General features: G+C 41.5%; 1 pseudogene; it reads right to left on the bottom strand.

The window, feature by feature from the left end:
- Window positions 1-33,397: 33,397 nt before the first annotated feature.
- LOC128560548 (calponin-2-like) lies at window positions 33,398-62,978 on the bottom strand (annotated as a pseudogene).
- Window positions 62,979-72,089: the final 9,111 nt, after the last annotated feature.

Raw genomic sequence — 72,089 nt, 5'->3', positions numbered from 1 at the left:
CAAAGTTTCTGACTCAGTAGCTTGGGACAGGGCCTCAAGATTTGCACTTCTTTTTCTTCTTCTTTTTTTTTTTCTTTTATGAGACAGAGTTTCAAACTATCTCCCTGGGTAGAGTGCGGTGGCGTCACAACTCACAGCAACTTCAAACTCTTGGGCTTAAGTGAGTCTCTTGCCCAGCCTCCCAAGTAGCTGGGACTACAGGCGCCTGCCCGAGTGCCCAGCTATTTTTTTGGTTGTAGTTGTCATTGTTGTTTGGCAGGCCTGGGCTGGATTCAAACTCTCCAGCTCTAGTGTATGTGACTGGCACCCTAGCTGCTGAGCTCCAGGCCCCGAGGCAACATTTGCACTTTCTAACAAGGTCTCAGGTAACACCGATACCCTTTCTGTTCGCTGAAAACTGCACTTGGAGAATCACTGCACTAAATGACGGAGGAGCCCACATACTGCCAACTTCACAACTTTCCCTTCTCGGTTTTGTGAGGGCCAAAGCATGTTGGTCTACACAGTAAGCAGAAGATCCAAGCAGAGTTGAAATCCAGATGAATTAAGACACACATATTTCTTAACCTTTACTCCAGCGAGGAGTACATCAGTTCCTACAAGTTGAACCACATTATAAAGTAAATAGATCTGCTCGGAGAAAAGGTCAGTACACATGTTCCGCGGCAATCTAATTTAAGTCTATTGCCCTATGCCCTATTGCTTACTCTGGTGCGAGAGATACAATGGTGAAAAGCTGGAATTTAATTGTCTCTTCTCTACTAAAAGCTTCTTGGCCTGCAGAATATTCATGAGAGCTAAAGAGAAGATCTCACGACAAGGGGCTTGCCCAGCCTCTGCGTCCCACACATCCCTTCTTGGGTTCTCCCTGCTGCTGGGGAGAAGGCTCCTTAGATCTGGAAGTGGTCCCCAATGCCCCATTTCCTGCCTCTGTCAGGAGTCAGATACCAGGAATTATTTCAGTAAGCAGCTCTGAACACATTCTCCCAACTGTGGTTTGCTGTTCGCTAGCTCTCTGCCTATTGTGGAACTGTGTTTAGTGTCGATGACTTAATAATTACTTTAATTTCTCTTCATACTGTTCTGAAGAACTCTTTGAATGAAGGGCACTTACCACTCTCTTAGTGCTTGCCTGGAACAGACACAGCTAATCAGAATGTGTAGAATTAAATAAAAGAGTAATTACGGGAGGCTGTGATGTGTTATAACAGATGTACCGAATAAGGCTGGATCAACTCATTGCTCAGAAGAGAAATAATTCACTAAGGCAGTTTCGGTACGGATCTCACAAGTGCAAGGGGAGCATTTAACAGGGTAGAGGAGGGGAAGAAAACTAATGTTTTTGAAGCATAAAATTAAAAAAAAAATGAATTAAAATCATAACTGTGTACATTTATGGGGTACAATGTGATGGTTTAATATACATTGTAGAATGCTTAACTCAAACTGATTAACATTGCCATCACCTCAATGCCAATTGTTATTTATTCTGTGTGCTAATTCCCTCTTAGGCCCATCTTCCTTGGTGCTCAATATTATTTCCAGTTGCCTGTCCATGGGAAATGAGTCCCTTCTTGGTTCAAATGAGCAGGAACCAAGAGGTTGGTGAGAGCTATTAAAGATGTCTCTAACCCTAGGGGTCTAGGATAAATCTGGTCAGCCAAGCTACTCATCCCCTCTCCCCTGTTTCTTTGAAGGTGATCCGTGATGTGCTAGGTAGAAAATCAAAGGTAAGGACAAGCCAGTGTCTGCTACTGGCAGTAGCCCCAACATACGGCGTCCTGTCTCCTGGTTGCTGTGAGGCTCCCCGCCTAGTTCTAAGTCATGCCAGGCTGTCAGAGAATGTTTCCCCTAAACACTGCACAGGTAATGCTGTCATCTCCACTGCATTTAGAGCTCCTTAGTTAAAATAGATTTATTTCAATACCAGTTTTCTGGTATTTAGTTTCCGCCGTGGATTTAAACTCTTGCTAGGCATTGTGAGAAGGAGCAGAAAAGATAAAGAACAAGATTCCTGTTCTCCCAGGGCTTATGATTAACCAGTAGGACAAGGCAAGCCCCAGTCCTTCCACATTTGAGAACAGTTCCCGTACATCATGAACCAACTGCTCATTAGAATGTCTAGTTTTCACAAACAGCTAAAGGAGTAAGGTTTACAGTGCTTTGAGGAGGATCTGTGTCTGTGTCTTGGTCTTGGGGAAGACCCAGAACTTCAGGTGATCAGCTGCCATTGATGGAGGGTTAATCTGGCGAGGAGGGCTGCGAAGGTGGCTTGGCTTTAGATGCCATCTCTTCATCGAACCCTTTCTCAATTGTCTTCTCTGTATCATTTGTATGGAATTTCATCACAGATTTTGCAGGAGGACCTTTTCATTCATTTTGTCTCAAGGTCTTTTTGCCTCTCTCTGTGCGTCTCTGTTTATCTGTTTATACATCTATCTCAATTTTTACAAAATATACAAAAATGTGTATAATTTTTTTCTTAAGCTTGTCTTGCATCCATGTTAGACATTGAGATTTTGAAGATATGTCATGTCATGAATTCATCTGTGTATTCAACCAGAGTGTCTGGGACAATTTTTCTCTTCTCTAGAAGAAATAAATCTGTCATTCGAACATAATGTCTTTGGCTGTCCAGGTGGGACATAACACAAGTGTTATTTCATTTATTCCTTCTTGTTAATATTGGACTGGTAAAGAACAAGGCCAGAGGGTATGTGAGTGGTATACGTGGTTGTATGCTGAGTCTGGTACAACAGAATATACCAGAAGGAGAACAGTCTTCAACCAGAAGGCCTGGGCTCGAAACCCCGCCCATTCACCACCACATAGGGTCCTGGAAACCCTTTATTCCTCAGGTGTCAGGGCCCCCATCCATTAACCAGGCCTGGCAATGGCAATGACCTTTGTTCTACACATGCATTTGATAGGATCAAATATGTGAAAAACATTAAGAGACGTTCTGGTCATGTATAAATAAATAGAAATTGTTGTTTATGATAATAACATGGGGAGAATAGAATGCACATTGAAAGCAGCATAAACCAGATTGATCAAGTCCAGACAGTTTGGCCATTTTGATAGATCTCGTGGCTTTGTACAGTTTCTACTGTTTACTTGAAAAATCATAACATTTTCCAAAAAAAAACAAATACAGGTCTCTTTAATTTGGGCTAAATTTGGAAATGAGGAACACAGATGGTTTCCAAATGGGCTGAGAGGCCGCTGGATTAATCATCCTTTTCATCAGGCTGGGTGATCTTGGCTGGAGCAAAGCAGGGTTGCCCTGTACTTACCAGGTACCTGCCTGTGCCCGCCACATGCCACAGGTGTGAGGACACCCAGGATCTGCCCTCAGACCTGCTCCCTGCTCCACACCCTAAGGAAAGCTTGGGAAACCTTAAGCATTGTCGGTGCTTACAGAGCCTTCTGCCAGTTTCTGCCTCTATGTCATCACTTTCCAGCAAAGGGCCCTCATTTTTCTCAATGAATCAACCTTCTCTCTAGACAGTCAAAATCTTGTATTGTCCTGGACTAGCCGTTGGTTGTTATGGAGACCTGACCCACACCAGGCTATCCAGGACTGAAGACACCTGACTCCAGAACTTGTGTCTGAACATCTAGCAGGAGGCTGCTTGGGAGCCCCTGGTGCTATCTCACTTACACATGGCAGCCTGAGGATGGAGCTGGCGCTGAGAAATAAGGGCGCCTCACTGGTCGTACCATTTGAGCCTTTGGGTCCACTGACTTATTGGACCAATCCTTCCTTGGAATTTGTCATGGGGGCACAACCAACATGGATTTCTCTGAGGCTGGTGCAGCAGAAGCAAAATGAAGGAGATTGGTGTCAAGAATAATGTCTTATAACCTCTGGGTTTTTTTTTATAATGTCTTATAACCTCTGTGCTTTTTCCTTCTCTAAGCCAAATTTCCTCCGAGAAGACCTTCCCCTGACACTGGGCATCCTTCCTAAATGGAACTTCATGATTCTTTAGTGGTTTCCACAGACAGAGCTGCTTGGAGCATACAGGGTCAAAATTTCTTATCTCTGTTAAGACACTGTGGATGTCAGTTCAACTTTGGCCACAGAGGACAGTGCCTCCTCCATGGGGTCTGTGCACAGCCAGAGTGAACAGGTGGCTTACACTTGGCTAAGATTCTTCTCTCTCGCCAGTCACAATTGTCATAAGAAGAGAGGGCTACATGAGCTTTTTAGGGCATCTCCTGATTGGGGGCAGGGAGTTCTGTGTACTCCAGGGCAAGTTACCTTATTTCCTTCTGCCTTCACCTTGTGTCACCACCTCTGCTTTATGAAGTGGAACCGTATCAGGCTGCCAGCGCAGTGCTGCGTGGGGCACTAGCTCAGAGAGGACTAAGACCCCTAACCATCTTGCCATCCAAGCCTGGCCTTAGGACTTTCACTCCAAGTCTCATAGAGTTAGGACTCTCAGAGTTTGCTGTTCCTCCTTCCCCAGGACTGTCAATCAGATCATTCAGGCTGGGGAGGGGCCAGCGGCTCTGCCATCATGCTTTTGTCCAAGCCTTCTTTCTCCCTTCCCACCAGCTTCTTCACCAGAGTTGCTTCTTCTTCCTGTAGCCAAAAGCAGTGTTCTTATGATTCCCCGTAGGGGGCAACCAAGTCCCAGGCCCACCCCATCCAGGTCTTTCTGTTACCTTTACAATCATTGTTAAACGGCCTTTGATTATTACTTTATAAAGTGCTTTCACAGGCCAGGTGGGCTTGGTGGCTCATGCCTGTGATGGCAAACACTTTGAGAGGCTGAGGCAGGATAATTGTCTGAGACCAGCAGTTCAAGAACAGCCTGGGCAATATATGAGACCCTGTCTCTACAAAAATATCTAAGAATTGGCTGGGCATGGTGGCCTGTGCCTAGAGTCTCAGCTACTAGGAGGATGAGGCAGGAAAATTGCTTGAGCCCAGGAGTTCAAGGTTGCAGCGAATTATGATCACACCATTGCACTCCAGCTGGGTGACAGAGTAAGACCATATCTCTAAAAATGAGAAAAAAAAGTAGTTTCACTTACTTACCCTTGTTGATGTTATTTTTATTTAATTAATTATTTTTTGAGACAGAATCTCACTCTGTTGCCCTTGGTAGAGTGCCATGGAATCATCATATCTCAAAGCAAGTCATCTTGGACTCAAGTGATTCCCTTGCCTTAGCCTCCCGAGGAGCTGAGACTATAAGCTAGTTTCTCTATTTTTAGTAGAGATGGGGTCTCACTCTTGCTCAAGCTGGTCTCAAACTCCTGAACTCAAGGGATGCTCCCACTCAGCATGTGCTAGGATTCCCAGAGTGCTAGGATTATAGCCATGAGACACTACACCTGGCCACTTGTTGATGTTTCATAACATGGGGTGCCAGGAAACTGAGTCTGAGAATGGTGCCCATGACCGGATAGTTTGTAAGGGGCAAGGCCAAGTTCGGAGAACCTGCCATTTTACTTCTTGGTTTTTTTGAAGTCATTACTCTTTTGATAACATCAACTGCTGGTCCAAAAAACTGAGACCAAGCCCATGCTTTCCCTACACTTTGGAGAGCGTTCTCCTTTAGCTTCTCTGGGTATAAACAGAGTCCCCTCTCATCCTGATCCATCTGTGGAAATTTGATCCAATTGGGCTGGAAATTTAACCCAATTTCTTCTAGACACATAAAAAGGTCTCCCAGAGTTGACCACCCTGAGCCTCTTCCCACCAGCCTCTGGTTTTGGCGGTATGGACCTCTGGACCTTTAGAACATAATTCCGCCCTGTCCAGATGAGTTGTGATTATCATGGCTCCATTATTCTTACTTTTAAAAATTTTGAAGCAAATGTTTCTTTCTGCACCATAACTGATCATTTTAATTTCCTTGCTTTTGCTATAATAAAAATTGACATTAAAGGATGCCTGAGGCAGTGTAATGAGAAAATGAAATTAGTTTTTCAGTTGACTGATCAAAAGCATTTTATATGTGATAATAAACAGTTTATTTTACTCTCTTGCTTATGACATAATTAATGGCAAAAATATTTTCCTGAAATTCATATTGTCTTCTGAACTCTCCTTCCAAGTTCCAGGAAAATAGTATTTTTGTAACTCCCAAGACTGGACAAAATTTAAAAAAACAAAATAAAAATCTTTATCATCCCCTCTTGAAGAGGATTCATAATCTTTGTTTAACCCTTTGTGGTTTGTGGCTTGCACTGGACTAATCATGTCAAAGAAATGTTGTCTGTTACAGATTTGCTTTCCAAGGGACAGCAATATTCCTGGGCTGAAATTAGAGCCCATGTGCCCAGTGGTCTTTTCTTGTTGGAATTCTCTTTCTGAAAGCCTGACAAGATCAGGTTTGTTGTTAGGATTAAAGGGCACAGGTTAAAAAACAATGTAGGCTGGTAGTAACCTAACAAACTGAATGTGAACTTCCTTAATTTTTGACTTTGAAAAATGTGTTGCCTTTTCTCCAGTGGCAAGATAAGATGATGAATTTAAATGAGTGTTGTACTGGAATCTGAAGACCTGGCTCCTAATTCCAAGTATCTCCTTCTGCATGTGTGATTTTGGTATTTCAGTTTAATTTAGCTGTGTCTTAGTTTCCTCCTCTGTGCAGCGTCCTAATTGGCCTTTGTAACAATTGTGCTGATTACGAGGGCCTGGCATCTCTGGAGTATACCAAGCTGGGCATGCAAAGACATTTCCGAAAGCACAGCTTGTAAAGACCAGAAAACTGCAGTCAACCTGGATTGGTTAGGTTGTCTGTTAACAAATACTTCAAAATGTAGTGGTTTAAAATAGTAACCACTTTATTTATCTCGGGATTCTATGAGCCGCCTGGTAGTTCTTCCCGTCTGGGCTGGCTCGGCTGATCTCTGGCTCTCTAATAAAGGCCAAGTTCCATTTTGGCTTGTGGCTGTATGGTCTAGGGTGGTCTTCCTAGCGTATCTTGGGTCTGGCATCCTGGATGGTCTGGGAGGTCCTCTGCCGGACACCTGCTCTCTGCTCAGTGTGGTAGCTCCTCTTCTAGTAGGCTAGCCCGAGCTTATTCACATGGTGGCCCCAGGGTTCTAAGTGTAGCAAGAAAGAGAAAGTGCCAGTGCACGGTATTTTTTTGACTCTGCTTGCATCAACATTTGCTCTTATCCCATTGAGCAAAACAAATCACATGACCTAGCCCAGAGACCGTGTGGGGGTTTATACCCAGGGAAAGAGAGTGTTTGCAGCCTCTTGGGCAGACATTCTACCACTTGGCCTAAATAACCATCAATACTAACATGCATTAGATAGCCAGGAACGTGAGCAATGGAACCATGGCTGGCTATGGTTCCTATTTACTCTTTGCCCAAGGTCTTTGCAGGGGCTCTTTTCTCTGTTTGGAGCGTTCTTTTCTCTTCATCTGTTTAACTCATTTTCTTCCTTTAGGGGTCAGCCCAAGAAGTCTTCCCTGGTTTTTTGACTGGGTCAAATTCCATGTCCCAAGGCCTCATGCACAATAATTGCACTTTCCCCTGTAATCCCTCCTACATTTGCAATAGTGAATGAGGGCTCTTGATGATCTAATGCACGTTGGTTATCTCACTAGATTTCAACAAGAGGGCGGGAAGTGTGTCTGTTTTTACTTATCACCACTTCCCCAGCCTAGCTGAGTGTCTGGCATGTAGTGTAAAAGTGCTTTTTATGTAATTTCTTTTTAGCTATCTTAATTTCTCTCATTGTTATGTAGTTTTCACCACAGAGGCCTTATATACATTTCATTCTATTTATTCATAGTATTTTTAGTGCCTTATTGCTATTGTATAATAATATAATCAAATTTTGTGTAATAACTTTGTGTCCCAAGATTTTGCTTAATTCATTAGTTAATTGTAATATTTTGTATGGACTTTTAGATTTTCCTTACGTGAAATTATATCATTCATGAAAGACTATTTTTATTTATTCCTTTTTAATTTATTTCTACTGTTGGGGATTCATTGAGGGTACACAGAACCAGGTTACATTGATTACCTTTGTTAGATAAGGACCCTCTTACAATTGTGTCCTGCCCCCAAAAGGTGAACCACACCCCTTCCCCCCACCCTCCCTCTTTCCTTTTTCCACATCTCCCCATCCCCCACTGTGTACTAGAACTTAATTGTCCCCATATCAGAATTGAGTACATAGGATTTTTATTTTCTTTCCTTATCATAGTGTTCAGGACCCTTATTATAAGGTTGACTAGAAGTGGTGGCACAGGCATTTTAATTTTGCTTATGATCTCAGAAGAAAGTGGTCAGTAATGCACCATTAAATTTGAACTTTGCTCAGTATTTCTTAAATTTAACTTTTATGGACACTTTCAAATACTCATAAAAGTAAGGAGAATAAGATCATAAGCTTCACATGTTCACTATTAGGCTGTGATGATTTTGCTATTCTTATTTCTGTCTTTACTCATAGACTAATTAAGCATATTTTGAATGAATAAGTTCATTAATGCAATGGAATGCTAGAATTATTGCCATCAAATGAATATGAAGTAGATTGATATCTATGGGCATGGAAAGATGCCTACCATATGGTAGGTGAACACACACGTATCTTATTTTGTCTTAAAGCCACATTTGTATAGGAGCACCTCTCTTTCTCTGTGTGTATGCATATACATAAAGAAAGAGGGATATTCCTCAAGCTGTTACCAGCGGTTATATCTGGGAAGAAGAAGAGGGAGAGAACACAGATGTCATTTTTCTTTTATATGTTCGTGCCATTAGAATTTCTTTCAATGAGCATGCATTGCTTTTATAATTTTAAAAAACCAATAAAGAAAAAATAGGTCATTAAATGGCTAGTTTATTAGCATTAAGTAAAGGGTACAAAGATCAGGAGCTAACAAACTATGCAGAACTAATTACATTTTTTTCTTTTTAAAAAAAATACTATTATTAGACTAGTAGTCCAAGAGAGGGCCATGGATCAGCATATCGTAACATCTCTTGGCCTGGTTTCTCGTGATGCCCTGGTGGACAAGGTGGGGACCTGCAGGCTGAGAGTGCTCTGTGGTATCAGAATGTATTCAGAAGCTGCTCTCTGGCAGGCACTCCTCCAGGATCGGAGGCACAGCACCAAACGAGTCAGACATAGCCCTGTCCCCAAAGGTCTTCCATTCTGTTTGAGGGGTCACATTGAACACACAGATGAACATGTCATCTTCTCTGCAGGGAATTTAAGTAAAAGATGTGATGAAAATCATTGAATTGGCTCAAAGAAGGTCTCTCTGGAAAAAAAAAAAAAGCCATTTTAGCTGAGATCTGAAAGCTAAGAAAAGCCAGCCAGGTAAAGAACAAAGAACTACCTTTAGGGCCAGTATAGAGGGAATGAGCCTGGAGGGCTTAAGAAGCAACTTGGAAATTAAGGAGGCTGCAGGGGAGAGGGCAAAGGGGAGAGGGTAAGTGTAGGGGTGGGGATAGAGGCAGAGCATGGGTTATGTTGGGCTCTGAAGCCAACCTAAAGATTTCCACTTGAATCTCATTGCAGATGGGAAGCTGTTGCAGGGTTTTAGGTAAGAAACTGCAGCATTCATGCCTTCTTCTTCTTCTTTTTTTTTTTTTGCAGCTTTTGGCCAGGGCTGGGTTTGAACCCGCCACCTCCGGCATATGGGTCCGGCGCCCTACTCCTTTGAGCCACAGGTGCCACCCCATGCCTTCTTGTTTGTCTTGTTTTATTTTCTTTACTCTGGTGGTTGAGAATGGATTAGCGTGAGCCAGATAGATGCTGTTCCAGGTGGAAGAGGATGCTTCCTTGGACCAGGAAGCAGGAGAGGAGATGAAGAGAAGTGGGTAAAGCTCACCTCCAGGGCTCATTAATGAATTGAATTGAATTAGGAAAAGAGAGAAGTCAGGGGTGACTTTTAGCTTTTTAGCTTGAGAAAATGGTGGGAATACCTTTTATTGAGGTAAAGAGCACTGGGAAGAGCAGGTTTGTGGATAGGCTGAGTTTGAGATGTCTCTCAAATATCCACATGGAAATATCAAATAAATAGTTTAATAAATAAATATGGAATCTCCAGGAGAGCCCAAGACTTGAGATGTAGAATTGGGACTCTGTGGTGCAAAGATGATCCTTGAAGTTGTTGATTCTTATTGTCCATTGGAAAAAATCTGTCTTGGAAGAGCGTGGATTAATTCTTGGCAATGTCAAGCCAGGGTTCTGTCATTGGGCTATCTGGTTCTACACACTTAGTACTTTGCAGGAGAGAGAGAATTTGTTTTCATTTATTTATGATCAACCCTTTGCTGAGAAGAAGGCATGGCATATGGGATGAGAAAGTGAAAATGTACAAGCAGCAGTGGGCAGGCCGCATCAGGAAGATGACAGGGCTATGCATTAACTATATTTCCACCTTCCAAAATTAAAGTGAAGGACTCTTGACTGACAAGGTAAGTTCATGCGAAAAGAGGCCCTGGAGTTTTGTTGCCCATAGGTTTAATATGAATCAACAGTTATGTCAGGGAAATTTAGACACACAACTAAGATCCGACTGAGATACATGAGCCCCCAGGAAAGCTGAGAGGAAGGATCTCTCTGAGAATATGATTGTTGAGTAGAGTTCTCAGGGAGGCAAAAGAGGGAGTTAGGGGAGTGACTGAGAGAAAGGATTTCCAGATATCAGGAACAGTAAGTGCAAAGATTCTGGGGTGGATGCTTGCCCGACATGCCGTAGGAATAGCGAGGAGGCCGCAGTGGCAGGAGTGGCATGAACAGGAGGCAAAAGCAGTAGAATGCGAGGTCAGAGAGGCAGCAGGGGACACGCGGAGAGCACTGAGGCTCTTTGGCCTTTATTCTGAAGATACTCCTGCAGGGTTCCGAGCAGAACACTGATATCCTCTGACCTGTGACCACACATGGCTCTTGGGTGACGTGCCACAAATCCAGGCACTTTACAAATGATACTTTCTCATTCCAAAGGCTGCATTGGTCCTCTGTATATTCTTATAACATGCCAGCCTCTTTCCTTCCTTCAGATCTTTGTACATTTTCCCCACCTAGATCACACTTTCACCTGGACCCTCCAAACTATTGAGCTCATCTTGGTCTTCGTTTAGGTCGTACCCTTTGAGAGGCCCTCTATGAACTATTTAAAGTAGTTCTTCCCACTAGCAGGGACTCTTCATTACATCATCCTCTTTTGTTTGCTTTACAGTACTTACCACTATCTGGATTATCTTGTTTAATCCTTTATGCATTTTTAAATATGTCCTGCACAGAGTTAAGCTCTGTGAGGGCAACCTTGTCACTCTTGATTAGTGCTACATGCTTAAAGCCTAGACATCGCCAGGCATATAATAAATGCCAGATGTATAATAGATAATTTTTGCATGAACAAAATGAATGCACATTTATTAACACCCACATGGATCATGATAGGAAGGGCAGAAATTCCCCTTCTCTCAAGTCTTTCCTTTGTTCATTCCGACTCTGAGATTCTCTGGGTGTCCTCTGTGATTATCCTTCAAAAGACACAGATTTCCTAATTGAGAATGAGGTGGCACTAAACATGTACAGGAAAAATGAAGGAGACCTTTCTGACTACATCATCTAAAATCTACTGTTACGGTTCTGTTGGAGAACACTTGTAAAATTGACTAACATGATGTACTTGGAACATAACAGCTACTTAAAAAGTATTCATGGAATCTCAGACTGTTGTAGAAAAACATGGATGTCAGTAATTTGATTTTATCTAGGTTAAGAGTAAATGTATTGAACTGGATTATATTTCTCTTATTTATACAACGATGGTTATGTGCATGAAGTTTGACTAAAGAGAAAAATACTAATATATGTTGAGTGTTTAGTAGGTATCAGAAATTTTAACAGATGTCTTACATCTCACTTAATATTGAAAACAATCATGGGAGAAGTTGGTAACAGTCCTAATTTTCAATTGTGAAAATATTATCGTTAAGAGAATCTAGGTAATTTTCTCAAAGATGCAATTTCTCCGGCTTGGCAGCATCAGCTGCTGCCTAATTCTTCATACTTTTAACTTCTGAATTAAATAAGAATTAGTTGGAAAATCATTTTTTTTATAACCTTTTCTTTTTGAAATATTTTCTAAATAAGTATTTTCCCCCATACCTTAGCAAGTTCGGGGAAATACCACACTTTATATCCTATTCAGAAAACCTTATATCCTATATTCAACACAGCATTTTTTCCTTTTTACCATTGAATAAGATACATTCAAATCTATAGAAATCTTTTAAATCCACCATTTTAACTTGATAAAGTAAATCTATTTATTACAAACAATGAACAAAATATTTAACATGAAAACACTAGATAGTTACCTTAAAATCAATAAGATAAAGATGCTGGCAATTACCACTATTATTCAATATTTGGAAATCTTAGCCAATGAAACAAGACAAGAAAAGGAAATGAGGTATATACATTTTTGGAAAAAGTAATCATTTTTGTATGATACTGTTGCATACGTCAGAATGTTCTTGCTTTTTAAGGCAGAATAATATTTTATTGCATATATTTACCACATTTTGTTTAATCTATTCACCTGTCAATGGATCATGATATGAAGGGAAGAAATTTCCCTTCTCTCAAGTCTTTCCTTTGTTCATTCCAACTCTGAGATTCTCTGAGCATCCGTGATTATCCTCCAAAAGACACAGATTCCTAATTGAGAATGAGGTGGCACTAAACATGTACAGGAAAAATGAAGGAGACCTTTCTAACTACATCATTTAAAATCTACTGTTATAGTTATTATCCTCATTTATTTTGGTTTATTTTCACAACAGACAGACCAGAGAAAGACTGGTCATCATGTTGGACTTGGCTGTGTTATCCCTGCTAAACGAGTGGTGTTAACTCATCTTCCCACATCTCAGGATGTTATATTGTATAAGGTACTAAAATCATAACTGAATGTGGGCAGAAGTTGCAATCAGGCAGATTTCAGCCAGAATTCTCTTGCATTGAATTCCTAATAATGGAGAAATCCAGGTGAGCTTATCTAGCACCAAGAAGGGCTATTGTAGATGGAGAGAGCCTAGTTGTGCCCCTCTCAAGGGCCTTGACAGCTCTTGAGATTCTGGAAATGTTGGAAAGTGAATAGAAAGATATAGGAAACTTGGGTCAGAAATTTGTTGTGTGATCTTAAGCCATTGACTTCCCCTCTCTGAGCAACAGTGTTCCTGCCCAGGAAACAAGAGGAGTGATCCAGGTAAACATAGGATCAGATTTTCCTCTGGCACAGTGATTTTCAGCTGGTGTGCTGTGAAAATTTTTAAAGGTCATTAATTAAATTATTTTCAAAAGAAGTTCAAAGTACAGTAAGCATATTCTTTTCTTTACTCTTTTTTTAAAAAAATCAACATAATTTAAGTGTGCCATAAGTTATAAAAATGTTGAAAAACACTGCTTTAGAGACTTAGATTTTACTGGAGATTAGTCTGGAGCCACATCAGGGTATAAGAAGGGAACTGGTTAGAGTTCTATGCCTCCTCATTCCCACCACTGTCCACAAGAGTAATTCTGCTTCAATCTGGTTTGTATTATGAGTTTCTCTACCAAGATTTTGCCTGGAAAAAAAAGAAAAAAAAAAGCTTTTATTTAAAAAAAAAATCTAAACTAAACCACATTCTCTGATCTAGATAATAATAGTTAACATATATGGAGGGCTGATCATTCTTTTTATTGCTTAACATGAATTATATCATTTAACTCTTACAGCCCCATAATATGTCTTCCATGATTATCCCCATTTTGTAGATGAAGAAATTGACTCTTAGAGAATTGAAGTCACTGACTTTTACATGTAGAGAAGGTTGTCTGAATTTGATGCTATAATTGCCTCCCAAAGTCAGGAACAAAGATGTCTAAGTCTCTTCAGATTGGAAAGTTCGTGGTCTGTGTATAGTAGTTCCATTCAGATATTAAATACAGTAGAGCCTCCAGAGATGACCCCCTCCCTATATTGACCACCTCCTTAAACTGACCTAATTTTCATAGACTAGACATGCACCACATGTAGATATCAGTACAGTAGGCCTAGTTCCTTATGGTGATCACTTCCATAAATTGACCAGTTTGTTACAGTCCCTTGGTTGGTCAACTTACAGAGGCTCTGCTGTATACTAAATTGTTAATACTCAAGCTTAGCTAATTCAGTCATTCACTGAGCAATGTTTGAGTGCTATAGTGAACACAGAGGGCTCCTGCCCTCCTGGAGTATCCACCTGCTGCTAGGTCAGCCGTGGACTGACCAGAAGTCAGAGCCACCATGGACTGAGCCAGTGGCTATTTTATGGACTCTGCCTTTTCTTCGGCCTGCTCGCACAGCACAGTTCCTGAAAGCACAATTAATTTTGACTCACTTCCAGATCGCAGGAAGTGTCATCTGTCACTGAGACCACCACACCACTTTGATGAGCTGCAGAAGCTCTGGGGCAGTTCTGGGAAGGTCAAAGTTCCCTGTGAGGTCACAGGTTCTGCTTGGGGGCAAAGATAAAGTTATTTGAAACTCCCAGAGGAACATGTCAAGGGGATGGGAATTAGTGTTCAAGGAAGGGGAACTGGAATTTAAAATCCTTAAGAAATGTCAGCAGATCTATTAAAGTCTTCTCAGCCCAGAGTTCTTAGAAACTCACCTGGAGGGAGATAATCAATTCTAGAAACATCAGTGATCACCAGGTACTCAACACAGATAAATATAGGTTAATGAGGTGCACTTAGTTAGATGATTTTTACAAGCACTGCTATGCAGATTTATTGATGGGATGAAAAAGGCACGGTTAAACTTAGAATGGAGAGAATTCTTCCCCAGCACGTGTGGCCAAGCTTTATTCAGTAGTTTTTGGGAGAAAAAAATCTGATGAAATGTAAAATTACTCCATTTAATTTGAATTTCTCATGCAATGTGTGTTAATATTTGTCTTCTTTTTTTTTTTTTTTTTTTACTTAAGTGGCTCAATCGTTAAGTTTTCAATCATATAATCACTGAATATGGAAGATATAAACCACAGGCAATTAAATGATAGCTAAGGTAGTAAGGCTGACTTGATTAAGCTGGTGTGTTATTAAGATTATAAACACAGCCTGGCCCAGCCACCAATTTAAATATGTCTGGCTGAGGGTGCCTCGTCTCCAAGAGACAGCTAGTGTCCTATGAAAGAGTTTGAGAGGCATCCCCAAATTTCTCCCTACCACCCCACCATGTATTCTTTTGGCTCCTAAAAATTGTATTCCTTGGAAGTGCTGACTAAAATATAAATTTGTTGGGGGAGAAAGAGGAAGAATCACAGGAACGCCAGATGGGGTTTCCTGCTTGTGTTCTTGCCTCATCGCCTCCTTTCCATGTCCTTTCAGGACTCCTGTTCTGTATAACCCGCGCACGTTGGAGATTCCCAATTTGCGTTCTCAATTCTTCCCTTCTTGCTTAGCAGCCAGAAGCTGCCATTCAAGTTCTGCTCAGAAGATAGAACCAACGCTGGGTCATCCAACAGAAGAAGTTAATGAGGACAACTTGGTTAAAAAGGGGTTGGGAGAGTTGCAAAAACAAACCGTAAGTTTTTTTTTTTTTTTTTTTAAACATTTTATCTATGTGTCCAGAATCACACAAGTTACCTTTACAGTTCAATTGACTATGTAGAAATCACTTGGGTTTTTGTATTTTTAGTCAATTTTGAACTGAGATTTCAATATTGTAGCAAAAGAATTTTACATTAATTCAGTACTTTTTTAGCACACCAAATTGAAATACATAGGTTCAGACTTCAGATTTATGGCAAATAATTTACAAATACAATACAGACTTTAAGATAAAAGTTACTGTAATATTCCCATGTTGTTATTTACAACTCTGAGCTGTTCCACATAGAACAGCTCTCCTATGAATACGGCAAAATTGTTATGCCATGAAGTTCAAGGCTGAATAGGTGAGCCAAGGACTCAGAGGTTTGGCATTTCTGGACCACAACAATGCCCGGTATGTAAAGAAGGTAGAAAACAATTCCTGCTCCTTGTTACAGGCAGAGTAAGTTGAGGTGACCCAGAGAGTAGCAGCGACAGAAAGCCCCCACCACTCCCAGGACTGGCGGAATCACAGGAGCAGACTGCAGTGCCACAGCCCCGGAACCAGAGCTCCTGTGGAAGGTGGAGCCGCAGGAGGGGCTGCCCAGCTGGGAACGAGGACCATGAGAGAGATGAGAGCCTGATGGAGCTGTCACCAAAGGCAGGGGTAGAGGCAGGAAGCAGCCGGCTTCTCCCTTCCCTGCCCTCCTCTCCCCTCCAGGGCCTCACACTGGGTGAAGCCAGGCAGGATTGAGCAGTCAATGACACTGCAAATGGACAGCTATCAGGTGAAGAGTAGGCAGGGAACCCAGGAGGAAGACTGACAACAGCCAGAGTTTAAGGGGTGAGGAGCTTTGGAAGGTTCACATTTTTTTGTTTTTTGAGACAGAGTCTCACTATGTCACCCTCTGTAGAGTGCTTTAGTGTCACAGCTCACAGCAACCTCAAATTCCTGGGCTCAAGCGATTCTCTTGTCTCAGCCTCCCAAGGAAGGAAGAGGAAAAGTAAGGAGTTCTTAATATAGGCTCAGTAAGCAGGGAGGAATCTACTCTGAGTATTCCCAGAACTTATCACTGTGATAAAAAGTAAGACATTTCAACGTAGCAGAGGAGCTTCAACCTCCTAATTCTGTTTTAGGAACTCTCCTGAAAAGTTTGTTGTTGTTGTTTTCTTAGTAGTAAAATAACTCCTTTCATTGGGATGGGGTATTATTTCTGCCCAAGTGCCTTTGTGTCTGTCATGGCTTTGGATATACCTATCCCCTGGTTAGGTGAGGAAGAAATTATTAATGCTGTTTCATGGCTGAATACACAGAATCTTAGAGACTGGACAGGCAATCCTTGTTGTAGGTCGTGTTCGCTATCTACAGGGCAGGCCAATTCCTGTTGTGGAGGTCTTTACATTTTTAAAAGATTTGTTATGGGTGGTACCTATGGCTCAAAGGACTAGGGCGCCAGCCCCATATACTGGAGGTGGCGGGTTCAAACCCAGCCCCAGCCAAAAACTGCCAAAAAAAAACACAAACAAAAAAACAAAAAAAAAGATTTGTTATTTTTTAAGTTCTATTTATAATGGACACATAGTAGTTGCCCATGTTTATGGGGTATTGTGTGGTGTCTCCATATATGCGTACATTGTACAATGATCAAATCAGGGTAGTAAGCATATCCGTCACCTCAAACATTGATCTTTTTTGCGCGCGTGCGCGCGTGTGTGTGTGTGGTGATAACATTTTAGATCCTCTTTTCTAGCTAACTTGACATACACCATCCATTATTATTAGCTACAGTCACCCTACTGTGTAACAGAACACCACACTTATCCTTCCCATCCAACTGCATTGACCAGCTCTCCCCACCTGCCCTCTTCCTCCCCTCCCCAGACTCTGGTAACCACCATTCTACTCCCACTTCTAGTTTTAGATCCCACAAAAGAGTGAGATCATGAGGTATTTGTCTTTCTGTGCTTGTTTGTTTCACTTAATTATGTTTTCTAGGTTCATACCAGCTGCTGCACATGACAGGATTCCATTCTTTTTTATGGCTGAATAGTATTCGATTGTGTACATATGCAACGGTTTCTTTATCCATTGATCCTCTGATGAGCAGCGCTGAGGTTGATTTCCAATCTCGACTATTGTGAATAATCTTACCGTAAACATGGGAGTGCAGACATCTCTTCATTTCCTTTGGGTGTATACCAACTAGTGGGATTGCTGATCTCATGGTAGCTCTATATTGCTTTTTTGAGGACTCTTCACACTGTTTTCCATAGTGGCTATACTAACTCACATTTTTGCCAACGGTGTGTAAGACTTCCCTTTTCTCCACATCCTTGCCAACATCCTTTTTTTTGTCTTTTTGGTAATTGCCATTCTAGGTGGGGTAAAGTAAAATCTCATTGCAATTTTGATTTGCATTTCTCTGATAATTAGGGTTGCTGAATATTTTTTTCATGTATCGGTTGCCCATTTGTATGCCTTCTTTTGAAACGTCCCTATTCAAATCCTTTGTCCATTTTTAAATTGGATTATTTATTTTTTCACTATTGTGTTGTTTGAGTTCCTTATATATTTTGGACATTAACTCCTTGTCAGAGGCATAGTTTGCAAATATTTTCTCCCACCCTGTAGATTATCTCTTTACTCTGTTGATCGTTTCATTTTGCAGAATCTTTTTAGTTTGAGATAATTCCACTTGTCTATTTTTGCTTTCGAAGTCTTGCCCAGTCCAATGTCATGAAGTGTTTCCATTATGTTTTCTTCTAGTGTTTTCATAGTTTCAAGTCTTAAATTTAAGTCTTTAATCCATTTAGAATTGATTTTTGTGCATAGTGGGGGATGCACAAAATTTATTTATTATTTTTTGTTGTGGTAAAACACACATAACATGAAGTGTAACGTCTTAACCAACTTTAAGTATGCAGTTCAGTGGCATCAAATACATTCATAATGTTGAGTTCCATTTCTAGAACTCTTTTCATCTTGTAAAAATGAAATTCTTTACCCATTAAACCAGTGGTTCTCAACCTTCCTAATGCTGCAACCCTTTAACATAGTTCCTGTGGGTCGTGACCCACAGGTTGAGAATTGCTGCATTCAACAGTAACTCCCCTTTCCCCCCTCTTCTCAGCCCCTGGCAATCACCTTTTCACCCCTGTCTGTGTGAATTTGACTACTCTGTCTTCCCTACATAAGTGGAATTATACGGTATTTGTCTTTTTGTGACTGGCTCATTCCACTTAGCCTAACATCCTTAAGTTTCATACACATGGTAGCATATGTCAGAATTTCCTTCCTTTTTAAGATGGAATGATACTTCCTTCTATGTACGCACCACGTTTTATTTATCCACTCATCTCTCTCTCTCTCTCTTTTTTTTATTAAATCATAACTGTGTACATTAATGCATTTATGGGGTACACTGTGCTGGTTTTATATACAATTTGAAATACTTACAACAAACTGGTTAACATAGCCTTCACCACACTTTCTTAATTATTGTGTTAAGATATTTATACTCTACACTTAGTAGAATTGACATGAACCCTTGTAAAATGCACCATAGTTGTGGTCCGACCAATTGCCCTCCCTCTGCCCATCCTCCCCCCTCCCTTCCCCCTCATCTTGGCTGTATTTGGGTTATAGCTTTCATATGGAAGTGTGGGTGATTATATATTGGTTTCATAGTAAACTCTTATTCTTCAGTTTTTGGCTGGGGCCGGGTTTGAACCTGCCACCTCCAGCCTATGGGGTTGGCGCACTACTCCTTTGAGCCACAGGTGCTACCCCATAGTAAACTCTTGAGAGGCAGTTGGGATAGGCAACCTGACAGGCATGTCTACCCATGTCAATAGCTTCACTCACAGTAGCTTCTAGCTTCCACATTTTTGCTATTGTGCATGATATTACTGACACCGGTATACAAATATCTCTTTAAGACTCTGCCTTCAATTCTTTTGGGTTATATATTCAGAAGTGGAACTGCTGAACTACCTGATGCTTCTTTTTAGGGTTTCAATTACTCCACTTCCTTGTATACACTTGCTATTATCTATATTTTTTTATAGTAACCAGCCTATCAGGGGTGACGCGGCGTCTCAGTATGATTTTGATGTCCATTTCTCTAGTGATTAGTGGTATTTAGCACTTTTCTTGTGCTTATCAGCCATTTGTATATCTTCTTTGGTGAAATGTCTATTCAAGTCCTTTGCCCACTTTTGGATTGGGTTATTTGCGGTTATTTGTTTTGTTGTTGTGGGAAGGTCATTACTTTTTATCTGTTTGGAATTTTTAACCAATCTATATTGTGCATTTTCTCTGTGCCTGGCTGTGTGGTGAGTTCTTGAGCTGTACTCTGGAAGGAAGCATATCTCTGTATGTACTGGGTCAGCTTCCAGAAGGGGTGGCTGTAGGCATGTGTGGCTTAAGGGGGGATACCCTCTAGAAAATAGAAACAATTCTTCCCTTCAATGTCCTCCCTCTCCAGAGGCCCTATTGGGTTGGGAGAATAAAGGAGGTGATGGTACCCACATGTGAGGAGCAAAGGTTTAGAGAGATCCATGCCTCCAAGACCCCCCTTCCCAAATAGCCATACATTCTTCTTCCCCTCATTTCTTAGGGTTCGAGGTGGCATATGAAGATAAAGCCTTTACAGCCCTGGAGAACAGGGAGCACATTTTTATGTTGTGAATTTTATTGTCTTTAGTTTTAAGGAGCTAACAAGTCTATCATAAAAAGGGCAGAAAAAAAAGGGGGGTGTTTTGGGAAAGAGCTAGAAAGCTTTGGAAGTACTGGAGGGAGTGGAGATTCCCCTGGTTTTGGACAGAGGAGAGACCTGTGTGTTTGTACGGAGAAGGTGACTTACGGTGGCTGTGGGCCTCAGAGGTCTGACCACAGGGCTGACTGCAGTCGTGCATCAGTTAATGAGGGGGATATGCTCTCAGAAGTTCATTCTTAGGAGATTTGGTCATTGTGTGTGAACATCACGGAGTGTAGTTACACAAATCTAGATGGTATATCGCCCACTACACACCTAGCTGTGTTTTCTAGGTTCCAAATCTGTAAAGGACTCAGTACATACTACCCTGTAGGCAATTGTAGCACAATGGTATCTGCGTACCTAAACATAGAAAAGGCACAGTGAAAATGCCGTGTGAGAATCCCCTGGGACCACTGGCAGCAATGGTTGACGGAGACATCGCCAGGCAGGGCGTGAGCCCCCTGGTGTCCCAGGGAGAAGACGGTTCTCAGGCACCATGTGGCTTTCACAGGCCTTCTGTGGTGTCAAAGTGAGTGGCAACCAGGCTCTAAGAAACCACCCAAAAAAAAACAGGCAAAGAGATTATCAGCAGAAACATGACAGGTTGGGGTCTAGAGCTTGTCCCCTCTTTTTGTTCTGCTTTTTGAATTGTAAATACAACTCCAGCAAAGACTAAGAAAGGATCCCCACCAACCACAGGCAATGTTGGGGCTTGAGGGGAGGAAACTAAGCTGATTAATAAAAAATACAGAATTGTGATAGTCTTTGCATGTCTGGATGTTGGGGCAGAGACTCCTGCCTGTGATGGGTATATTTAATTGGGACACGATGGACGAAGGACCGTGGTTTCTGGCCATGTGCTCAGTTATTATGGTCTCTAGTTCAGCCTCTTTGAAAGATGCTTACTATGTCTTTATCCCCAAGATAATTCCCAGTGCCTTTGCCATCTTTCTTTACAGACTACCCAGGAATTCAAGATGCTCCTCATTGGTGGTTTCCAAGGAGAAGGCACATTCTGGAGCCTTAGCGTCCTCCACCCTTCGCCTGCGCAGGAGAGTTAGACTCTCTGCCAGGAGTTACAATGTTACCATCTCATTTAATGGGTAATATTCACAGGGATAGGTTAGATTGCCTCCATTATTCAAGGAGCTACATGTGCCTGGTAGCAACAATTACCAAGTCACATAAATACAACAAAGTTAATTAAAATGTTAGCTGATATAAATAACCTTAGGTTATTGAACATTGTTCCATTTTAAATTAATAAATACGCAAAGGTAATGTTTATAATTAAAGCTATAATTTATCTTCATGCTCTGTTTGTTTAATAGCAGTGGTAATATAACGCTACATGCAGAAATGTAGTAATAGATTTGTTTAGCACTGACATTATAAACAAATGTCTCAGTCTATTTATTCTAAGTTATGATACAGATTCTTTTCACATGCATCTGATGGCCTTTAAACCATTTAAAATGAACTGCATTAACGTAATCTAATCTTGATACTGAACATAACATTTCAGTTTGAATTATCCTGAATCCATGATCCATTTTATTACTCACAAAGCACTTTATACATTTATGATAATGGCAAACCTTGCTCTGTTATTTAAATCCCATTTCAGAAGGGATGTTATTTTTTGTAAAAAATAAATAAACCCCACACATTTGGGGTAGTAAAGTACAAATAAGGAAAAGTCAATGCCCAGCAAGCCCTTTAACAAAGCAAACAATTCAGATTTTTATGACATTAGCAAATAATAAAGGGAAGAACTGACATTTACAGTTGATGAAATTTTATGTTATAACAGATGATGAAAATGGAATGAAAATCACATGAAAAAATTTGACCGTGAGGTTCAAGCCATTTTGAGGAAATCCCTACCTGTGGACTGTCTTCAGGGACACTTCTCTAACTTCAACCTTTATTCAACCCTTGACAAGGTCCCAGGTCTAGCCTGGCTGCACGTTTTACCAGTCAGCTGAGCATGGGTGATCCCTTCCCAGCTTCCTTTTGGCTGTGTATTCCTCCCTTTTCATTCTCTGCTCCTTCGCTGCCTCCTACCTTCCGTTCATTCTCTCCTCCCTTCCACCTTGTGTCCTCCGGGAATGTTTATTCTCCACCCTATAATTTAAATTATAATAAGCAACCAACCTGCCCTGTCCCATAGTTATGATGATGTTTAGAGGAAAGAAGAAGAGAGTTCTGTATTTCTTTCCCCTGTACTTGCTGTTTTTCTTTTTCTTTTCTTTCTTTCTTTTTTTTTGGTTCCTTAGCACAGTCCCTGTTTCTCTTTCGCCTTAATCCCTTTTTAAATAAATGTTTCTTCTGGGTTTATTTGCAGTCGCGGAAAGAAGTTTCACTTTATTTTAGTAAGAATGTCTCATTGGATGTCTTAGAAACGGTTGCCCCTTAAGTCAAATAAACAACACAAATAATTTTTTAAAAAGACATTTCTCTCTTTCTTTCTTTTTTAAAAAAGGAAGTTTAAAATGTAAGCAGGCCTATTTTTGGAGAAAGCATGGGCCAGAGAGTGCTTTAAAAATTCTAAACAGATTACACACTTTGAAAAAATCCTAAAAGGATTTTAATACTGGAACCTCTGAAATTCAGGAAGGATTTAAATTTAGGATTATAAGCTATCCTACCGCAAAATCCTCCTGTGATCAAATATCACATTTTAGGAGTCGAGTGTCTTTGTAGCTGCCACTCAGACGCGTCTCCTTGTTATGTGCAGTATTAATAAAACAGGAGCATGGGGGGCTCAGTCGGGGGGACTCTGCAGAGCCCCGGCTGCCCGGCTGGCCTGCCGTCAAAGGCTCAGGCTTCAGAAATAAGTCCAAGGGCTCCAGTCCTCCTCCGAGGCTCAAAGGGGCCAGGGGAAGCTCAAATCCTTGCCTGCGCTGCAAGGTGTGGGCTGCAAGTGCTGAGAAAAGAGGCAGGGAGGGTAGAGGGAGGGTGGGGAAGAGAGAGGAACCATAGGGCCGGAGGAGGGGAGGAAAGACGGTCAAACCCACCCTCCCTCCGCCCCGCGCCGCCCTCCCACACAGCCTTTAAATTTAGCCATCCCACTGAATTGTTGTTGCTTTTCCACGGGAACACCTTGGGATTACATGTCTGCAGGTAAAGGAGGACCAAATTCCTGTTTTCTTCCAGTCTTACTTCTAGCAGACACTGAAGTATTTTTGCACATAAAATTATTTCTATGTTGGTTTTCCCCCCTAGAATATTAGAACTAGAAGAGTTCATCGAAGTTGTTAAGTCTAATGGTTTTGAAACTTGACTAACAATTATACACGATGGCCATTAAGTTCGTGTGCAATTTAAAATAGAGAACTATTTAAAATTGCACACGAACTTTATGTCCACCCTGTATATGTACACACACAGTGTGTGTGTATATATATGTGTGTGTGTGTACATGTATACTGTATATATAGTATTTACTGTTGGGTCTCAGAAACTGGTACCCTAAAATATGAAATTTGTACATACTGAACCAAATAAATAAAAGTCTCTCTGGACTCCCCGCTGCTGCCACACTGTCTCTCCGCACACACAGGACAAAGCTGTTTTCTGAAGTTGTCTTATCTGCCTAAAGTTTGAACCTACCAAAGAAGAAAACAGTTGCCTCCAATGCCTCCCCTGAGTTTTTATTACCTGAACCCACACCACAGAAGGGAAGACTAACGTCTGTCAATGAACTTGAACAGGCTTTTGTCACAAACCACTGTCTGCTCGGTGAGCCCAGCAGACTTTGCATGTTCTTCAAGCCCACTGAATTCTCCCTAGTCATCATGGACTGCCCCCCTGCAGACTTCCTCGCCTCCCCCTCCCAGAGTCTGTACTGCCAGGAACCAAGCCCCCACTCTTTCTGTAACCACGAGGTGGTGCAGAAGCTTCTGCACCCCGTTTGGCGGTGGGGTTGGATCTTCATTCTGAAGGCTTCAGTGTCAATTAAACAGTGATCAATAAATCTGTATGCCTTTCTCCAATTCATCTGCCTTTTGTAAGTTGTTTTTTTGAGCAAAGCTTCAGAGGACAATCTATAACACATACACACACATAAACACACTTGTGATCTTAAAACACTTTGGATGGGAAGAAAATTTAACCCAGAAGCCTACTATGTAGAACAGGTAAGAGGAAAATTTTTCTAAATCAGCATTTGAGGGCCAGCCTGGAATCCCTCATCTCATGTTCTCTTGTCTTGGAAGGTGTTCCTGAGATACTTTGCCGAACTCTGTAGTTAGAAGATCCCTGATCTAGTCCATTCCCTTCTTTGCTAACTTTTCCACTTAATGAATTCAAAGAAGCCTTGCCCATAGAGGGAAGAGGAGTTGCCCGAAGACACCCAGCTGTCCATTGGAAGACCTGGCCCCCCTAACTCACTTGCCCTGATCCTAAGCTTCGATGGCTTTCTCTAAGGTTGTCACCAGGAGTTTCCATTTTGGCCTCTACGTCTAAGAGAAACTAAGGATCCCAAAATGGACCTCAACATTGCTTCATAAATTCAGGGACCAAATTTAGAGCCAGAAGTTTCAATGTTTTGCTGGGTCAATAAGAATGAATAGTTCATGTTGCTTTTCAGAAAGTGGATGACAGGTGAGTCAAAATCGTGGTGTTGGCTCAGTAGGGGTGACGTGGGACTAGAGGTAGTGAAAGGCATGCTGTTAAATGATCCCGTGTTGGAAACTCTGCTGCTCACTCTCCCTGCAGGCTACCATCTTTTCATGAGCATGGTGTTAGGATTAATAGTCTCATACCCCTATGATGCTCTAGAGCAGTGGTGCTCAACCAGTGTGACTTTGCCCACAGGGGATATTTGGGAAGATCTGAAGACAATTTTGGATTCTGCTAAACATCCTCTAATGCACAGGATGTCCTCCCACAACAAAGAATTATCTGGCCCAAATGTCAATAGTGCTTGTGTTGAAACAACCTCCTTAAAATTTAGTAATCAATCTCAAATACATAGTCTCACGGTTATCCAATTAAATCCTTACCTTCATTCTATTTCTCAAAATAACTCAAACCGTGCACTAATTGGGCACCAAGTCAAGGAAAGGGCAGGAAACATGTTGAACAGTTTCTGTCCTTTGGGGGTCTCATTTGGATAGAAGTGGGGAGACACTGGATGGTACCAGTAACTGTGCTGCTCAGGACAGAGGGAGAGAGGGATGAGGCCGTTTGGGCCTCTGGCTTCTCGCTTGCATGGGAGGGCAGCCCGAGAATGGTGTATGTGCCCAGTTTCTTGTTGATTTTGGCTGGGGATCAGATGAGTCAGATAATTGCTCAGCTGTGATGTGGAGAAAAAGAGGGCCAGAGAGGGAAACCTGAGAGGGGCACAAAGAGAGCCCATTTAGTTCCTGAGGCTCAGCATGGAATAAATATGGCAGAACAGCTCTGAAAACAGGTGGAAGTGAGGGCTCAGAAGTTAATCTGGAAGGAAGGAAGTTTCAAACACACTCCAGTTAGGTGCAGTTTCTCCTTTAGAAATATCACCACACAAATGCCCCCCCCCACCCCGAAAGAGACTCCTCCTCAGACAGCATAAGCTTTAGATCCTATTCTCTAAAAGTACTACCCATGGCCTCGAAGAAAGAGCTCCTTTTCCTTTGCTAGCCCCAAAGACAAAGAGCAATGCTTTGCAAAATCCATAAAACAAAAGACTCCAACAGTGTCAAGCCTCTTTAAACAATCACTTGTGTTATGAGGCAAAACAACTGGGACATCCGGATAAGCACTGCGGTGGTATTTTTCATGTTGATTGCAATAACACCATCAAAGCCATGCACATTCTGTGTAAAATCAATGTCTGCTTGTTGGAGGAGGAGGGGGAAGGGAGAGGCCTGGGGATTTTATCTTGTAAGTCAGCTTTGCAGATAATCGCATGCCTCGGGCTTGGAAAAAATTGATGGCAGATCAATGGTCAGGAACATGAACTGTACTTGTTTTTCACTGTGCAGTGCCCAGGGTTGGCTGGGATCTCAGGACATGGAAGGCAGACTGGAACATGGCTTTGGAGTGAGCTGGTAAGGCCTTGGCATCATCTGCAAGGTAATTATATGGACCACTCGGGAGGGTTTAGATATTGGAAAAGATGAGTTAAAGAGTAAATTTCCGGGGCTGGAGGATGCTCCCTCCCACTAAGGGAAACCTTCATGTGTGTCTGAGTATGTGCACACACGTGCATTCACCCAGTAATACCTACACCAGTGGGGAAAGAAAACTTGAGTTTATGTCAAAGCAATTTTGTCAAAGTACTTAGATCCTGATCAGGGGAATATTTATCATATTTATTAGTTCATTTCCTAGACTAAAGGAATACTTAACTCTGACTTGGGTGGAGCAGGGGGTTGAGTTGAATTTATCTTGGTACCAGGCTCCTTATTTTTGGCTTGCAGAGATTTGATGGTTCTTTTTCTGATGGGGGTGCTGAAGAGAGGAATGATAACCAAAGGAAGTTGGGGAATTGCCTTGCTGTTGCTCCATTTCCAGATGAGGTTCCTCTAAGCATGAATTCTTCCCCCCAAAGTTTCCCACTAAAGTGGTCTCAATTCCTTCCTTGTCATAGATGGGGAAAGAGGGATTGATTTGTCTCTTCCCTTTGTTGATTGCTTTGAAGATTAAAGGAGGTATTTTAAGGACAGCACTTACCCAACTTAATAAAAATTTCAGCTGTGGTGCCTCATAGACACAAAAACAAACAGAGATTCAGAACTCTAGCTCTTCACTCGTGGGTGTGTCTAGTGATAAAGATCAAAATTATACAGAATCACGATGAAAGGGAGAAGGAAGCAGGAGAGGGGTAATCCAACTGCCCAAGGTGGGGGCTCCAATCTTGCCACACCCTGGTTTGCCCTCCGTGAGGTCATAGGATCGTGCAGCAGCACCCCAGGCCAGCACGTCCCCTTCTGAATTCATCTTCCTTCCTCTGTCTCCCCTCCTTCATTTCTCGGTCCTTATAATGCTTTCTCTCCTTTAGAATTCTCCACTTTCTACATCTTTTCTCTGCTGGTTTACTGGTGTTTCCCTGGACAGTGTAGTCCCAAACCTTCCCTGGTGTCAACCTCTTCCTTTCTCATTTCTACTTCTAGGGGTGTGTGGGAGGGACATTTTCAAGGAAGATACTGGGGCAATTCTCAATTCAGATGCACAGTCAATTTTCTATTTTCCTTCATCACCTTGAAGAATCTGAGACAGAAATTTAACCTATGTCTATTGCCTAACGACATATATTTTGTGTGCATTTTTGATTGATCTATACTATTTTACATATGTATGTGGTCCACATGTATTTTGTCCTATGCATGGAAGTACAGTGATTAAGTCAGTGCATTTGAGGTGTCCATCACTCTATTTATTATTTCAACCTGCTGAATGACAGAAAATATTTGCAAACTCTTCATCTGACAAGGGACGAATATCCAGATTATACAAGGAACTCAAACAACTCAACAATTTTAGAAATCACATTATAAAGTGGGCAAAAGACATAAGTAGCCAATCCCAATGCTATCTTTGAGTCCACGGGTAGTCCTACTTAGTGGAATCCCTTTAGCCTTGTACCACACCTGGCCCTTTTCTGGCCATGTACAGTAGTCACCCTGCATTAACCTGATGCTAGATGACGCCTTCAGGCTGCAATAGAAGGCAGAGGTGCTTGTGCAGAGAGGTGGTGGAGGTTCCTTCCTGCCAGGTTACGGTTAGTGCTCAGCTGAGTGGAGGCCTCACCTTCCTTGGCTACATCAGCCCACATTTATAGCTCTCTTGTCCATGACAAGACAATGGCATGACATCTTGCACTACTCATGGGTTGCTTGCTTAGCTCCCCAACTATATTGTAAACTCCTTGAGGACGGTGGCTATTTCTTACTCCCCACTGTGTCTCATAGGATGTCTAGTAGTTTTGGCTCTCACTGACCATGAACACACAATAAGCTATGTTACAAGGGCGCTTTGCCACTTAAACATTATTAATGGTGTTTATTAGTGATTTTATTTACCTTTTTCTACCTTCTTAAATCTTTTCTTTTTCTTAAGGCCTGAGACCCCATTAAAACTTATCTGTCCAGCCCTGCCATCCTCAGCGCCATTTCTCTCTCTGCGTCTCTTAATTTAATTATTGGAAACCCATGCTATATCACCATTGTATTTCCAGATGAGGTCATTTGCCATTTCTGAGACAAGGCTTCACACTGCGCTCTCTGAAGAGAGGTTCTCTTTATTTTTAAGGAATAACTGCCACGACATATGTTTGGCTTCAGAGAGAAATTCTTTAGAAATGAGGCCCAGAGAGAGAGAGCATAAGATTCTGGGGCGTGGTGCCAGGTGTGGGGCAATCGGTTCGGAATCCCAAACTAGAAGGATTCTCTGATTTGGTGCAGAAGGTCTTTGCAAAAGATTCGCTCTTGTTTACATTTGAAAGAAGACGAAAAGCACTGGAGTCTTTTTGGAGTTTGAGTCCTAGATCAGGTGGGACTGAGAGGCACCAGGCACTAGCTTGTGTGTGCTGGGCTCAGAGCTTTACAGAGCACATGGGTGTGGATGGTCGGTCACATCTGTGTTAGCCGGGTTCTGGGTGTATGCATCTCACTGAAGCCAGCTGCTGGGATGGAGAAAGGGGCTTTGGAGTCCAGTCCCATGCAACTGTGACAGGGGACAGCTTATACTGTCCCTCTGAGCTTCATTTTGTCAGTATATAAATAAAATGGAGTCATGACTGGCATTTGGGGCTAGATGACCTCTAATGTTCCTTTCTTAGGGAATGCTAACAAATTATACTCAGTCAAGCCTTTGGAAGGGCATGGTCTGATGAGCGGCTTCTGTGGATCATTGGGTACCACAACTACATGCTACTTTTCTGAAGACTTCTTGGTTGTGATAAAGACACAATTTTAAGATTGTATATACATTATTTATTATAAGATTTTGCAGGGAAAGTTACCCAAATTCTTACAGCCGTAGTTGTACATTTTTGTGAGTCAAAGGTCCCTTTGAGAATTTGAAAACACCTGAAGTTCCTTCCCTGTCCAGAGCACCCCCACCCTCCACCCACACACACCTTCCATGTAACTTTGGAGGGACTGGTGGGCTTCCGTAGACTCTTGGCTAAGAGCTCCTGCTCTGGGTTGAAAGTCAAGTAGGCTGGACATAGGCCAACCCCTTCCTTTCTGCTGTGACACGTTGCCAATCTGGGTCTCTGAATTTCAACTAGAACTTGATCTAATTCAGCCCCACAGTGTAGAATACGAGTAAAGGAACACACCAAAGAAGAATATGAGCTGCTCTTCCTCTCCGGGAAGCTTTCAGGTCTGTTCAGAACATGACCCGTGCAGGTTACTTAACCTGCCTGAGCCTCAGCTTTCTCATCTCTAAAGTGGGGACAATTGTTGTATCTGTGTCATAGAGTTATGAGCAAATTAAACAGGGTGGGTTTAAGATAAATGGCTGAGGCCATTTTGTACCCTACTATTCCAGGATACAAAACTTAAGGGAGAACCCCAAAACGCAGTAATCGAAATAAATAATATTTTCATGTAATGTATTTAAAATTTGAAATTAATGCAAAAAAATCCATGATGAAAAAAATCACAATTTTAAATAAAGACAAGACCAGTATGTATTGCTAGATTTTCATTCTTTCTCTGCTTCCAATATGGCTGACACAGCACCCTTACTGATACTGAGAATTTGGTGGCTAAAAACTATTAGAAAATGGGTTATCCAATCCAACTTTTATCTGGAGCCATAGTCTTATCTAACACACAAGCAACACTGTCTATTCTGTACTTTCCCACCGTTGGGGACCTAGCATAATTCCTCTAGAGGCAATAAGCCTAAAGCCGGATCCTAGAATTCAGCCCTCTTTTGATATGATCCAAGGAGACCAGGGCAGACTTTGAGGGGAAGAAATAGCAAGACTGGGCTTCTCTTCCCTTGCAAAGCTTAAAAACTTGTTAAGAGAAGCCAAGTCTTTAAGACAGCGCAGCTTATGATTTTTTTTTTCTCTCTCCCCTGAGCTACCTTCACAACATACCTAGATAGTCATATATATGGATAATTATGGTCTGAAGTGAGTGTGAATTATGATTCTCAATGATCCTTCCTGGTGACTTGTTGTGATATAAATAACGATGATTTATTGTGGCTTTGATGACTGCTCTGCTGGTGATGGATCCTAATAGTAGATCATGGTAATTATGAAATCAGCACAGAGCTGTTTTCCCCCTTGTAATTCAATTGTAACACGGACACCGAGGCTGCAGAACATCGCAGCCTGTCGGCGGGAGGCCGGATCGTGTTCAGGAGGGGTACTCTGGTCTTACACACGATTCACAGCGGTTCATCTCTGATAATTATCCAGGTGGTTACAGCAGTACAGGTGAATGGCATTTTACTTGTAGATTTTTATTCCTGATGCAAATTAAGTTCTATGGGGTATTATTCCTAGGCCAGAGGAATTAACAGAAATGCTGAAAGTCTGTGGAGGCCTGAGCAGGTGACAAAACCCAGGTCCCTCTTCTCTCCTCTCTGTGGGAGCTCACGCCCTCTCTCAGGCCTGGGTTTTCTCATGCAGACTGTGTCACAGTGTTTATTAATTTTTCTAATTTATGTGGAAGAACTTTTTCTCTTAAGAACATGAGATACCTGTCCTTTGGATTCTACTTTTAGCAACTCTAAACTATAAAAATCTACTTCATTTAGAGCAGTCATTCCTCAAACCAAAGCAAAAACTCTAGTTCCAGGCATTCTGTGAATGAAAAGAGTACCGTGGTTGACTCACTTCAGAAAACACTGGGTTAATAAAAGTAAAAAATATGTACAGACAGAAATAAATGAAACACATATTTTTCAAAAGGTAACTGAAATAACGATCTTTACTGAAGGACTTCTGAGAGACTTCACTCTGTCAATGGACATGCTTAATATCTAAGAAAAAGGCCTGGTACATAGTCGTTCATAAGTGCAGTCCATCCTGACCTGTGTGTGGTAGACAAAGATGGCTGTCAATTTTTTATACATCTTCCCTTGAGGCGTGGAGCTGAGTTTCCCTACCCTTAAATCTGGGTTAGCCCTTTGACTAGTTTTGACCAAAAGAATGTGGCAAAAGTGACCTTGTATAACTTTAGGGATGGGCCTTAAGAGATATGAACCTCCCATCTTTTCTACTTAAAACCCAGCCATTGCCTCCTCAGGCACCCACCTCACCACTTTAAGAGCGTAAGCCACATAGCTGGGCATAGTGGCTCATGCCTGTCATCCTAGCATTCTGAGAGGCTGAGGCGGATGGATTGATTGAGCTCAGGAGTCTGAGACCAGCCTGAGTAAGAGGGAGATGAGATCCTGTCTCTACTAAAAACAGAAAAACTAGCCGGGCATTGTGCAGAGTACCTATAGTCTCCAGCTACTTGGGAGGCTGAGGCCTCAAGTGATCGAGGCCAAGAGTTTGAGGTTACTGTCAACTTGGCTATTTGACAGCAGGTGGCTAATCAAGTTGGCTGAGGGGTGAGGCCACTTTGGATCTTCTAGGCATCTCAACACTCCAGCCAACACCACAGAGGCAGAAACTTCCAGTCAATTTAGAGAGCTGTGAGAAATCAAAAGCTGCTATTTTTAAGACACTCAATTTTGAGGGGTTTAGGATACACATATATAATAGAATAAATGAAAACCTCTGCCTCCTCTTCTCTGTTGTTTTCACTGTAACACAATATTCACTCCTTTCACATAATTATCACCACTTGTTTACCCCATCAGCTCTCAGAGCGCAGGGTCCATATTTATTTCACTCACCTCTGTGTACCCTTCCTGGCACAGTAGCTGGAACAGAGGTGACCTTCCCTAAATATGTGTTGGATGAATGAACATCTTTTGGAAAACAGTTTCAGAATACCCATCTAGTCCATAGAGAGAGAATGAGAGGCTGACTAGTTACATAACAGAAAGATCCTTTGGTAAAGCAGAGATCATCGAAGTTTCCTTTAAATATTGAGCTTACGACATACATCTAGAACAGGATGCAGCATGAAAAATCTCAAATAACTGAAACTTTACTAGACGCGTGAAGTGGACCTAGTGATGGTCATGAAGTAACATTGAAACGTCCACTCAATCCTTCCCTCTCCTCCTTCCAAAGAAGAAACCCTATCTCGAGGTTACTGAACGTCCCTCCCAAGCATGTGTTTATTCTTTTACAACACAGGCTCATAAACAAAACATATAGAATATATACCATATGCTGTCACAGACACCTCCTATAATTTGCATTTTGCTTTATTTGCTCGTAGTTTTGAGATTTGTTCACCTTATATCTAGATCTAGTCTGTTCATTTTACTGTAGTGACAGAGATTTTCAACCTGTGTGCCACAGCACACTGGTGTGCCATGGAAGAATCTTAGGTGAGCCAAGAAAATTTTCAAAGATCATTAATTAAATTATTTTCAAAGTAAGTTGCAAGCTCAGTAAATATATTCTTTTTTTACTTTTTTTCTGGGTCAACCTAATTTAAGTGAGCTGCCGAAGTTTAAAGTGTCCTGTGAAATAAAAAAGTTTCAAGTGTTCTGTGAAATAAAAAAAAAAAAAGGAAAAACACAGATGTGTAGAGTATTCCAGCTACGATTAAACATTAGTCAATTTGTTCATTCTCCTTTTGAGAGATAATTAATCCCCCCTCCATCTTAACCATGGCAAACAAGACCATGAGGAATATCCTTGTACATTTCTCTCTGTACACGGTGAGAGTTTATTGTTACCGTTTTCTGGATAAAGGAATGTCTCTCAAAGCACTTGCAGCGGTTCTCAACCTATGGGTCGCGATCCCTTAGAACCATGGGAAAACACATCCTGCAGATCAGATATTTACATTATGATTCATAACAGTATCAAAATTACAGTTACGAAGTAGCAACGAAAATAATTTTATGGTTGGGGGTCACCACAGCATGAGGAACTGTATTAAAGGGTCGTGGCATTAGGAAGGTTGAGGACCGCCGAGAGGGACTCATTTGATGTCAGGTGGTTCATCAAGTTGCACCACAATTCAGATCCAGGCCATCATTCCTGGGCTGTCTGTGGCTTCCTGAAAGAGGAAGGGCCTCCAGATAAGGAACACGCTGCTCGGAGGGAGTCTGAGACAGGAAGCCTCACAGCCACCTGATTAGATTGGTCTAAAATTCTCCTCTCCGTTTCCTGGTGACCCCTCAGGGAAGCCCACAGCACACAGCCAGGACAAGAGGATGGATGGGTGTCAGTCATGGTGACGAGACCCAGCTTGGCCACTTTCTGGTGCTGGGACGTGAGGTCTGCTGGTTCATCTTTCTGAACATCTTCTCTAGAATGGGCCTTATAATATCCACACCACCGAGACTGGCTGGGAGGCTCCAGGCAGATGATATATGACCAAGAATTCTGTGGAGAAAATGTGGACATTGCTACTGGTAGAATCCTTTGGGGGAAATTCATTTGTGAATTTCAGTTTCTGATCCTGGAGGTCTGTCACCTGCAAGCTGGGGAGAATAAGTCAAACTTAAGGCTGGGCTTGCTCTGGCTGCTTTGGGAATGCAGAGCCAAGGAGTCAGAGCAGGAAGGGGCGGGTGTTTTCTTAGGGAATGGTAGTCTTCAGTCCTGTGAGGTGTGAGGGGACCTTTTAGGCTGAAGGGACATTTGGTCTGGCCTAAGACCAAATTCTAGCCCACCCAGCATAGAAGTGTCTAACTGCAGGGATGAGTGACAGAGGTTCTGGGCTTTTCTGATAAGGTGGATGTGGGCCCTAGTTTCTTAGCCTAAAGAGAGATGCTTAAAGATCGTGAATTCATTTGCTTAAAATGGGTGAGGCCTTGGGTTCTGGAATGTGTGAGGTGGGCTGGTTAGTTAGGAGGAGGCAGATGTGCGCCTTGGGATGTTGAAGTGAAGGGAGTTTGAAAGGCGGAATGTCTTCAGCACCACCGGGTGAATTTGGCTCCACTGAACTTGGGAGGAAATGGTGCTTGGTGTGAGCCAACTATCAACATGGTGACCTTTGCGCTGCTTTTATCCTGTTACTTCTTCAGCATTCTTCAATTTGATCCTGCAGTCCAGCTCTGTGCACCCTTAGCTGGGTGCCAGAATGGTTCAGTGAGTCCTGTAGCATCTTCATTCTAGTAACTGGAACACATCTGGCCGTGGGTGGCTCCAGGTGCATTCAACATCTGCAAAAGCTTTGGAATCTTCAATAGTCAGGGTCAGATCTCAGAGGCCCTGAGTTCACCTCCCTCATTTGGCAGAGAGAGAGAAGGACTATGGACCAGAGAGGGGAAGGGATTCACTCAGGATCTCACAGCCACTGAATAGCAGGCAAGAACTCAGGACCAGAGAGACCAAACCCTGTCTGGTGCTCTTTTCACATTTTCTTGTGGATATCTTACCCCTTGGAGGTCCAAGCCCTGACCACATGGCCCTTCCCCTGGAACTAGCCCTTCCTGTTTTTGCCAGTGCCCAGTACTTTGTCTCCAAGGTGTGATCAGTTAGAGTCAGGACGATACTGACTGTGCCTCTTAGATCTTGTCAAAGGAGAAAGAACTTTTTTGTCTATAGCTTTCCCCTCCTTTGGCCCATCTCACAGCCTAGTTAGGAGTGGAGAGTTGTTTGCATAGGTTAGGAATATCAAAGCCCCCATGCGGAACACTTTCCTCCTACTAGAGATGGCAAGAGCTGGAGATGCCTACCCAGAAGACCACGTTGAGGATTCAAGGCTGAAGTAGAATCTGTGATCAGTTATTGCTGTCTGCTGTGAGCGCAGGTATGGGGCATAGTGATCTATGTGGCATGTGTTTACAGTTCCGCCATCCTCTTTTCTGTCACCAGTCTTGTTTCTGGAGCTTTCCTAAGAGCCTGGGAGTTGCAAAAGTGGATATGTGACACCCCATGGTTACAAGAATCAATGCTCATATAAGCAATTTCTTTATCAACCCCAGGCAGACTGTGCAACCCTCTTGCCTTTCTCTTCCTCCCAGCAGAGCAGCTGGCATACTTCCTGGCCACTGAGATCCTGACTAATCCCCACTCCTTCAAGCAGAACTCCACTGAACCTTAGCAGCAGAAAAATTCAGACACAAAAGCAAGAAATAAAAGAGCTGTCAGAGAGGATCTACAACAGAGCCCTGAAGTTGTGCTTTCATAACTGAATAAATAACTCCTTGAGCAATAATTTGTTTGCAAGCTGTTAATTAGCAGCATAATTAATTTCTGCAGATTATAAATAACAGAGCAAAAAGTGGCATTCCCAGTAGAGCCAATGAAAAATTACCTAAACCATTTTAAAAACCAAAAATAGTTCACAATGTAACAGATTTAAATGGGCTCTAGAATATGGATAGTGCTGCTTTCTTTGTCCTATGGGTTAAAGAAAGAAAGAAAGAAAAAAAAACCCAGAAAACTCAACAGCTATGAGCTTGTATCTGAAGTCAGAAATTTATTGGCGAAAGACAGAGTTTCATTAATCACCCTGTTCTCTTATGCCTGGCATGTTGAGAAGGAAAAAAAAAATCTGTTTATCTCTGCTTCAAACAAATAGCCGCATAAGTAGATAATTCCCAACAGAAAGATTTTCCCCACACTCTAATCTCAGAGCAATCATTCACTGCTCTAAATGAGCAGTTACTTAAAATGTTAAGAAGGGATGCTAATTAGCTCAAGGAAAACCCTGCCAAGTATCAGAAAATAAAATAAGGATAGGAAAAACCTGTCACCTTTTGCAACCTTAAGGTCATTGGTTTCTACCTAGTTGCTTGCTTTGAGCACCTCACTAGTCCTACCCAGGATCTGGATTGTGGGGTGCTGGCTGATGGTTATGCATTGATCTCTAGGTTCTGAAACAAACATGAGGGTAAAAGTATTCTTCTAGTTTGGGGAGAAAGGGTTTTAACTTTATTTGTAATCTGGAATATTTTCTAAAAGGATTTGTAACTTACCAAAGGCTGGAATGAACAAATACATACATATATACGTACATATATAAATAACAAGGATCAAATGATTCTAAAAAGCCCAAGTAAATGGATGTTGGACAGAAACTGACTGAAGAGGAATGAAACAGATCTTCCAGCAACAGCCAACAGATGCTGGAATTTGGTATCACGTAGGTCTGTGCTTCCCGGTAGCCAAGGTGAGAACAGCACAGAATTAAGGAGTTTGTGTTACCTGAGAGGAAGGACGAGAAGCCAGGAGCCTGGCCTATGTGCAGGGCCATGGTGGAAACTGTCACCGGGTTCAAATTGACCTTGACCTTGTTCCATAGAAGGTCCGCAATCTGGGCCAGCTACTCAGCCTCCGTGCGTCCCAGGACTTGTTTTTATTTAAAAACTTTTATTTTGAAATAGAAACTTCTATTTGAAACTTTTATTTCTACACCCAGAGGGGGTTATAAGAACAGTGCAGAGAATTTTCTTGCACACTTCATCCAGCATCTCTGAATGACAACATCTTAGGCTCAACAGTACCTTATCACTGCTAGAAATTGGTGTTGGTACCACATTATCAACCAAACTACAGGCTGTATTCATATTTCACCACTCCCACGTTCGGCTTTTTTTTTTTTTTTTTAATTTGTAAAATGCCAACAATAATGTCTAATCCCGGGGTTTTTGTAAGAACCACATGGCTAATACATGTGACTCACCTACCATATTATTGGCATTTGCCACATAATATACACTCAGTAAGTGGGAGCCAACACTTTCCTCCTCATTAACATACGAGTTAGTGCAAAGGTCATTCATCATAGCAGCTGTGAGATGCTTCCTGGATACGAAACTATATTATTTTTGGTGTCAACCAGACTTCCAGTAGAAAAAGATAGACTCGGTCAGGGTTGACAGGGCTTAGACTAGAAAGAGGGTCCACTGAAGAGTGAGAGAGTGCACACTGGCACACGTAATCAGGATTCTGGTGATAAAATGAAAATAATCGAACCATCTTCATTTTTGTTTCAGACAGGGGTTTATTTTCTGTTTCCCTAGCCACCCAGAGTAAGAACTCCTTTCTCATCCTTCAGATATAAAAAGAACAAAACTCCTAATTATAGATGATGCTTTTCTAAGATCTGAGCCATGCTGCAGAGGAACCGGGTATGAGTTTGCAGTTTTATTGTCGCCTCTTGTGTATGTTTGAACATTTCTGCCGACGTTTGTGCTATTCTGTTCAATTCCATTTGACACAGCTAAGCTCTTACTATAAATGTGCATTTCCTGGTGCTTGCTGGACTACGCAAAGCGTAGCAAAGAAATAGAGGTGACTTTACCGTCAAGGAGCTTATAATCTAGTGAGGACATGAGGAGGACGCACAGCCCACTGTCACTTCCATTGCATTGATGTATTGCCAGCCGTTTTATTCAACTGTTGAGTAATAGTGCCTCAAGCGTAGATATAAAAGAAATATCAGTCAGAGAAGGTTTTGCCTTGAAGCTTCTAATGCTATTGAAGGAAAAAGCAAAAACTTGATTCACCCAGTCAATATTTATTAAGCACATACTATGTGCTAGATAGTGTTCTGTGTGTTGGGGGCGCAGAGTGCACAAGAGAGACAAAATTCCATTCTAATTGAGTTTACTTTCCAGTAGGAGAGGAATATGGAAAAACGTATAAACAAATAATGAAAGCAGATTGAAGAGTAGCTGGGGGAACTGGGGGGATGCTACTGGAAGAGCAGGGTAAAGGAAGGCTCCTCTGCCGAGGCAGCACTTTCTCTGATACCTACACAGTGCAGAAGATCCAGTTATATAAAGTCTTGGGGTAGGCAGGAAGACGTGGTGGGCAAATGCAATCCCACAGGATAGAAGTGTGTGAATAAAATGCTTATCATAATGTGGGCATGTAACAGGCATATATGGACTGGAAGAAGTGAGAATGGGAATGGTGTGGACGGTCAAAAACAAAAGATGGCTTCTGGGTGGTGAGAGGGGGCTTCCCAGAAAGAGATATTTAATTTGACTCTCAAGCCAAAACATTCTGGAGAGGAAATGGTCTTTCCCTGAGAAATCGGATGGGTTAAAACTCATCTGGGGATGTGTGAGAAGAATGAATTGGAACGGTGGTGAAGATCATTCTGGGGACTGAGAGAGATATGCAAAGATCTATTATTATTATTAATGGTAGTAGTAATAATAGGGATTATTACTACTCATTACCTTTTACTATTAATATTAAAATATGTAATAATATTAAGCATTTATTAAAAGTTTATTCTGTGTCAAGAACTATGCCTAATATTCTCATGGCTTCATTATCTCATGATTACTCACATTTTCTTTTAAGGTTGAAGAAACCAAGACCCAGAGAAGGCAAGTCACTTGTCCAAGGTCACGTGATTAAGCATGATTATTAATAAATGGGAGCGCCAAGACTGCCTGACTTCAAAGTCCATGCTGAATTATATAAAAATGGACTTAGTGGCTCTGTGCTGTTGAATTTTCTTCTCCCATCTTTTTCTCTGACATCCCAGGGCATGCATGCTACAAGTGTTGATTAACCTCCACGGAACAGTGAAGGAGTAGACTGCCTATATTTAGATAAGTTCAATATCATCACCAATGACAATTTCATCTCCTACATCTATGCCATAATCTTGCTGATAGTCAGGGGTGGTGACGGCGGTCATGAGGTGTATTGGGAGAGGATTAGATGGGAGAGCACTTAGGTTGTACTAAGCTACACATTTTCTTAGGTGGCTCCTCTTGTGGTAAAATGTAGTACTTGGCCAAGGTGGGAAAGCATAGTATTTCTCACTAATACGACATGTGGTCCTAGAGCTAGTTTATTCTGTGTCAAGCTAACTGGCTTTGGCTCTTACATATACAGTGTGGACGGTCAGTGTTGACAGGGCTTAGACAAGAAGACGGGTCCACTGATGAGTGAGGAAATAAGGCTTGGCAGCTGCCTGTGAAGGTGCCATTCTTTTTGGACATAATGCTAAAGTGGAAGTGGCTGAAGAAAGTGGAGATAAGGGTAGTGAGGTTATGGCTTTCATCACACTGCGTTTGCAGCCTAGTTGGCAATACTCAGTCCCCCTGTGTGCTGGAGCTGTGATCTTGGCACTTTGTCTTGAACACCTGTGTTACTATCTGTAAAGGACACAGACCAAGAGAGTGATGAATGCTGCACTCTGAAGGCCTGAGCTCTGTCCTGAGATAGCATGTTCAAAGCAGCAAACACAATGTCTCAATAACCACGTGCACTCAACAAATTGAATTTCTTCCCTTTTCCAAACCTCTCTGTATGCCATCTTATCTGGTTCTGCTGCTTACATCTTTTTTGTTATTAGATATTTTCCCCTCTGAAACTCACCTTTACCATCACTCATCTCTATTAAAATTGGTTGGGGGTAGCAAACTGCATTCATCTCACATACCAACTTGGATCCATTTTTAAAGAGCAGTGAATGAAGGAGAATTTCAGAACTATATCCAAGCTCAAAAGGAAAGAGTTCTGTGATTGATTGGAGATGTCTGCCATGAATGTAGAAAGTGAGTGTGTGTACCCATGCTATGTAATGACCTGGTTTGTTTCTATGTTTTCTCTGCATTAAATGCTCTTTGATTATGTCTTAAAAACCCATTATCCACACAGGAAACCAATTTAAACTGTGCTAATGGGTGGGTGGAGGGTGGATCAGTAAGGTTATATTTATATTTAAGAACTAGATGTTGTTATGGCAACTTAAACAATGTAAGACAGCCTGGCAATGACCAGATAGTCTTGGCAGCCAGGGAGGGAGAGGGCCAGGTTCTCAGAATTACTGCAAACACTCTTCTTTTGTGACTCTGGTCTTCTTGCCAGCTGTGTAGACCACCAAGGTGCATTATCTGAGGCTCTGCGTGGGATGACGACATGCCCCCAACATGGTTAAAAGTGGTGAATAGCATAGCATAGGAAGCAAAAAGCAAGGAGGGTGACCTTTACCGAGACTCTGATTCACTCCTGCCCTGGCCGCTGAGGGTGAGCAACCCTGCCTCATGATGATTTAAAGCCACACCCTCTTCTTTCTCTTCACCATTTTCATTCCACATCTTCCATCAAATTTTACCTTTTGGAATGAACATTCTCTTCATAACTAGGCTTTTGTGGGATTCTATATTCTTCTGAGGTAGGCTGTGGTGGGCATTATAGACATTTGAACAAATCAATCAGCTTTTACTTTCTTCTCCATATTCCACTGTTGAGAGTAAGTTTAGAATCATAAAGACCTTCTTGGTATATGATAGATGTTAGCCTTTTATTTGAGGTGTGTCAGAGAGGACAGTGTTTGGGAGAGCAGGTAGGTCGTAATAAGTATATGAGTACATGAAGCATACATAAAGTATGCACATGTGTCACACACACATATTTATGTCACAGATTTTCCTAAAATAGTATTTATCTTGTGATTCTGATTGCATCTTGTGCATCATCGAATTAATAATAAAAAGACAGAGTGATAGAAAAGCATCTGAATAGCTTCTTTGGAGAAGAGGCAATCCAAATGGTCAATAAGCATATGAAAAGACACTTACCCTCAATACTAATCAGGAACATTTCTAATTAAAGACATAATGCCAGCAGTTTAAGTGTATTATCACCCAGTCCTGGTGATGTGCCAAAGCGAAGGCTTTGCTCATAGCTGATGGAGATAGAAACTGGTTCAGCCCTTTGGAAAGCAATCTGGCCATGTGCCTTTGAAGTGAAACATATAGACCCCACTGCAGATTCCTTGGGATCTGGCTGATAAGAAGGGACACTCACATAAAATGATATTTTTATTTAGCATGGTCGGTAGTGAGAGAAAGAGAAAAAAATGAAGGGAAACAAACTAAATACCAAGAGATAGAGGAAGGGCTGAATGAAACATGGTATATCCTCAGCACGTGCTATTTTGCAGCCACTAAAAATACAGATGGTCCCTGACTTACTATGGTTTTACTTAATATTTGTCAGCATTACATTGGTGTTACAGCAATACACAGTTGAGATTGTACCTCGATTATTCATACAACCACTCCATTTTTCACTTTCTGTATGGTATTTAATAAATTACACGAGCTATCCAACACTTTTATTATATAATGGGCTTTGTGTTAGATGATTTTTCCCAACTGCAGCTTGATGTACGCGTTTGAGTATATTTAAGGTAGGCTAGGCTGTTATGGAGTTCAGTAGGTTAGGTGTATTAAATGCATTTTGGACTTGGGATATATTCAGTTTACAATGGGTTTATCAGGACACAACCGCGTCTTAAGTCAGAACAAGCTGTAATGAGTTGGTATCATTTAACCTGAAACGTTTCCATAATGTATTGTAAAATGAGAAAATTGACATGTAGAGCTGAGTACACAGTATAATACCATTGTTGTAACAGTATAAAATAGCCATCACAACATAATTCTAAAAGTGTATACATACAGTTGGTTATACATATATTTGGTCATGAAGAAATACATGGAAACAAAAATACTAGGCCCTTAACACTGAGCCTGAAAGAGGGGGTGGAGATTGAAAGTTGGGAGTGAAAAAGAAGGGCATGAGGGGTGCTAACAAAATTAAGTTGTAGACTAAAAAGAAAATGTTTACAATAAAAAAGCATATAGAATATGATCAAATTGGTGAAAAACTGTGTATACATCTTCTTACATAGAGATGTATGAAAGCCTGGTTATAAAAATGTTAACCAAAATTATCTCTGAATGGTGGGATTTCAGGTAGTGTTTACTTTTTGTTTGTAGCTTTTAATTTTTTAAAGATAGAGTTAAATAATGTCTTCAAGATTTCTCTTTCCCCATCTCAGAGTTCTGTTTTCCGTTGGTGTCATTCTCAATTTCTTTTCAAGTGGTCTGAATGCGGCAAGATAACCCAGACTTACGTTCTGTCACCTTAGAGAACCCAGTGGAAGGGCTCTGTGTTTATGACAGTTCTGACCAGAAGTCCCAAGAACACGCTCATTGGTCTGACCCTGTATCTCAGTTCACTCCTCAACCAATTACTGTCGCCAAGGTTATAGAAAGTGCTGATTGGCAAGGTTTAGGTGACTTGCCCTAACCTCCTGGGCTGAGAGTGGAAGAGGATGTTTTGCCAAAGGAAACTCAATGTGCTCTTACCAGAATATGGATCAATCACAGGGATTGTCATAAGAATGTGTCCATTCTAGACAGTGAGGGGAAAGAGAGTTGAGCCACAACAAAAAGTATCGTGGTGGGGAAAAAAATGATCAAATATGAGAAAATGTATCAGGAGCTGAGTGCAAGGGAGAGAAGGTAAGCTTTTCCAGAGAAAGAGATAGTTAGATAAAAGTTTCTATTTGAATGTTTTGCCTTTCTTCTTATATTGATCAGAGATTTAGTTGCAGACTGTAGATCCAGTCTGATGTAATATGTCTTATAAAGATAGTTTACTTAAGGTATGGGACATCTGGGGCACCAGGCTTGGATATTGCATGCTGGGAGAGCTGCTTTTTCTACCCTACCAAATGGCTATACCCTGCTGGAAACCTGCCTCAGCCACTGGTTTAGGCTCAGCACTCATGAGGCTGGGAAGTGAACATGGGAAGTATTCATACAACTACCACAGAAGAAAGATTTTCTTATACCTTGTTTACCAGGAAAGTCAAACAGCCTCAGATTTGTGATACTCGTTTCAGCTGTCCAATTTCATACAAATGGATCAATTTGATGAAGTACAGCTACTTGCAGACCCATAGCTGCAAGAGAGTTAAGGAAGTGCCATCTTTAGCTTTGTAGCTTCCACTGTGAAGAAGGAATGCTAAAAGGAATTTGGAATAGTGAGCGAGCCATTCTGCCTTTCTGTCGCATTCCGCCATGCCAGTATTCAACACCACACCTACTCTTTCTATTCCACTTAAACTTCCAGAAAATAGATTAGCATCAATAACATGCTTTTGCTTAATATAATGAAAACTACCTCTAAAGTAAATAAAACCAGCTGATCTTCACTTCCAAAATGAAAGAGTTCTGTGTTTATGACAGTTCTGACCAGAAGTCCCAAGAACGTGGTCTTCTGACCCTGTGTCTCAGTTCACTCCTCAACCAATTGCTGTCGCCAAGGTTATAGAAAGTGCTGATTGGCAAGGTTTAGGTGACTTGCCCTAACCTCCTGGGCTGAGAGTGGAAGAGGATGTTTTGCCAAAGGAAATTCAAGGTGCTCTTACTAGAATATGGATCAGTTACGGGGATTATCATCATTTAGTCACTGAATCATCACCAAGTGATGTTCTTTCTTTGGACTTAATCCTATCTTGATACCTGAAAGCTAAAGTAATATTATAAAAGTAATCACCACAAACATACACCAAATGAAAAATTTGTGAAACATAAACCTAGTTAATATAAATAAAAATCTAGATACCAGAGAAAGGAAAAAATACGGGTCTTTGTTTCTGCGTTGGGTCACGAGATTGTTTGGCATCTAAAACGTATATCTTCTCCAATCGGCCTGTCTTCTCTTCACCACCATTGTCATCTGGCTTGTTTGGATTTATCTGGCGGGTCATTCATTTCTAAGGGGTTGAGCCTTGGTGGTGTGACCAATTTAGTGTCTTTGCCATTTTCCATTAATATCTATCATAGCACTAAGCAGCACTAGAGATACTGAGTTCCAGTCTCACTTTTTCCCATTCCCATTGTGTGGCAAAAGGCCCTCCTCTTTTATTATAAGGAGTGATCATCTTAGCCAACACTTTTCTTTTGAAGACTATGAAGTGGCCAGTAGGAAGCCTCACTTCATATTCAATGGAATAATTGTGTCTTTTGTGGAAGAAAGCATTTCTCCCTGAAGTATCAAGATCCTTAAGCCAGCACAGTCCAGAACTGTGACAACATACAGGAAATACTTTTTTAGATTGTTGAGTTATGATAGTGGGAGAAGCCACACACACTTCCTCCAGTTGTGTCCCGCCCCCTTGTTTTCTGACTGTGACAGAAATGACGCTGTAACCTAGATCTGTGATTTGTTCAGAACATTTATTACCTAGGACGGTGATTTTCAACGTGTGTGCCCCAGCACTATGGTGTGCTATGAGAGGATCTTAGGTGTGCTATGAACACTTTTAAAGATCATTAATCAAATTATTATTATTATTATTTTGAGACAGAGCCTCAAGCTGTCACCCTGGGTAGAGTGCTGTCACCCTGGGTAGAGTGCTATGGCATCACAGCTCACAGCAACCTCCAACTCCTGGGCTCAAGTGAGTTTCTTGCCTCTGCCTCCCAAGTAGCTGGAACTATAGTCACCCGCCACAACGCCCGGCTATTTTTTGGTTGCAGCCATCATTGTTGTTTGGCGGGCCCGGGCTGGATTCGAACCCGCCAGCTCAGGTGTATGTGGCTGTTGCCTTAGCCGCTTGAGCCACAGGCGCCAAGCCAATCAAATTATTTTTGAAACAATTTCAAAGCACAGTAAATATATATATATATTTTACTCTTATTTTTTGATCAACATAATTCAAGTGTGCCACAAAACTTTAACCATAGGTTCAAGTGTGCTGTGAGATAAAAAAAGATCGAAAATCATTGACCTAGGACAATTATCCAATCTCCCAAGATGTTTCTCAGAGCTGATAGATAAGTATCTATCAGTTGGCTACTCCATGGTTCTGTAAAACCAGATACTTCTATGTAATGCAGGACATGGGAAGACAAGTAAACCCATGAACTTCACATGCTGCTTTATTGCTTTTGCTATTAAATGAAGAGGCAGTGTTGTATGCTATAATCATGAACAAAGCATTTTGTGATTCTATGCCTAATGGGGCTGTGGGAGACCTAATGAACAAAGAACACAAACCATATAGTTAATAATTATATTTTCCAGTAAGGACGAATGAGAATCCAATGTAATTAATTGCCACCAGGCAGTAGGCTGGTTCTTGGGCAATTTTGTAGTATTTAGGACTCTGGTACACTCAGCAGTCACGATCCCTGAGACTAACTTTGTGTAATGGAATTTGTACATCACCTCTTTGTCACCGTGACCATGCTATCCACGAACCCATTCATTGGAGAGTCTGGGAAGAACAGACATTCATAGGAGTATGATTTGCCACATGACTATTGAGAACTTCCTACTCCTTTGCTGAGAATTGGTATGGAACATAAGAACTTTCATATTCTGGGCCCATTTAGAGATGCCTATTCTTCATTAAAACTTCCTTGTTACCAACCCTTTGATCTTATTCTTTCCACAGGCCTGGACCTTGTCTTAGGAGACTGAGCTTCATATAGCCCCTGGATCAACCACAAATCAAACATCATTGGATCTGCAGGATCATTAAGTTCAACTGGCTAAGCTGGTCCAACTGGAAAACCTCTTGTTCTCGATCTTCTTCTAAATTGGCAGCTTTATGGGTTACTTAATAATTGCTTCTGACATTTTCTGCTAATTGGGATAGAGTAAAATGCATTAGACAGATCAATATCTATACACTAGGTTCCAGGGGTTTATTGATTTATTTCACTAAAAAGACTGTTTTGGTTAGTTTGGGCTCCTATAATAAAAATGCTGTAGAGTGGATTGCTTAACTAAAAATCATTCATTTCTCATGGTTCTAAGGGCTGGAAAGTCCGAGATGCTGGTGCTGACAGATTCAGAGTCTGGTGAGGGCCCATGTCTTGGCTGATAGACACCAACCTTCTTCCTCCTCATCTCATAATGCAAGGTCAGCTCACAGGGTCAAGAAAGAGTGCTCTGGCTCGGTGCCCATAGCACAAAGGTTATGGTGCCAGCCACATGTACCGAGGAAAATAATTTTATGGTTGGGGGTCACCACAACATGAGGAACTGTATTAAAGGGTCATGGCATTAGGAAGGTTGAAAACCACTGCTCTAAAATGTCTTGGAGTAGAGCATCTGTGCCTTTCAGATTATTCTCATCACCTTCAGGAATTCCAATAAGGCAAACGTTTGTTTTTTTGGAGTGGTTCCACAGCTCTCTCAGGGAATGATCCATCTTTGCTCTCCATTTCTCTTCATCTTTGAGAATTTGGGAGCATTCAAAAGCTTTGTCTTCAATGTCAGAGATCCTTTCTTCTGCCTGGTCCATTCTATCACTGAGGGATTCTACTGTATTTCTCAGGTCTTTGGGGGATGCAAAATCTTGCCTCGATTTGTCAAAATCTTTGGTGATTTTATCTTTTAATTTATTAAATTCTTGAGACAAATTTTGAATTACTCCTTGAACTTCTATTTCCAATTTTACTTCAATTCTGTTAATCTTATTTGCTATCCAAATTCTGGACTCAATTTGTGACATCTCAGCCATTTGTTTATGAATGGGATCTTCTGTTGCATCTCCTTTTTTGTACCTTGGGGGAGTTGACACTCTGGTTATTCGTGTTGCCTGAGATTTCCCACTGGTTCCACCCCATGGTTATTTTTCACCATTTGTTTAGAAAGGCTGGTAAGGTGGAATTAAATTTAGGGCTCCTGGAGATGTAATTAACCAGCTCTTTACCAGAGGGCTGGGACTGGTGACTGCAGCTTTTCCCCTAGGAAAAGCTTTACCAAGGTTCCATTCAGTACTATAGCCTGAGACTCTGGGGACCTGCTTGGTATGTTGGGGCCAAGTGGGTCCATCTTGTATTTAGCTAGACTCTGACCAATCCTAGTGGATCAGTGCCTTTGGGTTGAAATCTCAGCTGTGGAGGAATACAAGCAATTACGAGACCTTGCCCCCCACTAGCAATAACTGGGAGAGGAGAATCAGACCCTCCCTCTACAATACAACCAGGGTATAACCTTGGAGCGCCCCTGGGTGACGGCCCAGATAAAGATTTCCAAACCAATTGTCTGGATCAGCACAAACACAGATCAAGTGGGAGAGTTCAAAAGGTCTTCAGCAACTGCATAGCAGGAGTCCACTGGCAGCTCAAGTGTGACTCACTCTGGTGGTCCGTGGAGTCAGAAAGACAGCCCCCCTCCCAGCGAAAAATTATTCCAGGAGAGCTGGTGCCTCTTTCCCTACTTTGCATCACCATCAAACCGAGTTACTAGTTACTCCACAGGGCTGCAGCCCAGCTCTCTCTAATATTTAAGTACACCAGGGATTTACACCTGAGTCAAAGGGGAGACAATGCCTCTCCAGGCAGTCTCACTGTGCAACGTGCAGGTGGGAGTAGTTCAGGCCTAATTGGAAACTGGTGATCATTGGAAACTGGGGAGTGTTTCCCTGCATCTGTACCCAGCCAAGATTACCAAAGGGGAGTGTGGTTCTCTCCCTCAGAGACTATGCCTCTGCTTTGGCCACACTCCACCTCTGGAACCCCTGCAGGTCAGGTCAGGCTTCCTCTGTGTTCCACAAAATTGGGGAGTTGTCTCTCCCAAATTTGACCCCAGTGGGAGGGACAGTGGAGCCTCCACCACTGTCAGGGGTGGTCTTGCCACTATCGGGAAGTGGTGCCTCTAGCCTGGGGTACTGCTGCATGCTGATGCAGGACTGGGTGGGGCACTGGTGGGCAGTGCCACCAGCCACTGGCTACGGGGGTCACAAGAGCTGGGTGGGAGCTGGGGGGTGTTACTGCTGGCCCAGCAGATCACCACAGGACACAGGCTGGGAGCCAGAGGGTCTTGCCTCTGGCCACAGCCTTGCCTCTGGCTCCCCCCTCTCGCAGGGGCCAGGTGGGAAGCTGGAGGGGGTTGCCATCTGCCGCGGGTGGGTTGCAGGAGCTGGCTGGCAAGCTTCTGGGCACTGCTGTGGCCCCTGGTGGTCAGGGGCATGGGCCCCACGCTATGGTCTTTCTAACATGGGGCAAGTCTGTCTCCTCTTCTGACTCCCTGCTTCTGAAATTTGTTTCCTTAGAGTCCCAGCTTGCCTCAGCAAGGGTGATGCAACCCATCAATATTCTCTTTCAGCTCAGCTCCTGATCTTCACTTTATTGAGTTGGTTCTGGCCATTATTTCTCCCTCAGATGGGAGCCTCTGCTTGAAGCTGGCTTCAGTTGGCCATCTTGCCTCTTCCCCTTCTTTTCTACTCCTCTTATCAAAGTATTTCTCAATGCTTTAGTAAAGGTAGTGTTTTTGAACCCTCTCAATAGTGGGTGGGTGAATGGAATATAATAAATTTACTTAAACATTCCTCTATTCCTGAATCTCTGAAATCTTTCTTTGACATTATGCCAAGGAATTATATGAATATCAGCTTTATTTATAGTAGGTCACTACTGAGTCAAGATTTCAATCAGCCATTTGGAACCACTCCCAGCTGCTTGAATGAGCCAATTGAGTTTAACATCTTTGGAAGATAAGTCCATAGCACTAGATTCAGCTTCATTCAGAATTGTATTACTTTCCTTTTTGGGTCTATGGTCTTATCATGTATGTTCCCCAAGTTTTGCTGACCAACTTTAGCAAAGTTTTGAAGGTTTTTTTGGTGTGTCCTTTCTTATCTGGTTTTACTCTATAGCTGATGCCCCAGCAATGTTGAGATCTGACTTCAGTTTTAAGTCTGGATCCTATAAGAGGTAGTGCATTGAGGCAAAGGAATAATTAGTATTTCAAAGACAATAACTATCTCAGATGACATCTTGTACTGGTTATTATACTAGGCAGGGCCAGTTTCAACACAGAGGGAAAGAAGAACTGCTTCTGTTCCCAATATATAGATTTGAAAGGTGAGAGGTCCTCAGAATCATTCAATATTCCTACTTGCCATGATTCTAATTCTCTGTTTTCTACTATTAGCATTTCTCATTCAATTCTCTAACTTGTATCCAAGAGATCCAATGAGGCTAGTTTATTCAAACTATGTTGAATTTTAAGTAACCTACAAGATGAGACTTGACATCTTTTTTTTGTAGCCATATTCCATAGAAACTCTCTGATTTTCTGACTGTGCCTTGAATTGAGATTTTAAAACTGAACTGCTCTTTTTTATTTTTAAGCTGGCTAGTACAGTTGGAAGTAGTCAACTGTTTGGTTATCTATTGCTCTCTAACAAATCACACCAAAACATAGTGGCTTAAGACAATAACCATTTCTTGTGCCACAATTTTGTGGATTGACTGGACTTAGTGATGACTCACCAGAATACAATCATCTGAGAGTCAATACAGCTGGCATATTTCAAGATAGATGACCAAAATGGCTGGTAATGGATTTGGGTGTCAGGTAAAAATTAAGGTGGTATTTTCAGGTAAGGATACCTTGGTTGTACTCGCTGCAGCCTCTCAATATAGTTACTTGGGCTTCCTCAGAGCATGATGGCTGGGTACAAAAAGGGAGTGTTTCAATAGACCAAGGTTGACACTGTAGACCTCTTAAGGCCCAGCTTCTGAAGTTACAAAGGATTAATATTGTAACACTTCTATTCATTAAGTCAGGTAACAAGGACAGCCCAGATACTAGAGAATGGTAGAGTAGATAAATAAAAAGAATTTGTGACCATCTTCAATTTATCACACCAACCCACTGTACATTTTGTCATTCCTGTGTCTTGTAATAGTCTATAGCAGAAGCCCCTTAGTCCTCCAAAACCTTACAAAAGTTTCATTTTCTAAAGCAAACTGGGTTTACATCGACTTCAAATTCAACATTGTCCTACAATCAATATCATATTCCTATTTTCTTGAAGATTGATTACACATAATAATTTACCGTATCACCTAGGGTCCTTCATTGCAGACCATACACGCTAGTTTAAATAGCAAAGGATTTATTATAGGCCATTAAGTGACTTATAAGAATTTCTAAGAGGGCCAGAGAAACAAGATCGAAGGCACACAGCTAAGAACAAAGGAACCAAGTGAAAAATCCAACCACATATGGGGCGGAATACTTTGAGGAGAAAATGTTATGCTGCTGTCTAATAATGCTTGACACTCAGAAGTTGGGGGCCAAACACTAGAACCAGAATCACAGCTTTGGCAGAAGAACTAAACACCTCTGCCAATGAGTTTGCAGGAGAATTTTACAGCTGTGTCTTCATGATCTCACTTCCGCTTTCCAACCGACTACAAGCAGAACTTTAAGCTTCAAGAGTGTCTTGAAATGTAATCTTGTTTTTTAGCCTCAGGGGAGAATGCACAACTTTAAGGCTAATAGAGTGCTGGACCAGAGACTTCTCGTCGGTGGATAGGAGGTGTCTTGTCCATCATATGATTTTTAGTTGCATCTCTGGCTTTTGCTATCAAATGCCAATTGCCCACCCCCTCCTGATTTTGACAATCAAAATTTTCCAATCATTGTCAAATATCCCCTGATGGGGGGAAATGGCCTCTACTTATTACTCCTCTAGGGTAACTAAGACATGATAGGATGAGATAGAAATGGTACTAAGTTGTCAAAATAGAGTAATAGGGACATTAGTACAGAAGAAAAAGAAACTCCATGATATCTCAAGAACCAATGATACAAATAAAAATTTCATTTTAGATATACTAATTCCTATTTTCAAATTGAAATGAAAAGGTCTAATTAGATAGTGGATGGTGAGACAGAGGTGAATCCCAGTCCATTTTTTTTTTCAATAATGTTGACAGAGTTTATAGGAAGAGAATTTCTTTCAACAGCATCATCCTCAGATGAACTTACTTGAGATTCCTCTCTTGCTTGAGGTTCTGTCAACTTGGCAGGGATGGCTTTTACTATTATATATGTGAGTGGTCAGTACTATTATATTAATCTGCCTATACTTCTCTTCATTTAATTATCTTGAAAATTCTAATATAAGCATATAAATGAAATACAGATATTATACCCACTTTTCATCCCTCATACCACTTATTCCTTGAATCCAAGTTCTACTGGGGCTATTTTTAAATAATAGCAATAGGGAACTGGTGGACTACAGGAGAGTGGGAAGAGTCTATATACCATTGTGAGTAAAGAGTTTGTATTCTTTGTTAGTAAAAGGATGTCAGTCCCATGGGAAATCGCTTTTGATACAGGAATTCCTAGAGAGACAGATGTGGAAGGGAGAATGATGTTATGTTGTGTGACAACTGCTGATGAGAATGCAATTGGTAATCCAGCTCTAATCTTTACATTAAAACAAGTATTGTGTTGGGACAGAAAATTGAGTTGGCAGGGCTTTATCTGTTCCTTCCAGATAGATTGGTTGGTGCTGGTATATTTATTAAGCACTTACCATGAGCTCAGCAGTATGAGAGATGAAAGAAGACATGGGCCTCCTGTTAACAACTGTTGTCAATTATTCATTATTATCCATTTAGTGAGAACTCATAGGATTGCCAACTATTGGTAGAACTGCTTTATATACATTACTTCTTTACATGCTTGAAATAACCCTGTAAAAGGGTTGTACCCTCGCTATCTCAATTTTATTCAGTCATACATTGCACCTAAAGTCTCATAATTGATCTAGACTTAGAAATCAACCTTATGTATCTAACAGTTATGTTCACTACATAGCACAACCAAATAAGTCTATGGTCTCCTTGAGATTCTGCTCCAGGCCTACATCTTCCAACTTCAAGTCCAGCAGAAAGAGAGAAGCTTTCTCAATAACTCTATATTTTCCACTTGTTCCCACAAAAATCCCAATAATGAGTTGTCTTGGATTGATTTAGGCCTTTCCTTGTATAAACCACTAGGGGTCAAATTACAGTACCTGAATAGGTCCAGTGGTAAGCTGAGTCTCTGCCCACCTTCAGCATCATTGAGTCTGAGCAAGGTAACATGAGTTGGAGGTGGTCATCACCTAACCTCCACTTTCCCTGACTCCTGATATCAGTAGGGTTCAGTGGAGAGCTGAATTCCCACATTCACCCTCAGCAAGAAGACTGAATGAGGCATGACCCTTTCCTCCTAGCTCTCTACCCTCCACTGGCATCCACAAGATGAAAAGAGGCATTAAAAGGTGGAACTAGTTGGTATTCCACCTCCCACCCCTCTCCAGCAGAGACTAGCAGGAAGTTACGCTTTCAACCTTACTCTGCAGTAATAAAGTGGCATGTTAGGCCTCTATCTTCCCACTTCCCTCTGCTTCAGTTGGGGCTCATCAGGGATCTGAGTTTATACCTTTACTCGAAGGCAATAAATTGTTTTGAATTGGAGGCTTATTTTGTAAGAATGTGTCAGTGGGCTAAGGACAAAACTGAACTTTACCCCAATCATCTGCAATGATGTGGTATAAGTCATTGTTCCATTTCTTTGGGTGGTGCTGGAGGAACCCAGAGATAAGCTGAACAAATAAATCCACCAGCTTTTTCACCATACCACACAGGAGGACTTCCTTCTTAAAAAAGAAAAGTAAATAGCATCTACAGCCTCATACTATAATATATAAAATGTCCAGGACATAATAAAAATTATGCATCTTACCAAGAATCAGCCAAATCAGAAGTTGAATAAGAAAAGACAATCAACAGATGTTAATACCAAGATCAATCAGATGTTGGAATAGTATGACAAGGATTTTATAGCAGCCATCTTAAACATGCTTGAACAGCACTTATAAATTCCCTTGAAACAAATAATAAACTGACAAAAAATTAGAAGTTATTAAAAAGAACAAAATGGAATTACAAAACTGAAAAACATAATAACAGAACATTCACTGTGTGGTCTCAATAGGAGAACAGAGATGACAGAGGATAGAATATGTAAATTTGAAGACAGATCAGTAGCATTTGTCGATCTAAACAGGAGAGTGAAGATAGGCTAAAAGAAAAATAAACAGCCTCAGGTACCTATGAGATAACCACAAAACACCTGACCTTTCCTTGCAAGAAAGGAAAGAGAGTAGAAATGAAGAAGTATTTGAAGAAAAATAATAGCTTTAAACTTTTAAATTTGGCAAAAATTGTAAACCTATATATTCAAGAAGTTGAGATAATCCCAAATAGAACAAATATGAAAAAGTTTATACCAAGACATATAATAATTAAACTTCTGAAAAATAAAGACAAAAAAATTTTGAAAGCAAGCACAGAGAAACAACAAATTATTTACATAGAAGTACCAATTCATTTAATAGTGGATTTCTCATTTGAAACCATGGAGGCTAGAATGAAATGATGCAACATTTTTCAAATATTGAAATCAAAGAACTGTCAGCCAAGAATCCTATATCTAGAAAACTACATGAATTTGGCAGAGGAGGAAGGAGCAGGGGGTGATGTTATGCACGGCAAGTGCTATTCACAGAAGGGAGTACAGCTACCGAGGAAACTAAAACAGCACATGTCATCTTAGAATACAAGGGCTAAAACCATTCTCCAACTAAAATCAACTAAAATATTTTTGCTTTTTTATTTTTGTAATTATGTCTGTATATTTTAGGAAGAATTTTGGATGTCTTTCATCACTGACAAATCTAAAAGCATTACTATTACATATTTATCTTCCCAGTGTGTGAAACTACTACCTTTGTTACTACTAGTTTCTGACCCAGGTGGAGTAAGAAAGACTGAATTAAGAATGAGTGTGTCTCTTTGAGGGACCATATAAGGCATTTGGGGGATGAAATTTTTGGACTGTTGCTTCATTTCTCTGGCCACCAGGTATTGCCCTAGCAAATGTAATTTCTCTGAAAAAGGGACTGGGTTATGTTGGGTCAGATATTTATAATAAAGACACCAAATTCTTACCAACATTAGACCTTTGCCACTCAATGACAGTAGGTATTTGGTTATCAAAGACACACAAAAATATTAGTTCTTCTAATCCCCCAATGTAAGAGCCTTAACATTTGGAGCCTAAGGAGAGGAAGACAGGGGTTTGAACGAAGGATGGAAGCTTTAATATGCAGGGGAGACCAGTAGGTCTGCCATTTGAGTATAGATCCTAAGGTCCCACCTATCCCTGGATTTTGTTCCTGGAAGTTTCTAAGCACATTTAACCATTCCAAGTTTTATTTAATAAATTTTGTCTCATGTAATATTCCTTATATTCCTTAAATAGAATAGCCAAATATGGTTACACCCATTCCACAGATGAGAAAATCATTACACAGATTTTATATGGTACAGCCAACTGGTATCTAGAACTTGCAGCTATTTTAGTATTCTACCTACTATACCACAGACCTTTGCTATAGACGTAAATCTCCATGTGACTTAAATAATGCCCTCCCTAATGCTGGTCCTAGGCCAGCACATAGACTCCAAATAGACTTGCAACTCATTGGGGAGGAGGTAGTTCTGTCATGACTAAATGGATCTTGCAAAGAGTCATTGAAAAGAGATCCTTTTCACTTGAGAAACCACAGCTTGAAGGCTCAAAGCTGTGAAAGATAAATTAACCTTCCCTCGGACTTCATCCAACCTGCCAAGCAAACTGGAAGTAATTATTTTATGTGGAATGCTTATTGCCATTACTGTGGCAGAGACTTGATTTCACTATTCAGCAGACCCATCTGTTCCATCCTTGGCAGGCTCTCTGATCGCATCTCACCTGGGGCCCTGGCACCCTCGGGCCTGGATTGCAGGGTATGTCTGGGGCTAAGGTGTGGGGTATAGAGAGACGGAGAAAACCTGGCTTCCACCTACAGACTAGCTGGAGAAATGGGATATGATAAGTAGCCTTAAAGTGTATGTTAGCACTGAAAGAGTTGATCAGATAGCGTGCATTCTAAGAATTAGCAATAATGTACTGTGGTCACAGCACAGGCCCTGATCTATCTGTAATTTTGAGTATGTAACCTTTATGTATCTCAACGTTGCCTAATTAAAAATGGGCATAACAGCACATCTCATTGAGCATCAAGTGACAATGGCCTCAAGTGCTTAGTAGATTTTAAGTATTTAGTAAATGTCAGTTATGACAAGGAATTTAAAGAAGGAGGAGAGTCATAGGGCTGGTCAAGAAAGGATTCTTTTTGAATTGAAAACATGGCTTTGTCTTTTCTGCTCCACTCTCACTGCACTTTAAAGCTGCGTCCACCATGCTGGTCACAGTTGATTGGTCATCTAACCAAGGGGGAGCCAGTAAGAGTTCTTCCCCAGGAAACGTGGAACTGGGAAAGCCATCCTCTCCCAGTGCCTGATGCTGTGAGAAGTAACGCGGGGGAGGTGGTGGGACTCTCCTGCTGTGTGGTCCAGGAAGGCAGGATGGAGAAGGCTCTGGGATCCAGATAAGGTTCCTGGTTCTTGGTACTTCACTTGGCAAACAAAGAGGCATTGGTGGGAGTTTCTGATCAGGGGAATGGATTTTAGTGAGGACTGGATCTTCTCCCCCAGCCTTGGAGATTCTATTTCTTAGAAAACACTTGTATTTTAATTATGCTGAAAGTTGGCACTGACTGTAGATGCTGCACCGAGTTTATTTTCAGGGCTTAGTAACATTAGTAGTCTCCAGCTTCTAGCATGCTGACAATATTTTTCCTTTATAGGGGTGTTTCTGCAGTCCTGGCTAAGCCTTAACTACCTTTCTGATTGTCCCAATCTAATTTTTCAGACTAGACAATTACCTCTCATTCCTCATGGGGAGAAGTTGCCAACAATTTCTATTTAGATCAGGAGCCATTTGGTGTCGGATACCACATGGCAGCAAGAAATGATGAGCGCATACGAACCATCACTTAAGTTCTTGCTGAGACGGTTCTGTTGTCATGATGAGGAATACACATTTGAAAAAACACCCTTACATCTTCATAAGCAACAAGCCAGGTGTGACAAATGACATGCCACTGTGTTCCTGGAACTCCAGTTTCTGAAAGAGACCCTAAAGAGAAGGAAATAGTTATACGGGTCTCCTGGCTACATGTGCCCGTAGCCGGGACGTTGGAGTCAGTCTTGGCTTTGACACTATTTATCTATCTCATAATAATGTTGAGGGGATTAGATGACAGAAGGTATTGGTAAAGCGCCTGGCACAGGGTAAATGCTTGATAAATGATAGGAATTAGTGTTATTTTTAGTGATAGCTCTCTAGAATTTGTTAATTTTGTCTTTTCAGCTAGATTACAAATCTCCTTATGAAGGAATTATAACATGTTGGCATCTTCTGAAGCCAGGGATTATTTGTCCTGTACCATTTTATTATTATTATTTTTTTTGTGTGTGTGTGTGTGTGTGTGTGTGTGTTTTAAACTGTGTAGGATGTGGATAGGCAGGTTGATGTGTATGGTTTGAAAAGTTGGAACACAAGCGTGGATTCTCATAGCCACCCCCCAAATGAGGAGTCCATCATGATCCCAAAGCCCCCTTGTGATGCTCTTTTACAGTCAAATCCTCCATCCATCTGTCCTTGGCAACCATTGATCTGTTCTCCATCCATTACTTTTGACTTTTTCAGATTGCCACATAAATGGAAACATAAATGTGATTTTTTGAAGCTTGCTTTTTCACCCAGTGTTAAGTCTTTGAAATTAATCCATTTTGTTACATAGGGCATTACTTCTTATGGCTGAATAGTACCCTGTTGTACGGATGTGCCAAAATTTATCCATTTACTCATTGAAGGATATTTGTGTTGTTTTCAGCTTTCAGCTATTCCAAATAAATTATCTATTAACATTTCCATGATTGGTCTTTATATGGATATATGGTTTCATATTCTTTGAGAGGAGTAAACACTTGACGTGGAATGGCTGGGTTGTATGATATGTATCTGTTTGACTTTATAAGAAACTGGCAAAATGATTTCTGAGTGATGATACCATGTTACATCACCACCGGTGACAGAGAGAAGTAAGTGAACTCCACACTCTCACCAGTACTTGGTATTACCAGTTATATTTTAGTTTTCGCCATTCTAATAGATGTGTAATAAATATCTCATTGTGGTTTTAAATTGCATTTCCTTGACGATGAATGATTTTAAGCACTTTTTTGTATGCTAGTTTTCTATCTCTATATCCTCTTTGGTAAATCATTCACAGCTTCTGACCACTTTAAGAAATTGAGAAATAATTCTCATGCCATAAAATTCACCCTAGAAGAATTTATCACTTCTAGTATATTCATCACCACAGATTTTAGAACATCACACCAAAGAGAAACTCCATATCCATTACCGTTTAGTCCCTTCTCTTCCCTTCCCTGTATGATCATTTAATGAACATTTCGGTTGTTTCCACTGTTTGACTACTATGAATGATGCTGTTAGGAGCATTCATGTATAAGTTTTTTTTTTAATTTTTTAATTTTTATTTATTTATTTATTTATTTTTTTATTTTTTTGCAGTTTTTGGCCAGGGCTGGGTTTGAACCTGCCACCTCTGACATATGGGGCCGGCGCCCTACCCCTTTGAGCCGCAAGTGCTGCCCCATGTGTAAGTTTTTATGTGGATATATGTTTTCGATTCTCTTGAATGGAGTTCTCAAGGAGCAGAATTGCTAGGTCATTTGGAATCTCTATGTTGAAGTTTTTGAGAAAGTGTCAAACTGTTTCCCTCAGTGGCTGCACCATTTTACGTTCCCACTAGCAATACAAAACTTCCAGTTTCTGCACATCTTTGTCAATATTTATTGTTGTCTATCTTATTGATAATAGAAGTCCTAATGGGTGTGAAGTAGCATTTCATGGTGGCTTTGATTTGTATTTCCAAATGATTAGTGGAGCTGAATGTCTTTACATGTGCTTATTGGCTGTTTGCATATCTTCTTTGAAGAAACATCTGTTTTAATTCTTTGTCCATTTTTAGATTGGGTTATTTATCCTTTTACCATTGAATTGAAAGAGTTCTTTAGGTAGTCTGGATGCTAATCCATTATTAGATACGTGCTTTGCAGAAATTTACCCTCATCCTGTACATCGTCTTTTCACTTTCTTACTGGTGTCCTTTGAATCCCTGAAGTTTTTAATTTTGAAAGTGTCCAATGTCTCTTTTTTTATTTTATTGCTTGTGCTTTTGGTGTCATATCTGAGAAATCATTGCCTAATCCAAAGTCGTAAATATTTATGCCTGTGTTATCTCCTAAGTGTTTTATAGTTTTTGCTCTTACATTTGGGTCTATGATCCATTTGAGTTAATTTTTGTGTGCAGTCTAAAGAAAGGGTTTAAAGGGTTCTTGGTATAAAGAAAGGATTCCCACTTTATTCTTTTGCCTGCGGTAAGCCAGTTGTCCCAATATCATGTGTTAAAAAGACTTGTCCCTCCACTGAATTGTTTTAGTACCCTGTTAAAAATCATTGCTAATGAAGTTGAGGGCTTATTTCTGGACTCTCAAGTCTACTCCGTCATTGACCTGTAGCCTATCCTTATGGCAGAATCACAAAGTCATGATTACTGTATCTGTGTAGTATGTTTTAAAATTTGGAAGGGTGAGTCCTCCAACTTTTTCCTTTCAATATTGTTTGGACTCTTGCATTTCTATATGAATTTTGGAATTATCTTGTCATGAGGAAGCCATCAGAGTGCATTGAATCTGTAGATGAATTTGGGAAGTTCTAAGATTGTAAACATATTCCAGCTTCTCATTCATGCCAGCAGGACATCTTTGCATTTATTTAGGTCTTCTTTACTTCCTCTCAACAGTAGTTCTTATTTTTCAGTGTTTTGCGTTTCTTTTGTTAAGTTTATTCCTAAGTAGTTCATGTTTTTGATGCTATTGTAAATGGAATAATTGATGTAATTTTATTTTCATATTCATTGCCAGTATATGGAAATACATTTGATTTTTGTGATTTATCTGATATCTTGCAATTTTGCTGAACTTGTGTATTAGTGCTAATGAATTTTTCTGTGTATATGTTATGTAACTTACATTTTAATCTAGATCCATATTTAGCTAATTTTTATATAAGGTGTAAGGTTGACTTTTCTTTTTATTTTTAATACTTGGACGTCTAGTTATTCTAACTCTACTTGTTGAAAATCTTTTCTTTCCTCCATTGAATTACCTTTCTTTTTTAAAAATAATTTTTATTTTATTTGATTTTTTTGCAGTTTTTGGCTGGGACCGAGTTTGAACCCGCCACCTCTGGTATATGGGGCTGGCACCATACTCCTTTGAGCCACGGGAGCTGCCCTGAATTAACCTTTTTTTGTTTACAATCAATTGGCTGTATATATTTGCGTGGATTTATTTAGAGGTTCTGTATTCCTTGCTATTTACCTCTGTGTATGTTTCTTTACCAATACCACACTGCAGTCATTACTATACTTTACAGCAATATTAAAATTAGATAGTGTAAATCTTCATGATTTTTTAAAAGTACTTTGGCTATTGTAATTGTTTTACCTTTCTATATGATTTTTATGATCAGCTTATATCTACCAAAAATCTCTGACAGGAGTTTGATTGGAATGACATCAGATCTATAAATCAGTTGGTGATAATTTATATTTTTACTATCTTGAGTGTTCTAATCCTTGAATGTGGTCTGTCTTTGCATTTACTTAGAGCTTCTTTGATTTCACAATAATTTTATAGTTTTCAACATATAGAGTCTGTATGCTTTGTTAAATGTATACATAGATATTTCATATTTTGGAGCTATTTTAAATGGAGTTGCTTTTCAAATGTCAGTTTTCAATTTTTAATCAATAACATATCAAAATTTGATATTTTTGGTAAATTAATTTATTATTATTATTAAACCCTCAGAGAAACTTTCTCCTGGATTCTATTCCTTTTTTTGTTCATAGACCAATATGGTATCTATGAATAAGGACAGTTTAATTTCTGTTTTTTCCAATTTGTATGCCTTTTATTTATTTTGCTTGATTTATTGCACTGATTAAAACTTCTAGCATAAAGTTGAATAGGAGTGATGAGAGTAGGGATGACCTGGCATTGGTCCTGTGATCTTAGGGGAAAAAACATTTAGTCTTTATTATTTTGTCAGCAGTGGTTTTTTTTTTTTTTTGGATGCCCTTTATCAGATTACGGAAGTTTGCTTGTAGTCCCCAAATTGATGAGAGTTTTTATTTTAAGTGAATGCTGGTCTTTCTGATTTTTCCCATAAATTTATGTGTTCTTGTGTTTAGTCTACTAATACGATGGATTTTATTAAATTCTTTTCATATATTAGGTCATCCTGACATTCTTGGGATTAACCTATTTGATCACAGTGTATTTTTTTTTTATGTGTTGCTGGACTTGATTTGCTGGTATTTTGTTAAGGAATTTTCCTATCTTCATGAGTCTGGAAGTGTTCCTTCTTTTTTATTTTCTGGAAAATACTGTGTTGAATTGAAAATGTTTTTCTTTGAATTCTGGGTTGAATTTCCTATGACTTTGGACTTAAAGTTTCCTTTTTAAGAGAGTTTTGAACTAAGAATTTGTTTAATAGATGTAGTCCTAATTAAGTTATCTATTTCTTCTTGGTTGAATTATGATAGTAGGTGTCTTTAAAGGAATTTGTCCATTTCATTCAAATTGTCAAATTTGGGTGCATGGAGTTGTTAATAGTATTTCTCTAATACTCTTTTAATGTCTGTGGCTATGTTGTGATAGTCCAACTTTGCTTCCTAATATTGGGAATTATGTCTTCTCTCTTTTTCTTTGCCAATCTTATTAGAGATCTATCAATTTTATAGATCATTAATTTTTTTCTGTTAGTTTTTTATTTTCAATTTAATTGACTTCTGCTGTTATCTTTATTATTTTATTGCTTTGGGTTTATTTTGTTCTTTTTTTTTTTTTTTTCAAATTTCATATGGTGGAATCCTAGACTGTTGACCTGAGACTTTTCTTATTTTCTAATATAATCACTTATAGCTCTGCATGAGCTGTTTCCCACAAATTCTGATATCCTATATTTTCATTCTGTTTACTTCAAAATATTTTCCAATTTCTTTTGACACTTCATATATTGTTTAGAATATATTATTATTTATTCATATATTATTTAGAATAATCATTTTTTATTCTAAATAATATATGAATAAATATTATATATTATTGGCCTGGGGGTCTGGATGGGGTGTCCCTGCCCAGTACTGGTAGGCAGGAGACAGGTCAGACCCAGAAAGGGGAGAAGGGACCTGGGGGCTGTTTAAAACCTACTGAGATGGCCAGGTGGGCACAGCGATTTACTCCAGTAATTCTAGCACTCTGGGAGGCCTAGGCATGAGGACCACTTGAGCTCAGGAGTTCAAGATCAACCTGACCAAGAGCGAGAGCCCATCTCTACTAAAAGTAGAAAAAATTAACCAGGTATTGTGTGGGCAACTGTAGTCCCAGCTACTTAGGAGGCTGAGGCAGAAGGATTGCTTGAGCCCAGGAGTTTGAGGTTTCTGATGCCTCAGTACTCTAGCTTGGGTGACGGAGTGATATTCTGTCTTAAAAAAATTAATAAATAAAAATAAAACCTATGAAGCCCCATGAGTAGTCAGGACAAGCTTGGGGAAGGATCTGGCTTTGTGCCTCAACCACTCAGAACTCCACTGTCGTGCATGGGCCTCAATTTCCTCATGAGGTCCCTGGGCAATTGTTCTGAGGGTCTTAAGGAAAGCCTGTGGGCTCAGGATCCCAAAATAATGTAGGGCTATGGCCTGTCTCCCAAGGGATCTGCTTCCTAGCACCCTTCCACCATCCCTGCCCCATTCCCTGGGTGGGTGGGTGGGGATTCTTTCTCATTAAAACTTCCTAAAACTTCTGTGAACACAGAAACCATAAACTGATTGGTAGGCAGAAGGGAAGAAAAGGAGTTGAAACCAGAAACCATTTGGGGCCAGTTCCCCTCCCTGCCTAGTCTTCTCTTCTACACGACTCAGTCCACCACCTGTATGTGCCCTGGCAGGGACCTCCCACCACCACCACACACACATATCTGGATATGACCCCTTCCCCCTTAGCCTGGAGGTTCAGTCCTGCAAGGCAGGTGAGATCTGCTGCTTCATATCCCACCCAGCCACCCACAGACCATCTGTTGGCAGCACTGAACATGTTAAAAAAGAAAAGAAAAAGAAAGAAAGATGAAAACACAGAAAAACCCCAAAACCCAGACAGGATGATGATGAGAGGAGATAGCAGGCATAGGTGCCTCAGTAGCCAGCCTTCTCCAGGTAGCAAGGAGATAGCCCAGGGCTTCTGCAGTACCCAGTGGAGCCCCATGGGCAGCTGAAACTTGTGGGATATACTTGGGATCATATGTCTGCTGCCCAGGCCAAAGAGTTGGCCACTCTGGTTGGTGCCCTGTGTATAGCCCATTCACAGGGACATGGAGGAGCTGTCACACTTGTCATTCCCTACCTTGGTATCACGTATGTGCTGTCTGGTTCCAGGAGCTGTTGTGTCCATCTGTCTGGCACACTTGTTGGTGCCCTTCTGCAGCCTGATGGTGCACTGGCCTGCCTCCGTGATGGCATCATCGAAGTTCCACTCCTGCTTCTCTGAGTACTGGACACCCATGTCCACAACTGTCTGCAGTCCCTTTGTCTTGGCCTTCCCAGCTGGGAGAGACACCTGCCCATACGTCGTGTTTCTACCCTTTCAAATAGGTTGTTGGCCTCAAACTGGTCCACAGGATTCATGCAGTAGCTGACCGTGGATTTGATGAAGTTGGAGAAGTTTTCTAGCTGGTTCTAGTCATGCATGGAGCATTTCATCTTGAGGACTGACCTGGCTGCAGCTTGTTTACAAGTGTGCTGTGTAAGATAATGCCATCCTTCAAACCCTTTTGGAAGTTGGATTGATAGAGAGGCCAATAGCTCCTCAATCCAGCTCTGGCATCCAGCCTCCTTCTGAAGGTCCTGACTGGACAGGGGCTGGCTTTTGACCTCAGCCGAGAGACTGTACAAGGGCCCCTGACTGAACTGTGAGGAGCTCATGGCTGGCAGGAGTGGCCGGGTGCACAGACCAGGCCGAGAAGCTGTTTGACTTTCACATGTTGAGAGATTTCCCACTGTTATTTTGTTATTTCTTTGTTTCTCTATTATCGCATTGAAAGATTCTGAATGCTAGACTTTTTGATGTTGCCCCAAGTTCCTTGTTCATCCTTTCTTCCCTCGATCTCTGTGCTCGCTGTTAATTAGATTTGATATTTCTCTTGATCTAAGTTCTCCAATTCTTTTTTCTTTCATTTCTATTCTGCTTCTGAGCCCATCCAGTAAATGGTCCATTTCAGTTATTGTCTTTTTCAATTCTGATATTTTTATTTGTTTAAAAATCTCTTGTAAATTTTTATATCTGATGAAACTTTCTATATTTTCATTTTAAAATGATCATTCACCTGTATTTTTTGGATCGTGTTTAAAATAGATTCTGTAAAGTCCAAGTCTGAAAATTCCAGCATCTGTTTCCTCTCTAGGTTGGTGTCCCAAATATTGAGATTTTGGTTGTTTGTATCATGGATTTTTCTTTTCCCCTACAGGCAAGCAACTGTTACTGAGATCCCACCAGCTGAACAATCTGTTTCTGATGTTAAGCTCCTTCTTCCTTGGCAATCTTGTCTTTTCTAAGTGGTCCCATGAATCTTGTGTTTCCTCCAGTCTTAGAATGGCCATGGCCAAACTTGGAGGTAGTGCTGATGAACTGAAGCTCAGTCTTCTCCAATGCCTGCTGTTGGGTCTATACCAGTAAGGACTTGGGGAGGGAGAACACTCTTTCTTAGTTTCTGCCACACAGCCTATCAGCATGATAAAGCTATCGATCACTTCACCGTAGTGGATGGATGCTCTTGTCAACGTTGCTTGACATATGCTGGGAGAGGCACTGTTCTTGATCAGTTTGTCATCCTTGATGATGTAGCCCTGGCTGGTCTAATAGATCTTCCTGTGGCTCTCAGTGCAGTGACGGTAGCTTTTCTCCTGCCATGCCACTGAGAAAGCCATAGGGCAGGTTACCATGCCCCAACATAGGAGACCTTGAGCAGCCCTTGGGCAGTTTTTGGTGTATTAACAACAGTAACCCCTTTGTAAGCTTTGCCTTTGGTCCCACTGATGACATAGATTTTCTTATTCTGCCTACTCTTGCGGTTCACATGGATCTGCTGCTCCAGCCTTAGCCGCTCTGAATCCAGTCCAGTTCCTCAGCCATGGGGCCTCCATTCATCTCCATCAGGTGGGCCTTCTTCTGGCGCAGAGGGAGCAGGTGCATCTAGGTGTGAACAGGGATGAGGCTGCCTTGGCAGCACTTTTCATGCTGCTGAGGTTCTTCCACAGCTGCTTCTTGCCATCCCAAGCCTGTCCTTTCTTGCAGTAGTCAGTGAAGGGCTTCTTCTTAGATTTATGAGGGGTCTTGTAGAACTACCTTTTGCTCTCAATTGCTGATGTGCTCTGCAAAAATGGTCTTGAAAGTCTGGAGGCCTCAAGAAATTTCCACACAGTCCATGATGCCTCCATCTGCCATTAGTGTTGTCTCCACAGTGGTCACAACCTCTACAAGTTCCTTCTCGTTCAATGTGAATCTTGACCTCTCAGCTTCCCATGTGATGGGGCTTATGCCAGCCTTGTCTCCCGTGAAGGCTCTGAGGTGAACAGCCTTGGAAGGGTCATCCTTAGGGAGGCTTTTAGTCTTCCCATAGAGCTGCTGCTGTGCTTCAGAGATGAGAAGCCGAGGGACCCATGTCTGGGACGACCTGAGAACTTATCACCAGATATTCTGCTGTCAAATCCCACCATTAGAGCTATCCTGGACATTTTGAACGCTAACTTAAATACCCTTACAATCGAAAAGTAAATCATGTGAAGAATGCCATTCATTTGTTCATTTTAGCTGGCGGACAACCAGATTTTGTTTAGCCTACAAGTTTCCACCTGCCTCTTTTGAGCTATTATATCAGTGTTAGTCTGTCTTTCAAAGCTTCGTGGTGCTGGGCGGCGCCTGTGGCTCAGTGAGCAGGGCGCCAGTCCCATATACCGAGGGTGGCGGGTTCAAACCCGGCCCTGGCCAAACTGCAACAAAAAAATAGCCGGGTGTTGTGGCAGGCGCCTGTAGTCCCAGCTGCTCTGGAGGCTGAGGCAGGAGAATTGCCTAAGCCCAGGAGGTGGAGGTTGCTGTGAGCTGTGTGACGCCACGGCACTCTACCGAGGGCGATAAAGTGAAACTCTGTCTCTACAAAAAAAAAAACAAAAAAACAAAACAAAGCTTCGTGGTGCTATTCGATCTCTCTGTCCCATGTCAATGCCATTCGGGTGCCAGTTGAGAATGTAACAGTGGCTTATCATATAGTTCAGTTCTTAAAGAGTCTGGTTTGTTGTTTGGGCTCAGATCCACATATACACAGCTTAGGTGAGCAAAGGAGTTCATACAAGATGGTTTGGTATCATTTTCTCAAGTCTGCTGTCACCTCCCTGATATTGCTTGTCTCCCGTGAATACTCTATTCTGGTTTTCAGACTAGAAATCTGTGACTTAATTTCCCCTCTCTGCCATTCCCTTCCCACAATGTGTCTGCTTCTGGGTCTAAGTGGCAAGAGGATATATAGAGAGATGAAGAACAGAGGGCCCTATGTCCATGTTCTTGGAGCCAGTCCCTCTGGTCAGAAAGGACTGCTCCCATTATCCAGGTTTCAGGTGCCTGTCCTGTCGCCACTGCTACCAACATGTGATCGCCTGGGGGCTGGGGTGAGGGAAAGTGAAAACAACAAAAAATGAGCAAACCGGGTTTCCCCCACTCTTTCTTATTCAGAGGGCCCCTCCTTTCCCACTCCTGGGACCAGTGATAGAGCTCTTGTAGAGTCCTTCCTGTCTGCTCTCCATCTGCAGTTCTGAGGTTTAGGACACTTCTGAATCTGAGTCAGGAGATGACTCAAGTAGGGGGATGAGGAGCTTATTACTCACCTGCTGGTGCTTAGTATTCTGGTTTCCTGCCCTAATATGCCTGCTACTAATTCCTTTCCAGAGTCCTATGCTGGCTGCCCTGTGCATCTTATCCAGGGTTTCTAGTTTCATTGAGTTGAAAGACAGAGTAAAATGTGCTTACTCCATTTTGAATAAAATCTAAACTCCTCTCCCTTATTTGTGACAGAGGAAAATAATCTTTTGAATCTTTGGATAAGCTCTGGGTGTTTTTTTTTTTTTTTTTTTTATAGAGACAGAGTTTCACTTTATGGCCCTTGGTAGAGTGCCGTGGCATCACACAGCTCACAGCAACCTCCAACTCCTGGGTTTAAGCGATTCTCCTGCCTCAGCCTCCCGAGTAGCTGGGACTACAGGCGCCCGCACAACGCCCGGCTAGTTTTTGGTTGCAGTTTGGCCGGGGCTGGGTTTGAACCCGCCACCCTCGGTGTATGGGGCCGGCGCCCTGCTCACTGAGCCACAGGCGCCGCCCTCTGGGTGTTTTTTTAATGGTGAGAGTTACATGAGTGCTAGGTAAGCACATGGGCCTGGAGCTATAGGCTTGGGTTCAGATCTTGATTTTACAACCTTCTGGATGTGTGTGGCTTTCAGCAAGTTACTTGATCTCTGCCACTCAAAGAGACATTTTTGATAATAACAGAAGCTACTTCATCAGGTTAATATTACATGAGTTAATATTTGTAAAGCATTAGAATCATGCCTGCATAGCAAGTAATATCTAAGTGTTTGTTATATAAATGAAATGTCCACTGGTCCCAAACAATATAAGTGTCTTTGAAGAAGTGGCTCTTCTTCACTTTCCAATTCCCTTGGTGTCTAACTCATCATTTTGTTTGCAAGAGCAACAGACCATGGGCATTAGAATCAGGATGGTCTGATTTTAAATCAAGTGTAAAATGGCTAGCTCAATGTCAGTCATGTACCCAGAGCAATGTAAATACCCCTCTCCTCCTTAATTTAAAAGAAAATGTACAATGCCTGAAGGCCGTCATTCTTGATTATTATGCTAGCCCTCCATTCTCTTCAGTTCATCTATCAATTTGTTTTCATTTTCATCTTAGTCAATTCATTTAGTGAATGTTCATTTACTCAAAAAATGTTATTAGGTACCTTCTATGTGCCAGGCCATGTATCTGGCGCTGGGGAAATAATAGTGAACAAAAGAGACACGATTCCTGCCCTTGTGGAGCTTATGTTAATCACAGAACGACTGAAACATAACAGTTACAGATATGATGGGTACATTGAAAAAAATTACACAATAACAATATATCTTAGTCCATTTTCCACTGCTAGAACAGAATTTCAGAAACTGGATAATTTTAACAAACAGAAATTTATTCCTCACAGTTCTGGTTGTTGGGAAGACCAAGATCAAAGGCTGGCATCTGGTGAGGGCCTTCTTGCTGTGGCATCTCATTGCAGAAGATGAAAGGACAAGAAGGAGAAAAAAGGGAGTTGAACTCATTCTTTTATAAGAAACCCACTCCTGCCATAATGAACCCACTCCCCATGATGATGAACCGGTCCCTGCAATAATGGCATTAATCCATTCATGAAGTCGGGGCTCTCATCACCTTTGAATGGTTTCATCTCTTCATAGTATTACAATAGCAATGTAAGGATATGCAGCTCACCTCCTGGGTGAAGGGCTCAACTACAACTTGGACTTTGCCTAACAAACACAAACAATGTATCCTAATCATTTGTACTCTCATATGAATCTGAAATTAAAAAAATATATCGTGACAATGGCAATTAAATTTCAACCTGAGTTTATGAGGATACAAGTATTCCAACCACTTCACAGTGATTTATGAACATATAACAAAGAGATTACGCTTAATTGGAGAGGTCCAGGAGGAAGGTGGTCAGTAATGGCCTGGTTGAGATGTGGATAATACATAGGAACTATGCTGGCCAACTGGTAGGGCAGACCTGGGTAGGGGCAGGAGGAAGACGGTCTATGGTGGAGATCATGGCACCTGCAGTGGCCTTGTGAGGGGTGAGAGTGGCGTGTTCAGGAACTAATATGGCTGATGAGGCTGTCAGTGCAAGCCAGGGGTTCAGAGGATGGCACCACAAGTGAGCAAACTGGAGCATCAGGTCCCACCAGGACTCTCAAGCTTTGTGAAGGGCTGTATGCTAAGAACAGGGAGAGAGTTGAAAAGCTTTAACAAAGGTGGGGTGGAAAGGGACATTGATGTGCTCAGAGTTACACAGAAGAATGATAGCTGGGACTGTCCCCACATGGGCATTAGTTCCCTGCCTACAAGGATTTCTCCTAGCCCAGGTTTGCTTAGACTGAGTGTCCCCCATACCTGTTTCCTCTGAGCCCTTTTGGGGTGCCACCAACCCCACAAAGAAGGAAGTCAAAAAGCTTGGCATTAGCACAATCTCTGGGTGTATTTTGTTGGTTTAGGCAAGTTGTCATCCTTTTAAAGCTAACATGAAAACCTGATGGACAAATTCTCTCTTTGGTAGAAAAGAATGAAGTAGGCCCACCAAGAGAGGAACCAAAGGAGATGGGGATGAGAGGGAAGGATGGTGGGAGATGGCAGTCCCTGTGATATTTGAGTCTCTGGATCCAGTTGATCCTGAATCTGCGCCTGTTCCTCCCTTTTCCATGCTGTGGGCTTCCTGAACTGATGAGTCCTTTTTGTGCTTAAGCCAACTTGCAGTTGAAAGAGGTCCGTCTGGGGAGTCCAGCTCCTGACAGGCACAGCAGGAGCCTTAGGGCCAGACCTGGAGCTGCTGCACCAATGGTCCAGTAGGTTCTTGTCCCACCAATTCCTGTCCCAGAGGTTTTGCTCTCATTGAATAAATGGCTTTGAAAACAGCCTTTCCCCTCATCTACTGAGATCTGGGAAGAGGCCCCGACCCAGTAACTCTAAGGTACCGAATTGGCATTACCTTGGAGCAGTGTCTTTTGTGTCATGCAGCTCTTCCCATGTCCTCCCTCCCCCCGTGTCCAGTATGAGCTTTGGCAAAAGAAAGAGAGAGAGAGAAAAAAGAAAACACCCCAACTGGATTCCAGCTCTTGCCTTTTCCTCCCAGGTCTCGTGTTACTTGAATAAGGGGGACTCTCTGTTGATTGAACCCTCTGTGTGCAGCTATTGAAGCTGACAGCTTCCCTTTCTTCTCCTGCCATGAGAAAACTTTTGGGGGCTTAGGCATGCTGCCCCTTCCCTGGCATGGAGCTGGGACAATGACCCCGCTCAGGTGGGCCTCAGAGGTATAAGATTGCTCAGCCGCTGGCCACATAGTAGCTGGCTCTGGCCCGATCCCTCTACTGTTGACTTGGGCTCCTGGTTCCAGGAAACAGCGGTGTGGGTGGGTGACTTTCATCCCTGGCCTGGCTTTCTCTTAACATGGGAGAAGGAAAAATGCAGAAAGGCTGAATGATGATGTATGTCTTCCACAGCATAAATGGTCAGGGGGACTGCGCTAATAGCTACAGCCAGGATGAATGCTGGGAGGAGACAGAATGAGAATTGAAAAGCCCGCTCACCTTTTCTTCTTCTCCTTAAACCAAAAACTGTAAAATTCGAGCCTTCTACATTATCTTTGCATGCCATATGATCCCTGGCCCACATAGTCCACACACCAGACTCTAAAAATTGTCGAATTCAGTGTAAAAGGTGATAAGATGAAGGGTCACTCATAATTATCATTATTAATAAATGTAATCATAATGAACTCTTCTTACTGTTTACGGAGCCCTTCGCTGTACTCCAGGTCCTATGATAAGCGCTTCACATGGAAAGCTTCATCGAACCCTCGCAATCATCTTACGAGTTAGATGTGATCGTTTTCTCCAGTTTGCAGAGACAGAGAAGATAAGCAACTCAAACCCGGCAGATTTGTAATGGAGCCAGAATTTCAACTTAGACTAGCCCTACGCGCGGAGTCCCAAATCACACACTGTACTGTGCACATCACGGATGTATGAGGAAGTGGCATTGACTCCTGGCGGTCCTGCATAGTTGTTAAAGTGAACATTCTATCACAGAAAGGGATATGCTTTCAAAGGGAGTTTTCCTTCTTTAGATGGTCTTTGCTTTGTGGTTTCCTGAAATCCCATCAGGCCTCCTTGGAGAGTTTTAGCTTGTACCACTCTGATGCCAGGAGACTTAAGGAGTATGGAGTAAGGAGAGGCATCGTTGAAGAAAAACTGGACTCCTGGAGACGCCCTTTCTCATCCCTGATGCTGCCCAAGTGCTTTAAGAAACAGCAACACCAGGGCTTTGTTGTCTAATGCAGAAATGTGAAGCAAAGCTGTGGAAAGATCCAGACGTTAGATTTTTGGAGGAAACTAGAGGCTTGTTGATACACCACTATAGAGGGAATTTGTAACTTTGTCATTTAGCCAACATCACCCCAGCAGCTACTGTGTTCTGGAAGAAATTCTTTCTGTGGGTTGGTATGGAGAATAGCACAACAACTTGGGCCTTGCCTCCTGGCACATTTTTAATGTGGGTAGATAGACAGACGAATGGATAGAAACAAATGAATGTGGCAGTCTCTGGTAGTGGTAAGTCAGCCCCATGTTGAGAGTTAAGCTGTGTGATAAGATAGATAGAGGCTGTCTAGATGAGGTCATCTGAGAAGCCTTCTTGGAGAGCCTCCCTCCCATCCCCATTAGACAAAGAGAGGTGGGAAAGGTGCAGAAAGACCCTTCAGAGGCTCAGAGAGGGAAAGTGGAAGTCACAGAGGTGATAAGTTAGGGTTAAAGAGCAAGAGTTAGCCTGTCATTAACTTTGAGGGCCCAGAGAAGTCCCAGGCAAATGGCAATCACTTTAATAGATATTTATTAAGGCTGGGTGTGGTGACTCACACCCTGTAATCTACCCACCCTGTAATCCTAGCACTCTGGGAGGCTGAGGTGGGTTGAGCTCAGGAGTTGGAGACCAGCCTGAGCAAAATCAAGATGCCCATCTGTAGTAAAAACTAGGCCATGAGTGTTGGCTCACATCTGTAATCCTAGCACTCTGGGAGGCACTGCGGCAGGCTCCTGTAGTCCCAGTTACTGGGGGGGAGGGGGGCTGAGGCAAGGAGATCGCCTGAGACCAAGAGTTTGAGGTCGTGGTGCCCCAGGATGCCATGACACTCTACCCAGGGCACAGGGGAAGACTCTTTCTCAAATGAAAAAGAAATAGTATTTATTAAATAAATGAGTGTTATCTATTGATTATAGAAATAGCAAATTAGTAGTTTGTGAATAATATCTTTTCTGTCCATGAAGTGTTTAAAAAACATCAGATGAATTCACATAAAATTTCATATTTTCAGTTTCTTTTCAATGATGGAACCTCCTTGATAACACGCTTGGCCCTTTCATTCATTCATATTAGCTCCATGGTTTGTGCATTTATCTGAGTTGCAACCCTTTCCCCAGTACTTCATTATTCCTAATTTTTTTCATTGAAAAATCCTCCTAATAAAGGTAATGTTTATAATATCGTGAGTAGTAAAAACACATCATTAAACCAGATTGTGCTAAGAGACACTTTACATTTATTATTTCCATCTTGTGGTGGTTTAAAATAACGGCCACAAAACCATTGACACTCCTCTCAGTGAAAGGAAGGATCCATGTTCCTTTTCCTCTTCCCTTTGAATCTTAGGCAGATGGTGAGTTGACTGGAATCATTGAGAAGTAACACTGTTATGAAAGGTAATGCAGCTTATATCTTGTTCGCTGAGATACCCACTTTTAGAATCCAGAGCTGCCATTTAACCCAAGGCCGCCATGTTGTGGGGAAGCCCAAGCCCCTTGATGAACAGCCTTGATCCTGACAGCAGCCACCATAAATTGCCAGACACGAGTAAAGAGGCCCCAAGGTGATGTTAGATTCTGGCCACAAAGTCATCCTCAGACATGAAGAATTCCAAGCTGAGGACCCAGATATTGTGAAGCAGAGAAACAAAACATTCCTCTGTGGAATGTTGGATGATGACCCACAGTGGATATAAATATTACACAAAAGTTTGTTTCAAGATGACAAGTTATGGGGTAGCTCTTCAGATAACATTAGGAACCAGAGCATAACTATTTCAAAAATTATTTGAAGTAGTTTCACACATTGAAGAACTCATACACCATCTAAACTTGAGTATCCATCTACAAAATGGGAATAA

This window comes from Nycticebus coucang, chromosome 2 (assembly GCF_027406575.1).
Source record: "Nycticebus coucang isolate mNycCou1 chromosome 2, mNycCou1.pri, whole genome shotgun sequence".
In the NCBI taxonomy this organism is placed as follows: Eukaryota; Metazoa; Chordata; class Mammalia; order Primates; family Lorisidae; genus Nycticebus; species Nycticebus coucang.
Note: the sequence above shows the minus strand (reverse complement) of the source record. Positions and strands in the feature narration are given on the sequence as shown.